The following is a 72089-nucleotide window of genomic DNA, read 5'->3' on the forward strand; positions in this document are numbered from 1 at the left end:
AGGATTTTATTTTCCCGACCTAGCGCGGCCGCGCGCTTGACCAACGTGGGCGCGCTAACATTCTGCTCTTTGGGCGCGGTCGCGCGCTATTACGGCGCGGACGCGCCGTCTCTCTGGAGAAATTTTTAACTTCTTTCTTTTCTTGTTGGTTTGAGCTGGTCTTTTCACGAGCTTTTATTCTAGACACCATCCTAACACCGTATTAGCATCCAAACAATGCTAATTCACCTGTATTCTTGATAAATGCCTGAAATGCAAAAACACTATGAAAACACGTTAAAGACACTAACAACTTGAGTAGAAAACATCAATTCAAAGCTTTACGGAGCGTTATAAAGTGTCATAAATGCCACTCAACAACTTTCAACTTACGCATACATGGCCAATAAAACCCTCTCTCATTTAGGTCTCAATTACATTAAAATACATGCATTCCCTAGTGAATGTATTCTGTATAGGGGCATATATGCCGATGCAGTTGAGTGCCCCCGGTGCGCATATCTCGCTGGAAGTTAGGAAAAGGATGGTAAAGTGAGGATTACCATTCCTGCTAAAGTAATGTGGTACTTTCCAATCATCCCTATTTAAACAAATGTTTAAGTCTGCTTTCACTGCTAAATTAATGTCCTGACATGCTAATCAAACAACTGAAGATGGCCCGATGCGCCATCTAGCTGAATCTCATTCGTGGCGTAATATCGATTATAGGTGGCTAACTTTTGATAGCGAGCCAAGAAATATACGTCGATCTTTGGCTACCGACATTATAAGCCCACATACTAATGGCCTAAAAAATAGGTATAGTTGTTCGCCAGTAATATTAACCACTTATAATCTTCCTCCGTGGTTATGTATGAAGAGGAAGTTTCTGATATTGACGAACTACTACTTGGTCTGCAAGAGCCCGGTAATAATATTGACGTATTCTTAGAACCATTAATAGATGATTTGAAGAAGCTTTGGGAAGAAGGTAAACTGAAAGTTTACGATGCTTATAGTAAATCATACTTCACTTTAAGGGCAGTATTGATGTGGATGATAAATGACTTTCCGTCATATGGAAATTTATCCGGCTGCGTTAATAAGGGTTACATGGCATGTCCAGTGTGTGGTGATGATACAGTAGCTAAATATCTTCCTCATAGCAAGAAAATGTGTTTTTAAGGTCATCATCGGTATTTTCCTAGGCATCATCCTTATAGGAGAAAAAAGCGGCTTTTAATGGTGAACAAGAATTTGGAAATGCACGTCAACCCCTATCTGGAGAAGGGGTGTTAGTACAACAGGAGCGGATTAATTTCAGTTTTGGAAATAAAGTTAGGAAGTTAAAGAAGGTCACCTATTCGTGGAAAAAAAATTAATTTTCTTTGAGTTACAATATTGGAAGTTTCATCATGTTCGTCATTGTCTCGATGTTATGCATGTCGAGAAAAATGTGTGTGATAATATAATAGGAACACTACTGAATTTAAAAGAAATCTAAAGATAGTGAGACATCTCGTCTTGATATGGTTGAGATGGGAGTTAGGATAGATTTGGCTCCATAAAAAGTAGGAGAAAGGAAAACCTATCTCCCCCTTCTTCTTTTACTCTTTCCAGAAAAGAAAAAAAGACGATGTTTTCATCATTTTAGAATATTAAACTTCCCTATGGACATGCTTCAAACATCAAAAATTGTGTGTCGATGCCAGATTTAAAGTTGTTTGGGTGAAGTCTCATGATTGTCACATACTCCTACAACAGCTGCTCCTAGTTGCTATTCGTTCAATTCTGCCAAAAAATGTTAGGGTCAGTATTGTAATATCCCCAAAATTTTGAACTTTTTGTAACCCTTATGAATAGTGTTTTAGCTGAATGAGAAAACTGTTCATGCCATACTATGTAGGGGTTCTGTTATGGATATTCTGAGATTTTATTAGTACTCTATATGGTATATAAGTGTATGTAAAGATCGTCAGAATCCAATTCCGAACACTTTGATTTTTCGCGGAAATCCACTAGATACGGAAAGAATTAAGTATAAGGTAACAGGATAAAAAAGATTATAAGAGAGGATCATAAAAGGATTATAATGTATTGAGAAAGGTTAAGGAAACCCAAGTAATAAGATTCCGGGTATGATCCCTCAAACGATAAACGAAAACGAAAGTTAAGCGAACCGTATAACAGATCAGCGGTCATTAGGCAAACAATTAGGAAGTTAATCAAAGAGATTAGAGGGGATGATGTCATCCAACCAATGAGAAGAGGACAAAGAGGGGAGGATGACATCACATGATGACATAAGCATGACATAGGGAGGAAGGAGATGTGGTTGGTTTATAACCACACAAAGTCAAGGTTAGAAAGGTAATTACCCAAAAACAAATCAAAAACAACCAACCAAAGAATCAAATCAAAGCAAAAACACAAAAATCTTTCTTTCTTCCAAGCTTGCTCTCGGCTTTTCTTCTTTTTCAAAGAAGAAATTTCCAAAAATCAAGTTCCAAGCATTGTTAAATCACAAGGTAATTATCTAAGGTTCCTTGTACATAGATATGGATATCCTATAAGTTTAAGCTCCTAATTCCTTCACAATCTCTTCCAATAAATCAAGGAAGAAGATGGTGAATAGTAACCTTCAAGAAATAACTTTAGTTTTCTTGAATTTTTATGAAAGTTTAAGGTTATACAAGCAAGGATCAAGGTTCTTTAGGCATTCAAAGCTCTTGTGTTGTGTTAAGAAGCTTCAAGGAAGGTATAATCTCTTAACCAAGCTTTGTTATTGAATGTTAAGAGCATAATATGAGTATTCTAGTTCATGAGAGGCTTGATGTTTGTGTATGTAGAGATTAGTTGGTTTTGGGATATTTTTGGAGTTGTAAATCTTGGTTGTTGATTCATGAACTTAAGTGTAGTTTAAATTCATGATAAAGAATAGTATAAATTGTTAATGTTGAGTTTTTGGGGCTGTTATGATAAAGTATGGATGGAGTTTTGATTGGGTTGTGATTGTGGGTTGATTGTGAGATGATTTGGAGTGGTTTAAAATTGGGTAATCGCGTAAACATAGCCGTCGTAATGCCCGATTTACCGTAGACTGTTTTTGTTCTTAACATCAGAACCCTTGAACTCACTGCTAGGTTTTGACCATTGCCATTCTTAGATATTTCATGTTATGAGCTTCATTTTGATATGTAGTTCGTTTGATTCCGATGTACGGTTTAGGAGAAACGACCGTTTTAAGTAACGGCGTTTCGCGACCGAACCATTACCCCTCGCCTTACTTAGAAACCTTGGTTAAGGACCTTAAAGGACTAATTGGGGTATGAAACAATTATGTTAAGTGGATTAGGCAGTTGGTTAGGTACTCGCGAAGGAATCGCCTAAAAACTCGTAATGGTTAAATTATTAAAAATGGTAGAGCCGAGGGTACTCGAGTGACTTAAGAGAATCAGTAAGCGCAAAACGAGCGTTAGAGTCTGAGTTGGTTAGAGTATAGATTTACAAGTGACTTTGGTTTAATTCCAACTTACTTGTTGCTTATAGGTTACCAGACTCGTCCCGAGCCATTCGTAACCCCCAGTCGCTCAGGCAAGTTTTCTACCCGTTATACTGTTGTTGTGATGTATATATGTATATGCATTATCTTGTGATAGATGCATGTTGGTTATTAGCAAATGTTGCGATATATTGAAGCATGCTGATATGGTATATATATGCATGCCTGTTTCGTATTCTTGCCATATATATCTGTTGGTTCAGTTGATAATACCTATGCTAGAGAATAGCAGTAATTTGCATATACCCTTATTATAGGGACCCAAAGGTGAAAACATTTTCTAAAATCGGGAGTCGAGGATCCCGAGTAGATTTTATATATATATATATATATTTATATATATATATGGTAATAGTTTTCAAAACTATTAATCGAATAAAGTTTATTCGATAACTTTATTTTATTATTGAATATTATTTCGAATATTCATCCGAGGACTTATGACTCCTTTATTTTATTATTGAATATTATTTCGAATATTCATCCAAGGACTTATGACTCCTTTATTTTATTATTGAATATTATTTCGAATATTCATCCGAGGACTTATGACTCCTTTATTTTATTATTGAATATTATTTCGAATATTCACCCGAGGACTTATGACTCCTTTATATTATTTATTGAATATTATTTGAATATTCATTCGAGGGCTTATGACTCAGTCTATATTATTTAATGAATATTAGTTGAATATTCATTTGAGGATCTATGACTCCAATTTTTGTTGAGTTATATTCCTTATTTTATTAAAGAATAAGGTGTCGATAATCAAACTTATTTTTGATTATTCAAATAAAGATAGTACTTTCGTATAAGTATATCTTTAGTTATTTAATACTCATTTCAAGTATAAGTCTTACAACTTCTACTTCAATTATTTGTATAAAGATTATTCTTTATGGGAATATTATTTAAATAATAATATTCAGACATTTTCTAAATATATTGGGACTGATTTACTTCATTAAATCAGCATTACTCCAAACACTCTTTAAAGTATTTTCGAGTCTTCAAAATGATTTTTAAAAGTTAGAGCGGATCCCAAAACTCATTTTTATATTTAAGATCTTCCTTTTAAAAAGGAGATTTAAATACTCGCTCAAAACCTGAGTGATCCGGCTCTATGGTGTATTTTATATTCGCAACAAGGTTGCAGTTTTGGTAAATGAATTGATTACTTACCTAACGTTTGGGAAGTAAGTCCATCTATCGAGTCGGCATAAGCAACATGGGCTCAGTGGGCGTCCATGATAGTGTAAGTGGCTCAGTGGGAGTCCATCAAATGTATAAGTGGCTGAGTGGCAGTCCAGCATAAGGTCCTATTGCGACCAAGGTGATGACCAGTGGGGAATTCATCCATCTACTAGTAGAAAAGGTTACTTATTGGTATCTTTGCCTGATCAGCAAGATATCAGGTTTATGCCAAAATTCTTTCCTTTCCAAATTTATTGGATATTGCAATTATGTTCATACTTTGCATGACAGAGGTTTTCAGGAAACGTATGTATATATATAGGTGTATATATATATCGGGACTTAATGAAGTATATCATAACTTCATTTCCTTCAAAATATTTCAAAGATTGAATCTATTCAAGTCTTATCTTGTAGTCTCATTAGTGTGATGAACTTTTGAAACTAATTATAACTTGAACGGTGGTAGTTCAAGTAGTATTTGGAAAAGATATAAGTATATTGGAGTATCTTGTAACTTCATCTTTTAAACTTATATCTAGTAAATGATTATCTTATGCATGACAAAGATTTTCAGAAAAATGTTGAGACAAGGTTAGATATATGAGATCACCTTGCAACGATATTTTTATACAGTTATACACTGGAACTCTGTGTGTATTATGCATGGAAGAGGACTTCCCATATTTTGAAAAGTATATGTGTATATATATATACTGAATATTTTGCAACTTCATCGCATTAAGATATCAACTTGGTTCATTTCTTTTGACCAAGACTTTCATGAGTACTATGAGAAGGCTCATATATTGTTAATCATTATACATATTATTTTGGTGGGCTTGCTGCTCACCCTTGCTTCTTCTTTCATCACACAACATCAGATAGATAAGATGAACAGGACCAATCTCCCAATTCGCAAGCGGATAGGAAACATTCCGCAGCTTTCTGGAAGCGTTGAGGCCGTTGTAGCTGAGGTAGAAATTACCAATAGGCTAAGTTTTCAACTAATAATGTACCAGACTTATGTATATTATGAATTGTAATAATGGCAAAGAAATGTAAATTTATTCAGAAACCTGTTTAAGGTGCATTGGCATATAATTGTGGAATAAAACGACTTGTGATTATTTTTGGATATTCATCTCTGAGGCTATAACTTGTGGTGTGTTTAATGGTGGGGTCACAGTACAGATTAGTTGATTATTTATTAAGATTGGGTGTTGTTAAGGGAAATGGAACTTGTGACAACCCGGATCCCCGACCCCGGATTTGGGGGTGTTACAAGTATCATTCGGTATTGTTCTTTTTAACTCGTTGTGCAGCAAAGTTGTAGATGTATCAAAATTAGATAAATTGCAGTCAGATTTGGTATTAACCTTGTGCGAACTTGAAAAAATATTTCCACCATCATTCTTCGATGTAATGATACATCTCATAGTCCATTTGGTTAGGGAATTGCATTTGTGTGGCCCTGTCTTTTATAGATAGATGTATCCGTTTGAACGGTTTAATAAAGTGTTAAAAAGTTATGTGCACAATCGTTATCATTCAGAAGGTTGCATGGCTGAAAGTTATATAGGAGAAGAATCTGTAGAATTTTGCACGGAATTTATTCGCCAAAGTTGCAGAACTGCGGGTCTTCCGAAAGACGAAAAGCTTTCGGGTCCATTGTCCACTGTAGTAATGAAGTCAATTGAAAAAAATGAACGTGATAAGGCACATCTTCATGTTCTTATGAACAATTTTGAAGTTAATCCATTCATTGTGTAAGTTAATTCATATTTCCTATTCACGATTCTTCTATAAGTTAGGAATATTTGTTTAGTTTCTGATTTAGTTGTGTATTTTTTAAGGATGCACAAGGAATTATTGGAAGAAACTTACAGAAGGAAAAAAAATATGCAATGGCTGATTGGAGAGCACAATCGGCTATTTGGGTTTGAAAAAAAAGATTAGTGAAATGATCGAGAATGGAGAAGTTGTTTCGGACACGTTAAGATGGCTGGCTGGCAAGCCATTTTATGCTATTTTCACTTTTGAAGGTTATCTATTTGATGGAGTTTGATATTTCACAAAGGAGCGGGATGCTGCAAGGGTAGTCCAAAATAGTGGTGTTTCCGTAGTTGCTAAGACTTTCCAAGTATCCATTTCCAAGGATCTGAATCTCGTGGAGAGTGATATGGCATTTTATGGAATTATTGAAGAAATATGGGAGTTAGATTACCATGCCTTTAAAGCCCCGTTATTCTTGTGTAAATGGGCAGATAGCGATAGAGGCGTCAAGGTGGATGATTTTGGTTTCACACTTGTTGATTTAAGTCGACAAGGTCATAAAAATGATAAATACGTGTCGGTTGACCAAGTGAAGCAAGTTTTCTATATCGAAGATCTGGTAGATGCTAACTGGTCGGTTTTGTTGACCTCCACGACTCAAGACTACCACGAGGTGTATAATGACGATGACCTAGGAGACACGAGTTTGGAAAATCCCCCATTCTGTACTGAAATCCCTGAAGACGATGTTTCTATCGATGAAGATGACCCTATTAGTAGAAATCAGGGATAGGGTGTTGAGGGAATTTGGCTTAAAAGATGATATAATGTATCTGAATTTATGATTGTTTAATGAGAAATTCTACTTGTTGGTTTTAAGTTACATTTTTAGTTTATCATTTTTAGAACATTTAATAATCATAACATGCATAATTGTTTACTCATACCAATGTTGTGCACTACATCATTGTTTACTCAAATAATGCTTAACTGTCATGCATTAGTTAATTTTTTACATAATTGTTTACTTGTTTACTCATTGATTTGAAGAGCTAATGTTATATATTATATTAACATGTATTTGCAGGAATTTTAGTGAAATAAAATGATGGAAAAGAAGCAGGAAAATGGCAAATTGCCGGTTAAACAAGGTAGTAAGAAGAATAAAAATAAGAAACCCAAATCTCCAGTCAATGAAGGTAGTAAGGACAGTGAGAATAAGAAGCCCCAGGAGCAATTGAAAGTAGTTCCACAAGGTACAGACCCCCCATCGGCAGAGTCTGAAGTTCTGCAGACAACTACTATTACAGAATCCAGAAAAAGAATTCCGGGTGCAGCGCGAGGTGTTTCTGCTATGCAAAAGGTGTTGATGAAGAAAGCTCAAGGAAAGAAAATAAAAATCAGGTACAACAGATTGGGAGTTCTAGTTAGAGATACTAGACACAACTTGCAGTCCTATATAGGCATGTGTGCTAGGACAATGGTGCCTATTGATATTCCGTCTTGGCCGAAAGTGGACAGCGATTTAAAAGCCAAGATATGGGCTGACATTCAGGTATAAAGAAATATCATTTTTGTGTTGAATATTAAGTTACTGCTTAAGTTGTGCAAGTCTATATATACACATGGAGTAGATGCTCTATTTTTAATTCACGTTTTAGCAACTAGAATGAGCACGACACACTAGAAAAAATTATCATAAATAATTGCAACTATAGATCTTGTTTGTCATTTAGGATACTTTTAAAGTGGCGCCGGAAAGTGAGGGGTTAATTTTGAAGTCGGCAGCGGCAAAGTGGAGACAACTCAAGTCTAATTTAACATCTGATTATGTGAAGCCATTTGATGGACAGAAAAAGAAGCTTGCTAAACCCCCCAAGAAATATGCATTTGTTGGTAAAGATGTTTGGAAGCGATTCATTGCAATGAGAACCTCATCTGATTGGGAAGTATGCATTTTATTTATTAATTTATTATATTTTTTATGCACTCACTTAGCCACCCATGAGTCAACAAGTATAATTAATATATTATTATAGTGACTTTTATTTTATTGTAATATTTATATGCAGTCACTTAGTAAAGAGCAGAGTGGGAGAGTGAGGCAACGAAAGCATCCTCATCGAACATCAAGGAAAGGATATATTGGCGTTCAAGAGGATGAAGTTAGATTTTCATATATTCTTGTAATTTCTTGTAGTTTTCATTATGTTTGAATATTTTTCAATACGTGTTTAATTTCTGACTAATAATTTTTAATTGGTAAAAGCAGGGCGCCTGGATCCCGAAGAAGATCGAGCAATTATATGGAAAATATCACATAGTCCTGAGGATGAAGAAATTGTTGATCCAGAATTGGCAGAGAAATTTAAAAAAAATTGTACACGAACCGCATATTTGTAAGTATTTTATTTCCAGGTGCATTCTTGATTAATTATAATTTTGTTGACTGGATGAGTTAATGGAAAAGAAGCGTAAAGGGGAGTTCAAACCGTCTGGAAGCGAGGATGTGCTATCTGTTGCATTGGAAATCCCTGAACATTCAGGTAGGGTCAGGGGTGTAGGAAGTTTCATAAGCGCATCAATATATTTCAATTTGCCAAAATAGAAAAGGAACCAGATTAAGAAAGCTGAGTTGTTAGAGCATGATCGAGAAAGGAATGAAGAGTTTCAGAAAGCTAAGGAAAGATATGAGAGAGCGGAGAAAAAATTTAAACAGCTTGCTGAGATGAAAGTGTGGATGACTGCATCCAATATGCATTCACCGATGTTTTCGGACAAAGCTAGTTGTCTAGAGGATGAGGAAAAAGAACACGATGATGAAGGAAAAGAACAGGATGATGAAAGAAAAGAACACGATGATGAAGAACTCCACAAAGAAGAAAAATAATAGGCTGATACCAAAAGAAAGCTTAAACATAAACCAGCCTCGCCAAGAGATGATTGTGTTGTTATTCCTGCACACTCTTCCCAACCAGGAGAAAAGGTAAAAATAGAAATCTTTAAAAGGTTGCAAATTATAGAAGTTTCAACATTTATGTTTATCATAATTTCTTTCTATTTTTGAATTTAGGATCCGAAAAAATGTGAGTTGGAAATTGACATTATTGACAATAAGGTACCCTTTGGCATGGTTTTTTCTGATAGAGACATGAGTAAGTATGTACATGGAGTGCCTCTTCGGTTCGGATATGTTCGTGTCTCGTTAGACGGGGCTATCAAGGAAGATGCATTGGTTCTAGTGCCTACTGCTGGTGAAACTGAAACTGTGCACCAAGCTGTTGGCTCGCTTTTAGCGTGGCCTGAAGACATGGTCATCCTTACATCTGGTGTTGAGGTATATATTTCCTTATTTTCACAGAATTTGAAATTCACATACATAATTTAAATAATTTTGACAAGTGTAAATAATTTAAATATTTGTAGAAAAAGAAAAAGGTACCGAAGTGAAATGCATCTACGAACCATTATCAGCAAGTGCACTTGTCCATGAACAGTGTGAAGCCAAGTAAAAATGTGCCTTGTCGCTTTATGTTATTGTATAAGCACGCAGCGACAATTTTGAAAGAAACTGGAGACTCAATACAGATTTTGTGCGATGCTGAGGTGTTTAGAAATGAAAAAACAATTTTTTTTACTCCATGAGAATGTGATGGCATTGTTAGAGTTTGGCATGGTTGGCCAAGCTATAATTTCAGTATACATGGTGTAAGTTTTTAGTTCCTTTTCTGTGAATTACAAGTTTAGAAGCTTTCGTATGTGTGTAATTACAAAATATTTATATATTTTTGTAGGGTTTTGCATGCGGAGATTCTTAAGGTGAATCAAATGGATTTGTATACTTTTATCAATCCAGGAGCCGCATATAAATTAAACGATGATTTTGAAGCTTATATTGTTCAAAGGTTGAAAGAAGGGCCTTCTGGCTTATTTTGCATGCCTCAAAATGAGAAGTAAGTCAAGCATACATAATAGCTATATGCCTATACCTGTTTTTTATTTTTTCCTGTATTTTTATAATTTTTAACTTGGATTTCTTATTATAAAAACAGTTATCACTGGATTTTGATCATCATTTGGGAAAGTGAAATATTGATTCTTAATCCATTTTCTCATCCGAGAAGTTTCCCAGAACTTGAAGATGCTTTGATACGGTATTTAGTTTTCTCTGTGCACATACATATCAATGAGTTTTTATTGAGTAGCAAGATTTCATCTGTTGACACTACTAGTTATTAACTTTGTTTAACAGAGCAGTAAGATCGTACAATGCTCAGACATGACGTGTGTGCAAAAATGGTAAAAATCTTGTAGTAAGTATTACGCACTTTAGTAGGTTCTTTTCAGTTTTATATATAGAAATATAGTTATGCATTATCAGCACTTGTAGTAATTTTGTATTTGGATATAAGGATCACCTAAGCAAGCCGGTGGTCATGAATCTGGTTATGTAGTCATGCGTTACATGAAGGATATCTTTCAATACAAGGACATCAAAATTCATAACTAGGGTAAGTTGTAATATTTTTGCGCATGTAATTTGGTTACAATCTGCACTCCAAGACTCAGCCACCATAGTTGATTTATTTTGTTCTTTCTGCTTTGTCACCTGTTTAGTGGGCCACCAAGAATCGGAAGACGTACACAATGAAGGAACTGGATGAAGTTCGTTTCGAGACCCTTCAGCATGTCCAAGAATTTGAGTACTGACTTACGAGTACTAGCCTTTTGACTTGACCAGTTTGAAACTGCACTTTTTATTTGGTCAAATATTTTGGTTTGTATTAATGTTAGTATGTTGTTATGGCATATCTAGTTTGGATTATATTGGATGTGGATGATATAAGGAGTACATGTATATGGGGGTTTGCCTTTGGTTGAAAATGGTTTGTGAATATTTTGTTATTTTGGCGTTGATCGCAGTTGGTCGAACTCAGATGATATAAGGGGTATATTTTGTGAATGGATGTGTGGGGGTATATTTTGTGAATACATGTATGGGGGTTTATTTTGTCAGTTATCGGAGATGTGAATGTTTGATGGTAATGGACTAGTTACTTGAAATGGAGAAATAACAATTTGACTTGGTTATTTTGTTGAATTGGTATTGTTCTTTTGAGTTTTGTATGATTTGGTTTTTATAGATATGCATTGTTCTAGCTAATTTTAGTATATATATTAACATCAGTTGAAAGTTAAAAACCAATGTAAATATTAATTTAACATGTACTACAGACATCACTTGCACCAAATAAACTGATGCTAATTAACATCAATAACATCATTTTGTACTAATGTTAAAACCTAAAACATCAGCTATATTATTCATGACTGATGTCTATAATATTTTCTATAATATTTAAAACCGATGTCTATTGAGTGTTTTACATTAGGTGGAAACTGATGTATATACAAGTAATAACAACGGTTTTCTCTTTAAACTGATGTCTATGTGAAACTTATACATCGTATCCATTGTAAAACTGATGTTAAATGGCCTAATATACATCATTTTTCTAATCTACTGATGTAAATTTAAATTAAACCCTAATGTATGACATGTTAAACTTGCTTAAAACCTCTTATTAATCTTATATAAAAAAGCATCAAAGACTATTTTTCTATATTTAATAGTCTATGAAGATGTTTTGCAACGGTTCTGGACTGATACAAACAAGGAAGAAACCGATGTCTGAGGTTACATTTCACATCGGTTTTCAACCGATGTGGAAAAAAAACACCTTTCTCTACACCCGTGTAGACATCGGTTTCTGAGGAAATAGACATCAGTTCTGGACTGATGTCTATTGACCTTTTTCTAGTAGTGAAACACGGATGGACTGGGGAGACATAAAAGCAAGAAATTAGAAATTTGGATGAAGGAAGTGGCCTTCAAGAATATGAAGTGTATATAACACATGTGACTTGATACCCAAAAAGGAGACACTAAGTATACAAGATATCCCAACATTGAGATGACTATTGTGATAAATAATAGAGGTAAATGAGTAATTAGAACTAAAAAGTTCATGTTGAAAACAACCAATATCTTCCAGAACATCCCTGCTATCATTAGCAAATCAGGCAGGAAAAGCGGATAATCGTTATTATCTTTTGGAGGCCATATGTATTGACCTCAGTTTGAGTAAGGATATTATTGTGAAACTAGGTAGACCATCGAGGTGAGAATGATTGTATAAGATACCCTTATCAGGAATATATGACTTAATTTATCCATGGAAGGATGCAAGTACCTTGTTAAAGATGGGATTAAGGATAGAACCTCGATAACTTGAGATGAACCCTAGGGGAATGCATAAGGGTTGGCATTTCACCCTTAATAGGGACAGTATGAGTTTTGACAATATGAATTGGAAGGATTAAGGTAATAACAACCTTTAAAGATCAATGTAGGAAATTTCCAGAACTATATAGAAAATGGTTCTATTATTAGTTAATGGTATCTTGATATGCCTTGTACCTAGGGAGTACATGAGAAATGATTTAAGTATAACCTTGGAGAGGTTACAAGAAGAGAGGTAATATTTAAGCTTTCCAAATAGAAATTTTGATAAAGGAAATATGACGTAATTATAATAATGCCAGGTGGGGCACGTGTTGAACCATAAGAAAGTATAGATCGACCCAATGAAGGTCGAGATTGGTGAAAATAAGAAGGACCGAAGATAAGAGACGTCCTAAGTATGATCGGGAGTCAGTTGTGATAATGTTCACATTTATAAACTAAGGCAATAACTTATGGAAAGTGGTGATATTTTTTTAGAACTTAAGAAGAGCATTTTCACATAGGCAGTGACTGGAAATAAGGTATAAAATTTAGTTGAAGATGGTTCAAAAGACATTGAGTGTAAGGAAATATTACTATCAAGAAAGGCCAGTGAGGTGGCCGACACTTTAAGTGTAAGAGAGCAATTATAGGCGCTCGTGCCAGAGAAATACAGTAATTCTGGTTAAAGCTGTGAAGGTTGTGTTATGATGTGAAAGATTGGCATTCCTTATGATGATTGTGCAATATTCGGCCATAATAGTAGGTTGGTGGAGATTTAATTCATGTTAATCGCTGTGAGCGGGCTAACCGTCTTAGAAGGTCCTACCTTGAGATAAGTCAGGACCATGTTCCAAAAAGGACTAAATGAATCCTTAAGTTTCCAGTCTCCTATTGAGGACATGTGATTAATAATGGTATTAACCTGCTATCGTTGCTTGGATTGAAGCTCTTCTGCAATATTATTTGCTTCATGTTATATATACGTCGAGTTCAGGAGATGTCCTTCATGGATCACGAATGGTGATAATGTTACCTCTTTAGAAGATTTTGATACGGCAGGTATGGACTCCGTATGATTAGCTATTAAGATTTCGAGGAAAATGAATGACTGTAGTAGGTCAGCGGTGGACTATAGTATTGCAGTAATGATACTTCGAATAATGAGACGATAACAACCGTGAGAGTTGGATTGCAATGGATGTTGAGATTGAGTACCACTAATCAGGTCGTGGTGATATATAAGTTATCATTGATAGGCTAACTAAGTCGATTATTTACCTATTGAATATTTATTCCTTCTTATCGACAAAGAGTCGTATTACTATACGAGGAAGGTGGTAGTGCAAGCGCAGAATTCTAGTAACAATGATGTCTAGAATGAAATCCCAGATTCGATTTTCGATGTCGAGGGAGTTCAAAGGTTATTATTTATAAGCTCGAGCAAGAGCATGGGCCCATGGAATGATGGATGGGATAGCAAAAATATTCAGGCATGTGAAATACGATGCAATAATATTTGATATTGATATATATACATGTATATGTGTTTCGTTATGTGGTGATAAACCTCTATAGTTCAGAGGTAGATTCCAAGCCAGATATTTTGTGATCATATATTTTTATATATAGTTCTCTTAAATTCATTCTTTTCTCTCCTTTTCATTTCGTGTAAACTAAGAAGAACAACCCTTCCAGAGTGGGAGGCATTGCCGAATGACTCTCTATCTGTGTGGTAGAAGCCTAATAGGATACCGCATGTTATTTAATTGCTTGTCAAGTATTAAAAGGTTGGCCATCTTCTGTACTAACAATGCGATGTAACAAGTGTTCATGATCATAGTGATCTCTCAATAAATTCTTTTACTTCCATATGATGGATCAAGCTTTCGAAAGTAGAAGCAGCTAGAAAAGAAGTAGTATTAGTGTGGTAGTATTCGGAATCTAACGCGTTCGTGATACTAAGGTTGATGCAATTATTAAAAGGTTATAAAATTCCAGCGAATAAAAGTATAGACCGAATAGTATTATGAACGGAATATAGTAACGATTACGGACTGGAAAATAGTGGGTATTGAGAACCAAAAGCTATAGCACTAGAAGATATGTTGAGGGTATGTGCAATAGACTTGAAAGAAATTTGGAACGATGACTTATCACGTATCGAGTTTTCTTAAGACCATAGGTTTTATGTTAGTATCAGGATAATGCCTTATTAGTTCCCTGAGGGAAGACAATGACGATCTCCCTTATATAAGGATGAAGTTAGAAAGCGTAAGATGCTCGGACCAACAGTGATCCAAAAGAACCAAGGACATGGTAGATCTATTCGGAGGACGAATGGTAGCATCCCAAGATCAAATGGAGAAGTACTCCGGTTTGGCCTGGAAGGACAATGAGCATGAAGTAGGGAACCTAGTGTGGTTAAAGGTATTCCCTTGGAAAGGATTGATGAGGTTCGAAAAGAAAGGAAAGCTAAGTCCACGATTTATTGGACCTTTGGAGATATTAAGACGTATTGGGAAGTTATCATATGGACTAGCCCTACCCCCGAACCAGTAGCAAGCTCATAACGTGTTCCATGTGGCAATGATAAGGAAGTATAATCTGGAAGCCAAACATATAATTGAATACTAGCATATAGACATGCAACCAGACTTGACATATGTGGAACAACCCGTAGGGATTTTGGATCAAAAGGAACAAGTGCTTAGGAACAGGGTTATCAAACTAGTCAGAATTTTGCGGCGCAACCACTATATGGAAAATCGACTTTAGAATTAAAAAGCGCAATGCTAGAAAAGTATCCCCAACTGTTTTCTATCTGATTCTGGGACGGAATCCTTTTAAGGAGGGGAGACAATAATAACCCCAATTTTTTGAAATTTTCGAAACCCTGATGAATAGTAACTTTTTGTTGATTTTGCTGATTAAGAAAATTTTCAGACCACAATATAGGGGAGTTCTGTTATGGAAATTCTGAGATCGTATTAGTATTTCATAAAGTAAATGAGTGTATGTAAAGATCTTCAGAATTCGAATTCAAACACTTTGATTTTTTTCCCGAAAATCCACCAGATACCGAAAGAATTAAGTATAAGGTAATATGATTAAAAGAATTTCAATTCAAGGATTTTAAGAGAGGATCATTAAAGGAATATAAAATATTAAAGCCCAGGTAATGAGATCCCGGGTATGACCCCTCAAACGAATAACGAGAACGAGAGTTAAGCGAACCGTAAAATAAATAAGCGATCGAGGATCAAGCTTATGCAAATAACAAAGATATTAACCAAACAATTAAGTACTAATCAAGAAGATTAGAGCAAGATGATGTCATCAATCCAAAGGAAGTTGACAAGTGGCTAAGTAATGACATAAGCATGATTAGCAAGATATTTAGCTTGGTGGATTTGTGGCTAAGTATTTGGACCACAATTAAAGCCAAGGTTAAACTAACCAAGCTTTAAACACCATATTTTATCAAAACACAAATCAAAGAAGCATTTCTCTTCCTTTCTTCTTCATTGCTCTCGGCTCCATTAAAGAAAAGCAAGGAAGAAAATTGCAAACTCAACATCCACTCATTTTTATTTATCAAGGTAATTAACTAAGCTTTTTGATGATTAGATATAGACTTCCTACAATTTTGAGCCTTATATTCATTACTAATCATTTTCTATAAATCATCCAAAGTCATGATGAATAGTGTTTTTCAAGAACTCATTTATTGATCTTGTTTTCTTGGATAGATTAAGCAATAGTAAGGCTATACAAGGATCATACCAAGCTTATTAGCCACTCTTACACAACAAGGAAGGTATAATCTTCAAAACCCTAGATTTTACTTTGAGTTTATTGAGTTTTATGATTGGATTAGTGAATGAGAAGCACGATCTATGTTTGTTAGTTAGTTTTGATAGATTCATAATGATTATGGGTAATGGATCTATGTTGATGGTTGAATGAGTTGATAATCTTGAGAGTGTGGACTGAGTTAGTGTTGTTTAAGTGAAATATTAGTTTATTGGTGATTTTGGATGGTTTAGTGTGGATTTAGTATAGTAAAAATTTGGAAAACTCGTAAATATGGTCGTCGTAATGTCCCTTTATATATACTATTTGTGCTTAGCATTCGGAGTAAAAAACTCACTGTCAAAACTGTGCATTTTCCATGTTTAGCTAGATCGTGTCATAAGCTTCGTTTTGGTATGTGGTTTGCTTAGATCCAATTTACGGTTTAGGAGAAACAACCGTTTTAAGTAACGGCATTTCGCGAATGAACCATTACCCCTCGCCTAACTTTGAGACTTTGTTTAGGGCCCTTAAAAGACTAATTGGATTACGAAACAATAATCTAAGGTTGGTTAGTCAGTTGGTAGAGTACTCGTGAAAGAGTCGCCTTAAAACGTTTAACAGTTAATTTTATAAAAATGGTGGAGCCGAGGGTGCTCGAGCGACTAATGTAAATCGTTAAGCGCAAAATCGAACGTTATGGTCTAAGTGGATAAAGTCTAGTTTCTTAAGCGACACTGGTTTAATTACGGCTTATATGTTGTTTATAGGTTACCAGACTCACGCCAGGCCTATTACCACCCTAGATCGCACAGACAAGTTTTCTACCCGTATAACTGTTATTGTGATGTCATATATATATGCATTATCTTGAGATAAGTTGTAACAGCCCAAATCCGGGGTCAAGATTTGGTGTCACTAAACAGTCTTTACATAATTTAAAATAATATACAAATGACCCCTTAAATCCAGATTGTTTACAGGTTATGGTAAGAAAAATGAATCTAACCTTCTACAATTCGCGATAACTAAAATACAAGTTTTAATACCTTCGCACTAATTCCCTTGTATTATTTTTCTAACATCTTCATCCTCTTGCAGCGGAGATCTTTCTAACTTCTGCCGTCTATTTAAAGTTATTCACTTTTATCCTTATTTGTTTCTAAAAAAATAAGAATTTACAAATCAAGAGTGAGCCAAAAATGCCCAGCAAGTATATAACTGAGTTCCAAATATCAATATCAAAGGAAAATTTCCGGATAAAATCTTTAAATAATTTAGAAAATTTTATTTATTTGAGGCAGTTGAGCGAATAAACATTGGTTGTTACCAGCCCTTAATTATAAATAAAAAGTGACAAGCAATTCCAAGATTCATCTCCTGAATCAGGGTTTTGTCCGGATTTGGAATCATAAAACTTTTCGAGAAAGAATGTCGTTAATGGAGATCAACAATAAATTAGACTGGACACTAGTTCACACTCATACCCTGCTGATCAGTCATGATATATTGTAGAGCTATACTCATCCGTATAGATCCATTCGGGTACCCAGGCACTATCGCCCAAGGGTCCGGTCCATCCCCGACCCATAGGGTCCAGCTCATCACTGGCCCTCACAGTAACCATCCAGCCCATAGATTATTTTGATGTCAATCATTTTGATTTCAAAACATCCCAATTCAGGGTCCGCAAATAACCCGGAAGAATAGGTATTTGCTCGAGAGATCAATCGATAATATAGGAACAATAATGAAATGAGCTTGCATAATTGAGAGTAATTGCAGTAAAATATAAAACAGTTAACTATTCTGAACTTTGAATAGGAATGAAGTATTTGCAGTATGTTACGAGCACAATAAGGAATACTTTCCTTGATAAACTTTAACCACTATTACTGGTAGACTTTGGTTCAATTTGAACATTCGGCTTTATCGTCAAACCACTACCCTATTCTGGATACGATCCCAACACCCAGGTCCTTCGATTGGAACCTTGCTAGGCTCGACAACTAACCACTAGATCGTTCTTAGTCCGATGTCAATCCTCGGGCCTCCCGACTAGGACCTATAGGGTTGAAATACCCTAATTCAGATAATCGTTTAAGCTTAACATAATATCACTATCACTTTTACCCATACGATTTCATATCCCGACTCGTATTTATATGTATTATTGAAATACACATAACAATTATGGTTTACATCTTCGAAACTCGGTTCGGTATATATTTTCGAAAAGTATGTATACTCGTCGTTTTGAAAAATAGGGTAATCGACTTTTTATAAAAAAATCTTGTCTCAACACGTAATCAAGTTTCGTAAAATATAATTATATATCCTCGTTCGACTTCTCCGATAATTATAGGTTACTTTCCCATTTTTACGGAGTTAATTTGTCAAAAATAGGGCAGCGTTTCCTTTATTTATCGGCCTACCCGTCAAAACAATTCGATGTCAAATCACAACAACAACTGCAACAACAATCCAATTCACCAATCCCAACCACCGATACAAATTCAATTATTAATTAATCATTTTTGTTTTGAACCTAACTTCTCGAACTAATCTATTTAATTTATAAACGTAGGACTTAGATAAAAATCATCACCGTCCACCGTCGGCTCACCGAGGCTCATCGCTGACGGCGGTAAAATTCGCGGGTACCCGATTAATTCGGGTTTCCGACACGAATCTCACTGATTAATTAATTTTTTTTATAATTTCCTCCATGAACTTTTATTTATTTCACGTATATTGTTCAATTACTTTCCTGCAGAAAACAAATTTAAAATATTAAAATTTCCGAAATCAAGCAGGCCACACGCGCGTAACACGCACGCACACCAAATACACCACAATCAGAAACAACAGAGCACCGGCGGAGATAGGCCGGAAAAAGAAACACAGGCGGCAAAAACAAAACGGAACAGGGGCGGCACCAAGGCCACAGACAACACAACAACAATCTGAATTATACATATATTTATATATATACAGATATGTATGTATACTGCAAATCGGAGCCACCAACAATCAGGGCAACTTACCGGAAAATAAAAGAAACCAGACGGTGACCATTCACTGGAAAAAGAAGGGGAAAACGGGGAAAACGGAAACAGGGGAAAAGAAAAGGAAAACAAGAGAGGAGAGACGAGAGGGAGACTGAGAGGAAGAGATAGAATTAAGAGATTACAGAGAGGTGAAGAAGGCGGTGGTGTGGCTGTGGGTGTTTTTATTTCGTATATTTTTTTTTGCATGTTATCCACACGTAGCATTTTACTACCCACCAGCCTGGTTTTGACTCGAGTTTGATTAATACACGATACTATTACAAATCGAAACACGTCGAGATAATTCCAAAATACTCTGAAAATTTTCAGAATAATTAAAAACTGTAAGAATAGAATTTTCATAATTTTTAATTTTTTTTAAAACATCTTTGGAACACAATTTATATCCGCTTTTAACTATTTAAGGAACAAATGTACATGTAATTTTTGATCCGAACAATTTCTGAAATAATCTTAAAATTTTTAAAATATTAAAAACTTAATAAAATATGAGTTTCATAATTTTTAATGCATTCTGGAATATAATATTAAATTTATAATTTAATGCAATCAGAAAATCATTCAGGAGTATATAATTGATAGAATATTGATTTCTGAATTTTATAAATTCCTAAAAATTATAAAGCAACAAAAATAAATTTAAAACCAATTTTAGTATTTATTAGAATAAATATTCAATAAAATCACTTTAAAAGCAAAATAAATTCCATACAATTTAATAATTAATTATACAAATAATCTTCATACCAACAAATCACACACAATTAATTATAAAACAACGCACGGCTGACAGAACCATCACATATTTTATTTATTTAATAATTCGATGATTACATGTACATATCGGATCCGAAAATAGATTACTTAGCCGCTAATTAACTATATAACGATATGATATTATACCATATTTGGATAATTATCAAATCATAGCCTCTTATAAAATACTTTATACAAGAATAGGGTAATAATACCTCGCCTTTCGAGAATACGGGTTTTATCGATCTATAAAATAATTAGCATATCGAAAATTTTATGCCGGGTCTCGTACATGTTAAACCGTACCCCGGATCGAAAAAGTCAAAGTACGGAAAGTGTTCAGAATTATCAAATTAGGTTAGGATGGAGTTTTCTGAAGAGTTTCGGGTTGTAAAAATGCAAAAAGGTTGAAGTGGAACGATTTCTGATTCTAAAAAGTAATTTTATAATTACGTAAAAATAATCATTATTAATTCTATAAATCCTTATAAAATCACATAATAATCCAAAAATTCCTAGAAAATATCAAACTCTTCTATATTTTATTCTGGATAATTAAAATTTAAAATATCCTAATTTTATCAGATATAAACACCCAAATATTACTATAAATCATCAAATAATTCACCAAAATTCACATAATAATTATTTATTAATAAAATAAATTACACGATATTTCCCGGATATTACATCCTTTCCCCCTTAAAAGGATTTTGTCCTCAGAATCATACTAAGGAACAGACAATGATACTTTTCAAGTATCCTACTTAGAATTTCTCAGAACTCATCACTTTAATCACTACTCTACAGTCTCCTACCGACATCAAATCTGTCAGTTGCTCATGCAACTCAACTCAATCTTTACTTCATACATTTGGAGCTAAATTATTCTTCCTGGTTGTACACAAATAAATGTCTTGTGAACTCGTTATACCTGTAACAACAAGGCCAACTCATTCGCAATCGTTCTATCTATCTCATTATCTCAAAGGACTAACTTAATTTATACTAATCTTCTTTTCTTCTTAATTCTAATAATTTGTGCTCATGAATGCCTCTCATTTTCACTGAATGTTCTACTTTACTTTCCATGTCTCTTCCTGTTTGATTAGCCTGACCTATGCTCGTTTTCAATCTATTCGAGAACCTTTAATCGGTCTCTAAATGTCCTAAGTCCATTCTAAAATTTAAAATTAAATAGAAAATCTCAATAATTGCATTTAGCTCACTACTTAATCACTATCAAATATATCCATTGGGCGAGAATCTTTAACTACCTGAAAGAAAATATCTTAATTTGGATACCTTTCCCGTACAATATAGCCTAATTTATTATTTATTTAACTCCAGGGAATCCCGATAAAAATTTTAGCACAATGCTTTTCTCTGACGTTTCGCCACATATAACGTTCCTTCTTTTCCTTACGCCACATTACCCGAAAGTCATCTTCTATCTTTATGCCATGTATCATATTCTCGGAGTAACTTAAATTTTCCGAGTTGTCATGATTTAACCAACTCTTATCTCTTACTTCTGCCTTATTTGTGCCTATCTATTCATGAATAGTATATCTTATTTCGGTTCAGCACGGTTTATAGCGTTTCCCACACTTTTGCCACATATTAATCAAATAATAATATCGGTAAATTACAATTCATACTTGCATCCGACAACATGCTACCATCTCCTTGAAACAATATCAAACTTACTTCTCGGGTAAAGTGTTTAACAATAAAAGAATAATCAGGTTTGCTTAACCTATTCCTAGCTTCCAAATAGCGATTTCTTTGTCTCTGGTTTTCAAGTGATTTTACTATGTCACCCCTTAACGAACTATATTCATTTTGAAATCATTACAATATCATGTTCACCTCTTTGATGCAGGTTTTGGTTTCAATTACTTACATGTCCTCTCCTTTCAAAACCGAACTCTTGATACTGATACTCATTTTGTTGTCATATCAAATTAGGTATCAGTACGAACTTTGATGCTCACAACATCCCATACTCAACATCAATCATTTATACTAAAACCACCTTTGATATTTAGCAACAAAGTAAGTATCAGCATAAATCAAAACTGCATTTCATCTTTTATTCAGAACAGAATTGGTTGATAAATCATTTATTCTATGATTAATAAAATAATTTAGAAACAATAGTTTAGATTGGAACCAATTATATTTTATGTTGTTCCTGATGATCAGTCACGAAATAGCACCGGTATCCCGCAACCACACGGTACCTATAGGGTGCCAAAAAAGGCATACATTCGCCACCAATACCTTTGTTTAATCTTCCCTGTTTACGCGCACTATTTGAATGAAATTCATATCCTCAATTATCGGCGTTTCACTTCATTCTCACATCAGTTCTGGCACAACTGACGTTCACAGCTTGCTTATATCCTGGGCTGTTTTATAAAATTTCTTTATCATCCTTTTGATTCCACTTCTTTTCTTAATTAATTCTCCATTCTTATCATTCATTATCTCTTTTAAATATAAGAAATCTCTTTTTCTTGATAATACTAATCTGATCATTATTAGATAAGTCATTTCTGGAGTTAACACTGGAATGAAGGCTTTTATTTATAATATTTAAATTCTTACTAACAAAATTATCAAAATTCATCAGTAGTTATTTTCTTAGTCTCGCTTAAATCATCACTGATCGCATATTTGGCTTCCCCAATTGATCAACATTTCTTTTTCCTGAGTTCACACGCGGACTTCGTCAGTCTCTGTCTTACATCGGATACTTGGATTTGCGAGTTTCCCAGTATTTCACAATATTTTCCATTAAATCATCATTCGATATAGGTATGCATTTAAGTCCTTCCGGGAACGCTATTACAGATGATAAAATCTCTTTGTTTTGTCTTAAACATTCAGTTCTTGAAAACGTTCTTCTTGTTTATTGCAAAGGCCTATTCATCTAGATAAAACCGCGCACATGCCTGCAGTAACATCACGCTAATTCTACTAAATTTCTAATTTTTGCTAATGCCATTACTTCCTTAAAATTACTGATTGCTTTGATTTCGGATCTGAAAATCATGTTAGAATTTGACTTAATCTAATTGGAATCGATCTCCATTTAACTGACCATTAGTTGGTAAAGTTAATCAATTAACTCTTTTAACTGATCAATTAAACCAAATACTGACTAACTAACTGGAATCAAAGACCAATTATATAAAGTCGGTTTGGTCATAACAATCTTTCTCAAGAACCGAGATCGCAATCATTTGGAGTACCAATGGGAATCTCAATAACATATGAAATTATACTTTTTATCCTTAAAAGTACGGTAATTTCTGAAAATTTGGGCAGCACTTCCCCTATATTATTGACTACCAGTCGGACTCAAGCCGACACCATCAACCAACCAAACAATCCACAAGCATATCGATCCACTTCCATCCACCAAACTCATCAATTCACCATAATTCAAAATATATCATTTTGATCAGCATATGTACTATTAACTGGCATAACATATATCTTTTGAATTGGACTAAGGTCTTAAACCAACAATGATTAATATCACCATACCCTTTTCTCAATCCTTTCAGAATATTACTAAATATTATTAATGTACTTAAAATTATCTTGTTGTTTCTCAAAAATTATATTTCACGATTCTTTTAACTTATTTCTTTCCATTACTAATTGTGTATAGTTACTTTTAAGAATTATGCCGCATCCTTCAACTAATCACACCAATCCTCTATCTTTAACGATACACATTTAATTTCATTAATTAATCTGTTTATCTTTTAATAACCACGCATGGTCTCCATTATCATCATCACAATCTGGTAAAAACTCAATTAGTTTTGGAACATTACTCCTTAAAAAAATTCATAGTTGAATCATCATTCCTTCATCTCCATTTTTTTCCCGTATCAAACTTTCGCCGCCGGCTTGGGTAGGGGTATTAAATTTACCATACTCATTTACTCAAGTTAGAGAACCTAAAAATTCCTTGAAGAACGCGTTCAAAATTTGTTCGCAGTTAAAATTTCTTCGATCTTGAATTTTCATGGCAAGTATCTTCCCATGACGAAGGGATGCTTCACGTATTAATTGCCTGTCTGAGTCATTGTTCAGAATTCCTTAATCTTCGGTTCTCATCCCGACAGTTTTTTCTGATGTACACAGTTTTACTTCCTTATTTTATAATTAATTTATTTATTACGGTTCACTAACTATTCATTTCACGTTGAAATCTTCTGATTTGAAGTGCATCGCGTTAATGCAATCTACCTTACTGATGAGATCCTCATAACAAGAACAACTGTCTGACTTGATGTCTTTGCCTCGACCACGTTATCGGTGAATTCGTTCTTCTTTACCCGCAAATGTCCACCATTTATTGGCTTGCCATCATATCTACATTCGACATATAATTCTACCTGTCACACGGGACTATTCCATTTCTTTCGAAATGGTCAAAGAATAGACTTTATAAGAGGAGAATTTGTGTATATGATTTTGATTGAAAAACTGGGTAACGAATAACAATGCAATAAAACAATTGGGAGAATCTGTAAGTCAAGAAATTGAAGGAAGAAGAATGAATAAAAATTTAGATATAAATGAGACAACCATATTCGTACTCGAGATGGCCAGTCTTTCATACTATATGGCATACAGCACATGAATAGGTGGCGTCCCACCCGACTCTTCGTCATTTCGACAAAGCGTCACACCACAACACTGTTTGTCTCAATCAGGAATCAATAATTTGAGAAAAGGAATAATTCAGACGGAATACAATAAATTTTCTTTCATTTTCGCCTCATATAATTTGTCGATAAGAGAAGCTGATACGTATTCAAGAATCAAGAAGAACATATGTTATCATATTAGAGAAAAGAATGACTTTGTTGGTCACCGTCCCCGCTTCACTTAAAATATACCTTCAAGGATCATTCGAATAATAGATTCACAATTTTGGTCACATCATAACTTCGGAATATCGTCTGGAAATACCTTCACATCAAATATTTTAATGATTCGATCATAAACGCGTCCTTACGACATTTATAATTACTGCTTCCGATTTTATCTATGCCGCGTAGAATAACCATTGATCACGCAACGCCTCAACTTCGTCGATAGGAATATTATTCTTCTCCAATCATCTGGAGGATTCTTCCATTTCCATCAATCATCCTCTGTCTGTTTGATTCACGAATCTTGTTAAATTTTAGTAATTTCATGAATTGGGTAAAAAATGTTTTTAACATATTAATTCAATCATTAATATTATTAAACAAAGTTTACGCTCGTCTTTCACGGAAAACTTTAAACTTCCTTCTTGCTAGTGGGTCTACTTGGTCTTCCGAACTAGCAACACTGAGTCTAGATCCATTATCCTTTTAGGTCATTTTCTTCTTGTAATAACAAGAACTTAAATAGTAATTCGACAACCACATTGCAAAACTCATTTTGTGCAAAGATATTCTGAAAGTTTATTAAGAAAAATCTTCTTCTTTTTTTGAAAACTTGTTTTAAAATTTTGAAAAGCAGACATTTGGTTGTCATTACTATGTAAGTTACTCGCTATTCTTATAATCCACTAATGAGACATCTAGTTAAAGGAACTCTCATGTACGGGTCTCCCCACTTCGGTGTATTTCCTATTTCTCCTTGGATTCTTTTCGCATTTATTGGTCGACGAAACTTCAAGTTACCGTTGTATATTATTATATTCGTAACTCTAACCCAATGCTGACGTCTGCCACTGTCTTGGATATTATCATCGTCGTTCTTGACATTATACTTACAACCACACATGCAATTCGATGTTCTGTCTGTAGATAGCATCGTACCTTCTTGCTAGCCTTAATTATACCTAATATGGTAAAGCTCATTCCTTGCGCAGTGCCTAATAAGTGATAAGAATCTTCTCGTGACGGTGGTGCCTTTGGAACTTGCAACTTTGGCTCTTCATCAGCTTCCATCAACTCGTTGCCTCCAGCGTGGAGCTTGTCCTGTTACCTAATTTTAAGTTAAATCGTACTAAAACTCACCTAGCTTCCCTTACACGAAGTTCTCACAAGAATCAACCGCATTTTCTTTAAAACCACATGAAAGTAGGGTAACATACCCAGTCTTCGTCGAGCTGTCGACTCCTCATTACTATAGGATCTGAGAACTCAATATATTTATAGAGTTGTTATGTTCACCTTACACTTTCCTCAACAATCCTATCTTTTACGGTCTATAACTCATATCTTACTCTCACTTATTCTTATTTCAGGGACCAAAACCTGTTGCTCTGATGCCAACTTGTAACAGCCCAAATCCGGGATCAAGATTTGGTATCACTAAACAATCTTTATATAATTTAAAATAATATACAAATGACCCCTTAAATCCGGATCGTTTACATGTTATGGTATGAAACAAGAATCTAACCTTCTGCAATTCACTATAACTAAAATACAAGTTTTAACACCTTCGCACTAATTCCTTTATGTTATTTTTCTAACATTTTCATCCTCTTGCAGCGGAGATCTTTCTAACTTCTGTCGTCTATTAAAAGTTATTCACTTTTATCCTCATTTGTTTCTGAAAGAACTAAGAATTTACAAAGCAAGAGTGAGCCAAAAATGCCCAGCAAGTATATAACTGAGTTCCAAACGTCAATATCAAAGGAAAATTTCCGTACAAAATCTTTAAATAATTTTAGACAATTCTATTTATTTAAGGGAGTTGAGCGAATAAACATTGGCTGTTACCAGCCCTTAATCCTAATCAAAAGTGACAAGCAATTTCCAGATTCATCTCCTGAATCAGGGTTTTGTCCAGATTTGGAATCATAAAACTTTTCAAGAAAGAATGTCGTTAATGGCGATCAACAATAATTTAGACTGGACACTAGTTCACACTCATACCCTGCTGATCAGTCAAGATATAGTGTAGATTTATACCCATCCGTATAGATCCATTCGGGTACCCAGGCACTATCGCCCAAAGGTCTGGTCCATCCCTGGCCCATAGGATCCAGCTCATCAATGGCCCTCACAGTAACCATCCAGCCCGTAGAGTATTTTGATGTCAATCATTTCGATTTCAAAACATCCCAATTCAGGGTCCGCAAATAACCCAGAAGAATAGGTATTTTCTCGAGAAATCAATCGATAATATAGGAACAATAATGAAAGGAGCTTGCATAATTGAGAGTAATTGCAGCGAAATATAAAACAATTAACTATTCTGAACTTAGAATAGGAATGAAGTATTTGCAGTATGTTACGAGCACAGTAAGGAATACTTTCCTTGATAAGCTTTAACCACTATTACTGGTAGACTTTGGTTCAATTTGAACGTTCGGCTTTATCGTCAAACCACTACCCTATTCTAGATACGATCCCAACACCCAGGTCCTTCGATTGGAACCTTGCCAGGCTCGACAACTAACCACTTGATCATTCTTAGTCCGATGTCAATCCTCGGGCCTCCCGACTAGGACCTACAGGGTTGAAATACCCCAATTCAGATAATTGTTTAAGCTTAACATAATATCACTATCACTTCTACCCATACGATTTCATATCCCGACTCGTATTTATATGTATTATTGAAATACACATAACAATTATGGTTCACATCTTCGAAACTCGGTTCGTTATTTGTTTTCGAAAAGTATGTATACTCGTCGTTTTAAAAAATAGGGTAATCAACTTTTCATAAAAAAATCTTGTCTCAACATGTAATCAGGTTTTGTAAAATATAATTATAGATCCTCGTTCGACGTCTCCGATAATTATAGGTTACGTTCCCGTTTTTTCGGAATTAATTTCCCGAAAATCGGGCAGCGTTTCCTTTGTTTATCGGCTTACCCGTCGAAACAATTCGACGTCAAATCACAACAATAACCGCAACAACAATCCAATTCAACAATTCCAACCACCGATACAAACTCAATTATCAATTAATCATTTTTGTTTCGAACTAATCTATTTAATTTATAAACGTAGGACTCGAATAAAAATCATCACCGTCCACCGTCGGCTCGCCGAGGCTCATCGCCGACGGCGGTAAAATTCGCGGGTACCCGAACTCATCGCCAACGGCGGTAAAATTCGCGGGTACCCGATTAATTCAGGTTTCTGACACGAATCTCACCGATTAATTAATTTTTTTTTATAATTTCATGCACGAACTTTTATTTATTTCACGTATATTATTCAATTACTTTCCTGCAGAAAACAAATTTAAAATATTAAAATTTCTGAAATCAAGCAGGCCACACGCGCGTAACACGCACGCACAATCAGAAACAATAGAGCTCCGGCAGAGATGGGCCGAAAAAAGAAACACAGGCCGCAAAAACGAAACGGAACTGGGGAGGCACTAAGGTCACAAACAACACAACAATAATCCGAATTATACATATATTTATATATATATACAGATATGTATGTATACTGCAAGCCGGAGCCACCAACAATCAGGGCAACTTAACGGAAAATAAAAGAAACCAGAAGGCGACCTTTTACCGGAAAAAGAAAGGGAAACCGGGGAAAACGGAAACAGGGGGAAAAGAAAAGGAAAACAGGAGAGGAGGGACGAGAGGGATACTGAGAGGAAAAGTCAGGAGAGGCGAGAGAGACAATTGAGAGAGAGAAGATAGAATTGAGAGATTACAGAGAGGTGAAGAAAGCGGTGGTGTGGCTGTGGGTGTTTTTATTTCGTATATATATATATATATATATATATATATATATATTCTATTATTCACACGTAGCATTTTACTACCCACCAGCCTGGTTTTGACTAGAGTTTGATTAATACACGATACTATTACAAATCGAAACACGTCGGGATAATTCCAAAATACGCTGAAAATTTCCAGAATAATTAAAAACTATAAGAATAGAATTTTCATAATTTTTAATTTTTTTAAAACATCTTTGGAACACAATTTATATCCGCTTTTAACTATTTAAGGAAAAAATAAAATTAATAAAATATGAGTTTCGTAATTTTTAACGTATTTTGGAATTCAATATTTAATTTATACTTTAATACAATCAGAAAATCATTCAGGGGTAAATAATTGATAGAATATTGATTTCTGAATTTTATAAATTCCTAAAAATAATAAATAAAATTATAAAGCAACAAAAATAATTTTAAAACCAATTTTAGTATTTATGAGAATAAATATTCAATAAAATCATTTTAAAAGAAAAATAAATTCCATACAATTTAATAATTAATTATACAAATAATCTTCGTACCAACAAATCACACATAATTAATAATAAAACAACGCACGGCTGACAGAACCATCACATATTTTATTTATTTAATAATTCGATGATTACATTTACATATCGGATCCGAAAATAGATTACTTAGTCGTTAAGTAACTATATAACGATACGATTTTATACCAGATTTGGATAATTATCAAAACAGAGCCTTTTATAAAATACTTTATACAAAAATAGGATAATAATACTCTCGCCTTTCGAGAATACGGGTTTTATCGATCTATAAAATAATTAGCGTATCGAAAATTTTACGCCGAGACTCGTACAAGTCAAACCGTACCCCGGATCGAAAAAGTCAAAACACGGAAAGTATTCAGAATTATCAAATTGGGTGAGGAAGGAGTTTTCTGAAAAGTTTCGGGTTGTAAAAACGCAAACACGGTTGAAGTGAGACGATTTATGATTCTAAAAAGTAATTTTATAATTACGTAAAAATAATCATTATTAATTCTATAAATCCTTATAAAATCATATAATAATCTGAAAATTCCCAGAAAATACCAAACTCATCTATATTTTATTCCGGATAATTAAAATTTAAAATATCCTAATTTTATTAGATATAAACACCCAAATATTACTGTAAATCATCAAATAATTCACCAAAATTCACATAATAATCATATAATAATTATTTATTAATAAAAATAATTACACGATATTTTCCGGATATTACATAAGTGCATGATTGTTATTAGCAAATCTTGTGATATATTGAAGCATGTTGATATGATATATACATACATGCCTGTTTTGAAATCTTGATATTTCATTATCAATTCGATTGCTTATAAATGCATAATACATATGCTAGAGATAAGCAGTAATTGACTATACCCTTAGTCTAGGGGACCAAAATTGTACATTTTTCTAAACCGGGAATCGATATTCCCGAGTATAATATATATATATATATATATATATATATAATTTTCAATAACTATTAATCGAATAAGATTATTCGATAGTTTGGATTAATAATCAAATATTATTTTCGATTATTCAAATAAAGATCTTACTTTCGTATAAGTATATCTTTTGTTATTTATTATTCGTTTCAAGTATTAGTTTCAAAACTTTTACTTCAGTTATTTTTATAAAAACTAATATATATATATATATATATATATATAAGTTTCAATAACTATTAATCGAATAAGGTTATTCGATAGTTTTAATTAATAATCAAATATTATTTTCGATTATTCAAATAAAGATCTTACTTTCGTATAAGTATATCTTTTGTTATTTATTATTCGTTTCAAGTATTAGTTTCAAAACTTTTACTTCAGTTATTTTTATAAAAACTATTTTTATGAAAATATTATTTAAATAATAATATTCAAATATTTTCTAATATATCATAATCGATTTATTTTATTAAATCATCCTTACTTCAAACGTTTTCAAAAATGTTTTCGAGTCTTCCAAATGATTTTAAAAGTTAAAACGGATCCCAAAACTCATTTTTAGCTTAAATCTTCCCTTTCGTGGAGAGATTTAAATATTCGCTCAAAACCTAAGGGATCTGGCTCCGTGGTGTATTTTTGTCGCAACAGGGTTGCTGATTTGATAAAAGAGTTTTTGATTACTTCCCCAACGTTCAGGAAGTAAGTCCATCTAAATGCGTCGGCATAGGCGACAGGCAGGAATACGGTCTATCAAAATGTAAGAGGTTGGGTGACAATCCATTAATGCTAAGAGGCCGGGTGACGGTCCAGCATAAGGTCCTAATGCGGCCAGGGTGATGACCAATGAGGAATTCATCCATCTATTAGTAGAAAAGGGTGACTTGATTGATATCTTTGCCAGATCAGCAAGGTATCGGGTTTATGCCAAAGTTTTTTTCCTTCCAAATTCATTGAGTATTACAACTCTGTTTATACTCTTCATAACAGAGGTTTTCAAGGAGTGTATGAGAGGTATAGATATATGTATGTATATATATATATATATATATCGAGACTTAATGAAATATCTCGTAACTTCATTTCAAAGATTGATTCTATACAAGTTTTATCTTGTAGCTTCATGTATGTGATGAACCTTTGAAACTAAGTATACTTTGAACATCGGTAGTTCAAGTAGTTTTTCTAAAAAGATATAAGTATATTGGAGTATTTTGTAAGTTCATCTTTCCGAAACTTATATCTAGTAAATGATTATCTTATGCATAAAAGATTTTCCAAAAGTTATCGATAAAGATACTTTGCACTATTGAACAAACTATATAAATAATTTGAAAGTATATATATATATAGAGTATGTTGCGACTTCGTTGCATTAAGATATCAAACTTGGTTCATTGTTTTGCTTGACCAAGACTTTCATAAATACTATGAGAATATTCATATATTTTTTTAATCAGAGTATACATGTTATTTTGGTGAGCTGTTTTGCCCACCCTTGCTTCATTTCTTCATCACACAACAACGGTTAGGCAAGATGAACATGACCAAACTCCCAATTCATGAACAGATTGGAAATGTTCCGCAGCTTCCTGTAGGCGTTGATGCCGCTATGGTTGAGGTAGGAGTTACCAATAGGCTAGGCTTTCAAATTTGATGTACCAGACTTATGTATATCTATGAATTGTTATAATGGCAAAGAACATGTAAATTTATTCCAAAACCCTTTTGAGGTGTAATAATTTATAAATTATGGATAATATGATTTGTATTATTTTTGGTATGTATCTCTGAGACTATAACTGGTGTGTGTTGTGGGGTCACAGTATGCAGTAGTTAGTTGTTTATTAAGATTACATGTTATTAATGGAAATAGAACTCGTAACAAATCGGAATCTCGACCCCCGATTTGGGGGTGTTACAGGGTGTCACCCTACAAATTAGAACTATATTTTTGACTTGATCTTTACCACACAGCAAGGTACGTAAGCATCTTATGAAGACAGATTGAGTCACGAACACGAGAGCAGTCAAACAGAGATTTGAGCTCACGAATCCTCACATTACATACACCCTAATTTTTTTTATTACAGGGAATGCGGAGCTTAGCTGCTAACAAATACAACAAAATTTATCATTCATCTAGCTGCGCGCCCAATCTTCTACACAAGAACATCTTTGAAGGAAAAACCCCATGTTCTAACTACCAAAGAAAAAACTAAATTTTATGAGAAATTTTAAGACTCCAAATAACCCTACAAACTTCATCAGGCATTCCTTGATTACGAGTAAGTGATTTAGTGTGAAAACTCTTCCACTCAGCTGTCACAAACTAACTGATCAGATACAGTGACGGATCTGATTTATGAAATCCGAGTAATCCATATATATTCTTCTTGATTGTTAAATTGAAAATAGATAATTGGGGGTGATATGTTATGATCATGTGTTTGTTATTATTAGAACTTTGAATTGGGTGCGTAGCTGTAATTTTATTTTTATTGCCTGTCATCGTTTGATTTTATACTATCATTATGGTCTGAATTTCAAGCTTGCTTGTCGTGTTTGTATCCAGGCTGATGCAAACTGATTTCTTAATTCTCTGTTTTGCAGAACAGGCGTGTTTATCTTTCTCTTACCACATTCACTTACTTAATTAATTATTGGACCATTGTTTGCGAATCACCAATGGCCTTGTTTTCGCTTGCTTCTAAAATCCATGGAGCTGTACCCATTGGATTTAAGACCAAGTCTCGTGGTTTGGTCAAGACCAATGCGCAACCCCCTTAACGGCACCAGAGTTGGTGTCATGGAAGGCTTAAACACCCATGACCATTTTATTTCTTCACCCCACCCAACTACTTTAATTAACCAGCTTCCTGATTGGTGTATGCTGCTCGCTGCTATTACCACCATTTTCTTGGCAGCGGAGAAACCATGGATGATGCTTGACTGGAAGCCTAAGCAACCTGATATGCTAGCTCATCCTTTTGCTTTGGGAAGTATTGTTCACAATGGCATGCTTTTTCGTCATAACTTCTCTATTAGATCTTATGAATTAGGGGCTGATTGCACTGCATCTCTTGAAACTTTGATGAATCATTTGCAGGCATGCATTTTAGATTCTTTATTTGTTTATGTTATATTTTGAGTTAACTAAACGGCTGATGGATTTTAACCCAATGGTTAAAATATTAAAATGTGCGGCTTGTATTATAAACTTTAGCATTTCTTTTGAAACCCAATAAACTCTACCATTTCTAATTAGGATGTGTGAGGCCTTTGTTCATTCAACTTCTTTTCTGCAGGAAACAGCACTTAACCATGTAAAGAATGCAGGGCTCTGGGTGATGGATTTGGTTCTACACCAGAGATGTGTAAAAAAACCCTCATATGGTTGGTCACCAAAATGCAGGTCATGGTACATCGCTATCCTACTTGGTAAGCTCATCTATATGTCTATACCCTTCTACTAGCTAGCTATATTTTAAGTGTATCTTTTGGGTGGCCTGGGCATGATAAAAGGCAGTTGTAGGCCTCCCAAAGATTTACCAATTTTGATTTCGTTTTGCCGTAGAATATAATTTTATTATATGACAAGAAATTTTAAAAACTTCTTCCAGGCTTTTGGTTGACGGATAAATTGTTAAAATAAAATATTGCTGTCTTTAAATACTTGAGAAGTTAAAATACGAGATTCTCCGCTACTTCTCCGTTAGTTATATGATGGGGCTTGTATGATTTTAAATTGTTGGTTTCCGATTGTCCCCCTGGTGCTTAAAGGTTCATTTTGTCAAATTTTGCAGGGGCGATGTTGTTCAAGTAGATACTTGGGTGGCTCCTTCTGGGAAGAATGGTATGCGGCGTGATTGGCTTCTTCGTGACTACAATACAGGCGAAATATTAACTAGAGCTTCAAGGTTAGAACTTATGATTTCTATGCGGGGCACTATCTTTTTTATGTCTACGCTAATCTGATATAAGATGACTAAATGAATTATGCCCATTGAAATTACCCTCTTTACGATTATTATTTAAGTTCGGCGCTTGTATGGGGTTAGATTTAGCTTTGGTTGCTAGGTGGACAAGATCATCTGTTTGTTGCACTAATTAGCACTTTACTACAAATTCTATCAAACACTACATGTTCAGATTCGTGCAGGAAAAATTTGTTTAAAGCTATATTTTTTGAATTTTAGTATAATAGTATCTTATATTTGGAGTTATTAAATGCGCTTGTCCTAATGCACTTTGGTTGTACAAACTGCAGTTGCTGGGTAATGATGAACAAAACGACTAGGAAGTTGTCTAAACTTCCCGATGAAGTCCGAGCAGAAATAGGAAGTTATTTTGTTGATACACCTCCAATTGTGGATGAAGATAGCAGAAGGTTACCAAAACTCACCGATAGCAGTGCAGATTACATTCAGGTTTAACTGTGAGTCAATTTGCTTGCCAAAAGGCTATTTACCTATGTATTTATTAAAATTTAATGCCCCTGCGCCTACCTTAGTTTTTTTTCCATGTTAAATTTTTAGCCAAAATGGAGTTATTTGGATATTAATCAGCATGTCAACAATGTCAAATATGTTGCCTGGATACTTGAGGTAAATTCTTTCTTTTTAACTTGTTATCATAAATGCTAGTCTTTACACGACTTTACTATGTATGCTTTTTTTTATTTTTTTTGTTTGAATGGAAGCCTGCAAGTAGTAGCTTTTACTTTTAATTATCTGTTTAATGGTGTAAACCAGAAAGTATAAAAACTCAGAAACCATATTTTATGAGAGCAGCCCACAAGGTGGATGACTGCAACTTGTTTTTTACTTACCTGTTCCATGGTAATCTTGTATAGGTATATAATTCTGAGCAGCCCGCATGGTCAATGTCTATACCTTATTATTTTTTTAATGTATTGGCTAACCGGAGAGATGCACAAAAATGTTTTAGCTTGCATACCTGGGATAGTGTTCTACATTACTATAATGTAAATGTATATATCGTTCTTACGGTTAGAAATCCTTTTTATTAACGGCCTTCTAATAGTTTTCTGAGAAGCTATGACAATATGGCAGGACTACCGTGATTGTAAAATGATTGTGCAGTTTGAACTCTGTAAACGTTCTATCAAAGAGTATTATTTGATATAAAGAATTTAAAAGTAAATTGCGGGATATTGAATATGTACTATATTCCTGTTGATGTTGAATGGAATGACGGCTGTCTAAACTGGTTGACAAAATATAGAGAATTCCTTGTTTTTAGACGAAGAAAAAGGCAGTTCTATTGGATCAAAGGAAATCATCTGAAGGATTTTATTCACTTAAAAACTCTGCTGGTTTCACTGTAGGCAGTTTTCACTTTCCTCAAATTAGCTTAATGTAACCAACAACCAACTGTTTCTTCATTCCTGGCCAATACTGTTGGGTTATGGATTGCAATATTGTTTTTCTCAGTATAATATCTATTTCACTATATGTATGGTTGAAGTTGAATGGGAAAGAAGATTGCTCAAAGCCCCCTTATGTTTCTGTCTAATTGGAGAAATATGTTGGCTGTTGCAGAGCACTCCGCTGCCAGTTGTGGAAAGTCATGAGCTAGCTAGCCTGACTTTAGAGTACAGGAGGGAGTGTATGCGGGATAGTGTGCTAGACTCCCTAACTTCTGTCATAGGAAATGGACTTGGGGATTTGGCTACTTTTGGTCGAGTGCCAGCATCTGCTTCGACTCAAGGATGGGGCCGAAATTGTGAAGGGGAGAACTGAGTGGAGGCCTAAACGTGCCTGTGGAATTGGAAGCTTTGGTCAGCTTCCAGCGGAAAGCACTTAGTTGCCTACGAAATTGGAAGCTTGTGTCTGCTTCCTGCCAAGTGCGCAGGGCAACTTAAACAATCATAGTCGTGCTGCTCTCAAATTGACCACCGAAAATCCAATCTTGTTGCTTGACCTCCGAAAATCTATTCTTATTGCTTGAAGTCCTACATGTTCTCTATATATATTCAATTCATTTCATGGTTTCTATTTCTTTTTCTTTTGGGGGAACTAGAGGGGAATGTGTGTAATTACAGAAACTCAGGCACTCAATTCAAACTGGATTCTGTTGTAGAATGTCACCATTTTTTATTAACAGTGATTGTAATGAAATGTGATTATTTATGCCTGGGAAACGTGTGGTCTAACAGAATTCTGAGATAGATGTTTCCATAGTTGCCATTGACATGATGTGTCCTGCAGAATGAATCTGTTTCATTTATATCAAGTTTCCAATGTTAATTTCTTTTTGAGCCAAACATGCTGTTATATGTAATTGTATAAGCTTTAATCCCTTGATTCGTCTTTAGAACCGCATCTGGCACAAACATTCTTTGAGCCCGAGAAACATGTTCAAAGTTTGGAAATCTTTGAAATAAAAACACGTGTTTGTACACATTTTATTATTCAAAAGGGTATATATTTGTCGAGTAATTCAAATGTCCAGTTTGTTTTACAGAAGGAAGTCAAATTTGAGGGGGGGAAAGACTATTTATTTCATCAGCCAGGAAAAACTATTTGCTGAAAAATCCATCCGAATCTATTTCGACGATTCTAATGTACTTATAATATACCCAAAGTACAATTTATGTTGACACTAGAAACAAGATTTTGAATCGCTCCATTTCGACAAGAAACGGGTCAGATAATGTGATTTTTAGTTTCATAACATTATTCACAGTTTTCGGCCGGTAAACAAGAGCATAGACTAGCTTGAGATAATATCCCAGTGAGCAATTATAAGGATTTCCATATTTCCTGTTTATTAATCCACCAGAACATAAACCATGTATAAATGTTCAAATTCCATAAACATTTTTTCAATAGATTGGAGGATACAGGGTACAGATCAATTATAAGATCCTAACAGGAACTGCATACTCTCTATAATATCTTGTTTAGCCGAACAAATACAGATCTAGAAAATGTATACGACGGCAAAGGAAGTCAACATTGCAGTCAGCACTATCGAAACAAGATTAACAGCATTGTTGTCAAGAATCTTTAGGCCTGAGATTTTCTTCACTGTTGGTCCTGGTTTTCCAACAATCTGCAGATATCATACTTATAGAGTCACGATCTATTGCTAATCAAAAGAATGGTGCCCCAGTATATTCACAATATATTAAAATTTGTATTGCAATTTGAACCCCTCTCTATCGTTTATTACTAAACATGTAAATAGAGAAGGGTATATATAATGAATTAATGATTGCTTTTGTATAAAAAAATCTCTCTTTTATTGTAAGAGCAATAGACTAGGACAGGACAGTATAAAATGTCATCTCAACCTTTCTCCAACTGCAAATTATGTAATATATTGATTAAGATATAACCTTTACATGTAGAAGACATGTAAAGCTTATATTAATTACAGATAAAATTTTCTTCTACATAGGTTTGTGGCAAACTAAAATTTGAGTAGTCTACTTTCCAGCTGGGATGGAAGACTTTTCAGTAGGGAGGTTTTGGTTTTGTGTTCAAGGGGGTTTGGTGGGGTAGAGTGCTTTGCACACCATTAACTCTTGTCCGGATTTTATTGTTTGCCTGTTTGTTTCTTTATTTTGTATACCCTGCTTACTGAGTTACTGCTATTGTTACAACTACTGCTTCTACTTCTACTATTCTCTGCCTGGGTCTCCGTGAGAGAGTAGGGGTGAAGGACATATAGTGGCGTGCAACTAAAGCATCTCGCACAAGCCTATTTAACAAGGTAAATCCACCTAGTTTTCACCCATTTGTACGCCTTGCAGGATAAACAAAGAGCATAGATCCGACTTGGGAAAACAATTTTTTGTCACTGATCCAGTGAAATAGAGCCAGAGGCAATTTTAGTTACTAAAGTTTAAGAACTGCAAAAGCTTGTGTACAGACTGCAGAGGAAGATTAAGTTTTACTTTTAAATTATAACAATAAATTGATTGCTTATGAAGTTGTAATGGACAGTCCATTTCTGCCTATATACTACCAGCAGCAGATGGTTGTTTTAGTAAATGATGCTAAAGATCAAGAAACATAATTTTTCTGAACCAGGTTATCAACTGTAGGCAAGGGTGGTGAGGAGTTATAACATGTATTGAGTTGCAACTGTTGATCAGAATCTGTTTGTAGAGCCTTTCATATCAATTACAAACAAATATAAATAATAGTGTAGCGAAGCAATATATGGAACTTACCTTATTACGAACACTGCAGAATCCAGTAAATTGGAGTGTGGCTCCTAACAAAGAATCAATAACACTTCCGGATAGTCCTGCCAGAGTAGAAAGGGGTATCACCAGTAGCTGATTCAGGGATTTATCAAACATACAATTTGTTGTGAAAAACCCCATCAGAACAAAAGTCAGCCCAATGATGCTTCCTGCTGCAGCAGCAGCTATAAGTCCTGCTTTTGTCACTCCACCATTTGTTCCCCTTCGAACTGGCTGATAATAGTGGAGGAAGTGAGGAACAGAATTAAGACACAGAATGTATATGAGCTAACAAAGGGACTTGGAAACTAAATGCAGCTAATATCTACATGGTCGTATAATTACTGGAAAGTTTGAACAATGTGAAATTTTAAAATGACTGCAAGCAAATGCTATATTTAACTAAGAGAGGATTGCAAAAGAGATTTATATCTTAAGCCACTCGATGGAAAAAGAAAGAAAAGAAGTATAGTCAAAGTGCAAGCCCGTGCCACAAATAAGAGATGATTACAGAACTATCCCACAAAGCAGAGTTGACCACAGACAGATACCACTTGATACATGATCACTGATAATTAGTAGAGATGGAAATAAAATCAGAGAATACAATAATAAAAAGTCCACCTTGAAGGTTGTAATTAGTCGAGGTTGTGCATCACTCAAGATCCCAAGCTCTGATGACCAAGTGTCTCCATTTGAGCACGAATAATGGCCTATGATGCTGCCGATTAGAGCTGTCGCAAACTGTGACTCAGTTGAATCTAAGCACTTATCTTCTGATCCAGACATGATCCAAAACAAAATGACTAGAAGACTTGCAATTCCAGCATTTGATAGAACTTGTAGCCTGCAAAGAAGAAAATTAACATGAGAAGTTGTTGTTAATGTGTAAAACAAAAGCTCCAAAACCGAGTGAAATGAAGCAGGATAGCTAGGAGTTATCTTTTATTTAGTTATCACAGAAAAAATGCTGATTGATATATAGGCAAACATGTAAACAATTTATCTGAGTTTCAGCAATTCAAATTACGCATATAAATAATGTGTAAATGTGAAGGTGGTCCATAATTAGAATGTATATCTAAGTGTGCAACTAAATAAATAAATAAATAAATATACCAATTCCGCTGGCCTCCTTCCTTATACTCAGGGTCAATTTTCCTCTTCTTCTCGTCTCCCAACTTGGTAAGCTTGGAGGAAGTGAAGAAGAAAACAAGCAGCATTGCTCCAAACCTAAACTCATCAAAACACAAATATACAGCACTTTTCAAAAAATAAAATAAAAACCAAACATAGGTCAGTTAAAAGCAAGCTATGTACATACAATTAAATCAATGTAGACACAATGTTCAAGTACCTATAATTGACGGCAAAGTGGATAGCCATAACAACAAAACCCATAAAAGCGCCGGAGAGATCGAGAGACTTCTTTTTATAAGAACTTGCGGCGATCGATGATGAGATTAGCACTGCTATAAGTGGCTGTGTCATCGGAATTGTCATTCTTCAGTCGCAGGCGCCGCTGTGTTGCAGAGAACAAGTTAGAACACATGTATGGACTAACAGATTCTCAGTCTGTCTGCTTTTATAACTAACATCTATTCTCCTTTTCTTTTTAAATTGTCTTTGTTTCCTTTTTAATTTATCAATTTTTAAAAAAAATGTTTTTTATAAAAAAAATTATGAAGATTGTGAAAATTAATTGAAAATTTGCTCTTATTGTCTTGTTTTGAAGAAGATATTTCAAAAACAAATCCTCAATATTGATAAGATACGCGTTGTATTAACTGCGGTTTTTGGTATGTTGCGATTTTTGGTATAAGCGATGAACGAGATAGCATTTGACTCGTTAAAGATAACAAATACGTTTCGATTTAAGGAGATAAGTTTGTTTTGTATTCTTTTAGTAACATAAATTATATTTTATTTATCTTTTTATGTAATAATTGAATTTATGTCAATAATTATCCATCAAAAATGAATAAATTGCGTTTTTATCTTATTTGTTAGTAGGATACCCAATGCATAGTTCGTATATATATATATATATATATATATATATATATATATATATGTATATAACAAATTGTTTAGTAGTGAAACACGTTAGAGCATCCCTTACAAAAAAAGGAGGAAATAAGTAAAGAGCATATGCATATTGTTAGTGTGCATTACTTCTTTTAAATGATTAAATTAGGTCAAAATATATATTAAAAAGATAGGCAGGTAATTCCTTCACTCCCACGCTTTCTTTAATTATGTACTTAAGTTTAAAACACGGTAATTTTGTTTAGTTCTAAATTTCATTGAATCCAAATCGCGAATCTGTATTAGTAATAAAGCACATGAATCATGTAATTGTTCAATTTGCTTTTAGATCTACGAATATATTGGCGTATGAATTAGCTAAAACCCCTTATTCTATGTGAGATGCAGGGGAATGGTATATCATTCCCCCTCAATTTATTACTCATATACTTGACATTGATAGTAGTTGATTTATGCAAGTACGGTTGTATTCAAAAAAAAATGATTTAACTTGAATAAAATATACTAGTAAGGATCATTTTCCGGATGTTCTTTTACATGAACTAGGAACTTTATAAAAAAAACATATTTTAAGCAATTCTTTTATAAAATTAATTGCAATTTCAAAATTAAAAATATTGACGAAAATGAATTGTTTTACTCTAGGATAAAAAAAAAGAAAAAGGAATTTCCAATTAAGTATGCGGCCGCAGTAGGCAAAAGAAGAATTTGTAGGGACCAACTATGTTGGTGAATTAAGCAAGAACAAAAATAAAAATAATGAGGAAAGCGGGGGTAGTCCTCTCCTCTCTCTGTACCGGGGTCTGAATTATTCTGAATTTGGTAAACTGTCAGTACATATATATATATTCACATAAACTGAGATCGAAAACAAATTAATTGTACGTCATTAACCCAATCATGTAACTTAGCTTTCTATTCATTTTACATGACAGGACTGTTGAAACCAAAGTTTATAATAAGATGCCTAGAGATCATACAACTATTTAAACACTCAACTTCTGAATCCTCGCCCTCGTGCTCTTCCACTGCCTCTCCCTCTTCCTCTCCCCCTGCCTCTCCCTCCTGTCCTTCCGTCGTCACTAACATTGTCTTTAGCAAAACTGAACATATTCAATTTAATAGCATCTGCCTGCGTCATTTGGGGACCTCTTTGTTCCTGACCATCAACGAAATTATTCATGTCAGATTCAAATTTATAAGAAAATTGTGGATAGTAACATTCAAACAAATGTAGCTATGATGCAGAGTTTATAACTCATTCGTAATACTAGATGTGTAACAGGGACCAAATGTGCATCTTTATTGTGTAATCATATATTGCTGATTACTTCAATTATGTTAGTATGAGATCCAACCATTTAATAACAAACAATAAACAACTTATTTTAAAAAATTAAGGAGTTCAGAGTTTTTAACTTATAACTCATTTAATATAACCATGAGAGAGAGAGGCCTTTTTTTATTATTATGAAAGGAGTAAGGAGACCAACATGATCTTCCAAGTCAAACTGGTTCTGAAGCTGGCGTGCTAGATCCTCATCCTGCCTAACATCAGGAATCCCTTGTTTCATCGATGAGTTTGCACTAGCTTTTCTCTTCTCCCATTCATCCAAAGTTAAGACAGGTGCCTCATATTTTCCCTTTCCTCTGTACTTCCCACCTCTAGCAAAACGATCACCTCGGGCATTATCACTCATTTTCTCTAGGAGCTTCTGTGCAGCAGCTTGATTTTGAACAGGGATCAATTCAACCACTGCAAAACAGGAAAGCTACAGTAATGTGCCAAAATGTAACTGCACTGCCGATTATAAATTGACATCTAATCATTTACGGATTTTCAGATACTTTATGTTACGCAGACTCAGCCTGTAACTATACGGCATGGAAACATGTCCAAATGTCAAACTCATAAATATTTTATACATTTTGCATGTAAAGTGTCAGGCTTCCATACTAAATCCAAGGGTCCGACATGGGTTTCTTAATTTCTTTCTACGTGAAATAAATAAAGAGACCGAGTCACATAGCAATAACAGCAGTCAGCATCTCAAACAAAATTTCAACTTTCTAATCCAAGTCATCCGAAGTTTTTTTGTATACCACTAATTGAACTCCACTATTGTCTAACCCATCTTGTATTGGACAAGATACATTTAAAGGAAAAGCAGAGGCCAGTCAATAGGGTTTAATATAATCAAAGTGAATAAAAATGTATTTGATACTTTTGTCATGGCTACAAGTATAGACACACATCATATTGCACCAAGTTACAGGAAAGCCAACCTTCTTTTGGTCTTGATTCAGAGGAAGTGGTAACCTTTCCTTCAGAGGAAGTGGTAACCTTTCCTTCATTCCGCTCGACAGAAGAAATTGATTTGACATTATTGTTAATGTTATCAACCTTTGTAACAGGATGCTGCCGCTTACTGCTCTGCCCGTATATAGAACCTCCATCTTTGTCTGCAAAAGCAAGGTCCGAACTCTTCGAACTCGGTCCAGGAAACTCTGCATTTGTACAAATTTTTGTAAGAACTTGAACAAGCAACACAAACTAAAAAAAGAAAAAAAGAACAAAAAAAGATGGATGGTAATGTATGATTGTGCACAAAAACTCATTCTACTTGACTAAAAATTATTCTCTTTTAGAGAAATATAAATAAACTGTAGAATCTCAAACTAATTTTTTTGGGACAACCAATGCAACCTATCGATAAACTTAGCCTGGCACTTCTCTCAACGTGTTCTACCCAAAATAAATACAGCTTTAAATATGGATAGTAAAACACTTTAAATCATCAAATAAGTGCAAGATTAGAAGCAGGATCTATGTTCATCAAGTCGAAAGCAAGTGTGAATCCGCAAACATAATCAATATAAAGTTTTCAAGGAAAATTCAAACAAAGGGAAGGGAAAAGGGAAAACAACTTGATCATAAATTGCGTAAGAAAAAAAGGAAACAACAGTTCTTGTAAGTTTAAAGTGAAGTTCAAGTTGACTAGGAGGTGAGAGACAATAATGAAGAAATGAAGCATATAAACCTTTTTCCACATATTATGTTTCCTAGCTAAAAATGGCACCAACTATTTTTCACGGCCCATAATCTAAAAACAAATGTGCTTATTTCTGGTTTATTGAATACCCAAAAATCACTAAAAATCTTCTTAAAATTGTCTTCCAATTTAAATCAGTAGTACATGAAAGTACAGAGAGAGCGATGCACTAAACAATTTGTACTGGTATAAATCGGAATGATGTAAATTATTAATCAACTTCCTAAACATGGTTCAGAGTTGCAATAGAAGTTGCTAGCTTAATTTATTATTTTGGAATGAAATATAATCAGAATTCAGGAAGTAGATACTTGGTTACTACAAGCAGTGTTACTCTCGGCTGGAAGTGTCCAAGTTTCCAACATGGATACATGTCCAAGTGCCAGACTCAATATTTTTAAATGTTTTAGGCCTAAAATAAGTGTCCAAGTGTCCGTATCCATGTCCGAGTGTCGAGAGCCCGACACGGGTACTCAAGACAAAATGAAGAGTACGAGAAACAAAGATTACAAGTACTTCTGAATTCGCACGACTTCTATATAAACCATTCTATGTTAAAATATTTTGGGTACTGTATGTTCTTTTGAGGTTGCTTCCTATGGTATCAATCATGGGTTTAAAATTTGATGTTTCCGAGTTCTGTAAAAAAAAAAATTTGTTGTGCGTTGATTCTTAAATATTATAGAGCTCGAGGACGAGTTTTTTCAAAGGAGATGAGAATGATGAGGATCAAAAATTGAATATTAATTGGTACATATTTGATGTTATAGTATTATTCATGAATGCATTCGAGCTGTAAATTGTGGTGGTGTTTGCAAGTATAAACGTCAATCTTAGGGATTTGGCTGCATGTACTAGCTATGATGCTCACTTGGGGGAAGACACAAACACAAGTCGCGAAACTTACTTGGACAAGAAGGAATGAAGGAAAGATGAATGAAGCTCGGACAAGTAGCTCAATTACCAACATGTACTAATTGTTACTCCCTCCGTCCCTTTGAATTGTTAACATTTGAAATGAAGTGTTCGACACACATTTTAAGGCTCCTATCTGATATAGTTACATAAATTATTTTTCAAATTTTTGTCTTCTGGATAAATATTAAATGTTTAAACTATTATTCAGAAAAATAAAAATTTCAAAATAAGTTATACAACTCAAGTGCCTTAAAATGCGTGTCGAACACTTCATTTCAAATGTTAACAATTCAAAGGGACGGAGGGAGTATATAATTATCAAGTAGATTTTGACTTGAAAGTTTTACCTTTCACTTGAAATAGTTTCTCTTGTTTTAAGCACTTAAGGTTTTATTTTCCTATTTGAATCTATAATCTATTTGGATTGAATTTTTAAATGTGTTTCAGAGATGAATTCAGATATTGGCTAATTGATGAATTCATATATTGGCTAATTTTCAAGCTGGTACTGAATTTTCTTGCATTCCTCTTAGATTCGGGTTATTTGCCTAGCCTACATATACCTATATCTTGTAATATTGTAAGAAAGAAATTCAATGACTGATATACAACTTTGGTCTTGAGATAAACTGGGATTAATTTCTCTTTCTTCGAAACTTCATTTACGGGATTGGTCTGAAGATTAGATTCAAATCACTCGATTTCTGATTGCTCTAAGGAATTTAAATTCAAAGTTCATGTTTCTGGATTGAACGTGTCTTTTGAAATACCTTTTTTTAGTGGAGGAATCCATATCAAATTGGTAAAATCTATATCACATGCTTTAAATTTAAACCAGATTTATGCTCCCATAATTCTTATCTCGTTTTCTGTTCACTATCCTACATCACCAAACAATTGTATGGCAGTGAATACTACAACCTACCGCAAAGAACATCAATTGCACACAACAATATCAATGATCACTGAAGTGGTACATAATTGCAGGGAGTAGATAGAAGAACAGCAGACTTATCCTGCTCGAGAGCTATTAAAATAAGGCAATGGATATAGAACAATAATAATGATAATGATTATAATGATAACAATAACAGCACTTATGATAATATATGTAGCTTTGGTCAAAAGAGCATTTAATTCATAAAAAAGAGAGAGCGAAGGGGGAACCCAAGGATACGCTATATATATCAAACCTAAGTTTTAACGTGTTAGTGATTGATTATATCTATTTTATTTGTTCTAGTATAGTATTTTAATAAAATTTGTTTTAATGTAAATATTCTGAATTGTAAATATTTATGACTTCATTTTTTTAAATAAACAATTATTTAGTATTTTCTCAAACCGCTCGGATCACTTAAAACACATCGCACCACACCGCACCATCAATTGGTACTTCAAGGAGGCTTTACATGGAATGAAAGAACAAAAATGGATTCATGGAGGTTTAAATACTGAATCCATTCTCAACGGCATGATCAAACCGCCCATGTGAATTGGTTTAAGGTTTTAGTTCAAACCGCGCCATAAACACCCCTAGTAATTCCTAATTTCTGGTTGAATACTTGAATACACTCCGATGTGTGGGTTCACGGGTCGAGTTCATCGAGTTGAAGGCGTTTTTTCATTCTGACCAAATTGGTTTTAAAATTTTTAACATAACCTAGGAAAAACAAAAAAAAAATGTAATACAACTATACACATCATGCATCAATTTGAGTCGGTCGGTTTAAATGTGTTGAATGATTTTAATAATAAAAATTTAATAATATAATATACTGCTCAACGAAAATTAAAATGAACTAGAAATATGTATGACTTGATTTTGGTGCTCAAATTTAATTTTAATTAACATCACAATTTTAGTAATGTAAATTACGTCATAAGTTATACGCAGAAGTATGTAATGTAATCATACAATTTCAAATGAAAGTATAATATATCATATAATGTATTGTTATATAATACATAAAAAATTAAGTTTCGCACATGACATGTAACCTAAATCGAGTCGGATTATATTGTTTTGGTAGAAGAGCAAGATCAAAACTATCTACCAACTTCTTGAAGCAATTCCCACTGATTGGCATGCAAAATTGGATTAAAGGGTGTGGAAAATTGAGATTATTGGCCATCTGAATAATATGAATGAATATACTGACAGAGGCAAGCATCCGAAGAAGCCATATGAAGAATATGAAGGAGTATACTGCACACGACAATATCAATGATCAATGAAGTGGTACATAATTGCAGGGAGCAGATAAAAGAACAGCAGACTTATCCTGGCCGGGAGCTATTAAATAAGGCAATGGATATAGAACAATAATAATGATAATGATTATAATGATAACAATAACAGCACTTATGATAATATATGTAGCTTTGGTCAAAAGAGCATTTAATTCATAGAAAAGAGAGGGATAACAGTCTATAGCAAGGCAAATTTTAAATTCTCTAAAATACAACTAGGTCATGTTGAAAGACATACACACACAAAGCTGATGCTGCACATTCAGTTTGATAGTGTAGAACCGTCATCCTCAAGTGCAAATGTTAACAATTTTTTACAGATAGAGAAAGGCACAAACACATATCATCACATAATCTCCACCTTATGCCCCCAGCTAAAATAGAACAATTTTGTACATATACAAATTATATACTAAAAGTCTATCTGACTATGACAAAGACCAATGCTTTCAAAAAAACAGCTTAAAAATATCCACTTAAATAAATAAAAGCAATGCATTGGTAACTACATTTATAAAAATGCAATATGGTAGATTAAAAGGAAAGGAGAAAGTTTGCAATACTCACGAGGAAATTTTCCATGGTTAAACCGACGGGAAGGTGCCCCAACATGCAATTTCTCAAATTGTGGTGGGCCCCCAGTGTCACCGTCATTTGTTAATTGTACTGATGTGCGCGAGAAACCTGAGTATTTCTGGTTCATTTGCCATTCTTCAAAAAGTGACTGAACAACACCTCCTAATACAGTTATAACTTTCGGATTTAAGCATAAGATACCATTTCGCATGACGGCTTTATCTTCAAAACGGATCTACAAGTAAGTGTCATATCATATGTGAAGGCAGGAGCTACTAAAAACATAATTAACAAACTGAATCAAGTTCTTTGACTTTTTAAAGGAAGGAGTTACTTTAAATATATTTTTAATAACTGACTTCAAGTCCAGTGACGTTTTTGCAAATTTGTGACACGTAAACAAATTTTTTTTTGAATATTTGGATGTAGTTTTAGAGTGGAGGGAGGGAAACTATTCATACTATAATCTTATAGTGCAAGTTCAAATTTTAATATAGTGATAATAAATGTAACAATAATAAAACTAAAAACTAGGTTTAGATCAAAATTCTATATAACAGGTAAAACTAAAAGCATTTGAATTTAATTATCTGGTACTATATAATCGGAAATTGTGATTTAGATGAAGACAGATGAAGATTCAATTAAGGAGAAGAATTATGGGAAGTTAAAACGCATCATATCCAAGCTCATTTACATGTAATCTAAACATTTGACAGTACACCATAATCTGTGTGCTTCATAAAGCCTTACTAGGCCTGAGTGTTACTAAAATCATGGGCATTGAATTTATAGATAATAAACAAACTAACTATTCAAAATAGGAGCAAAAATTAATCAGTAAGTACCAGTTTCATTTTATACCTTGGTGCCAGGAACAACATCATCGGGAATGGATGGTATATGGGAGAACTCAATAGCAGTAATTTCAGAATGTCCATCCGTAAGCTTTAATCTTAATAGCCTCTTGTTGCTTGAGTTTCCAGAACTTTCAGCTATAATACTTCGAGATATGTCCCTGGCTGCAGAAACCTGCAAACGGAAAAAAGAAAAAAGAAAAAGAAAAAGCAACCACTTAATAATCTATACTACTATAAGTAATTAAAAAAGGTGGAAAAAATACTAAATTCCAAGGACAATTCAGGTATTAGCTGCATCTATTCTTTACCAGATAAAGCACAACTACAAGTCTACAACACTCTATACTGTATCTCGGCAGAATATATTTAGAAAAACCATATCAATCATTCACAAAGAGTAACTCAACACAAAAACTCAGCAGCCTCTCCTGCAAGCAAGCCAATATATACACAATGGCGGATGTATATGGTGCCAAGGCCAGGCACCCTGACTTTTTGTATAACACTACTGGTTTGCTAATTCCATGCAGTATAAATATATAATTATGATCACCTGATCTAAATACAGATGGTATATAGCAGAAGATAAGCTTATTTGTTCAAGTTGAAAAATAATTTACAACTCTTTATAATGCCACTTTATATGTACTCATATTTTCTCCTCCATCTTACAATCTGTACTTGTTATTCATGTTTTTTTCCTGCAAGTTAATTATTCATGTTTTACTTTTCATATCTTTGTATTTTGTAAGTTCAAATTTCAAAATATTCTCAGTTCTTTGTATTCTGTATAATCTGCATTTAATTTCCATATTTTTATTTATCTTATTCATAAAAAATCAAAATATACAAAATAACATCTTTTATCAAAATCTTACATAAAGTACAGTATAATTCACAACTACCTTGAATATAGTTTTATAATAAATTAATATTTTAACCAAAATTTTAGCAATGGCTATGAGGGGAGCTAGGTTGGATAAAATATTTTCGCTCACACTGTATTATTGTAAGTTGAGTGTTTCACGATTTCAAATCCTGGATACTTACACTGTACACACACACAATTCCTTTCTAAAAACCAGATATTAACTACTAATACAAATATTAACTACTAATACAACCATGTATAAGACACCAAATAATATTTAATCCAGTTTACCTATGTATAGACGGGGAGAGAGAGAGAGAGAGAGAGAGAGAGAGAGAGAGCGAGAGAGAGAGGGAGAGAGGGAGAGAGGATGCCTGAAGGACTTTAGGGCCTTGAAGACGAGTAAACTTGGAGCGAAGGACAGAAGAGTCAGGCAACGACTTAGCACCGATTGATTTGAAGTCCATATTACAAAGTTGAGATTCGATTAAATCAAGGGGTGGTGAAGAAGCTTCTCCGTGAAGTGCGCACTGAATTACAATTAAAGCCTTAACTTTATCAATGTCTCCGAAACACCACCCTCGTTTTATTAGGGCTTCTATCATTACACTCTCCGCCGATGATGATGATGATGACGACGACGAACAAGCAGTGTCCATTTTGCAGCTAGCGCCTCACCTGCTTCAGCAGGGGTTCGTATTCTAGTTTCTGATGAAAACTACCTCACTACCAACACAATCAAACTAGTGTCTTCTTGGGCCTTATGTATTTCTTGGGCCTTTTCTCCAATGTCCCCTTTATCCATGCCTCTTCCTCTTCATTTCGTAACCTCGTTTCTAATCGGCCCTTTGCCTTGTGTAACAAAAACTAACATAATAATTCGCACGACCTACGCGATATTATATAATAATTATTAAAATACCCGTTGATTTTCATTTTGAATGTAACATGTTAAATTAAAAAAAAAAATTATAATCAAATTTCTACGTTATAAATCATGTAAACTGAATGTGAAAAATTATGATAATACCAAAAAATAAAAGTTGCAATTATTCATGACATACAATTAATTTTATATATCTTTTACGAAAAGAAAAATAATTTGTCAAATGTAAAGTTCCAAAGTATGAATGTAGAATATATAATATCTTTTTATATTAAAAGGAAAAACGTCTCTGCGGGCGATTCAGGATCCTTTTGTTTTTTCAATTTCGTACCGGAATCATTATTTTCGTCTACTTTTGTAAGGGGTGAGCACTCCAAAACATCAAGTATTTTTATGATAACGAAATATATTTATGATTTTATTTCAAAATGTTGATAACGAAATATATTTATGATTTTAACTTAAAATGCACAGAATTTTGGAATGATATTTTTAATATAACATCAGGTATTTTTATGATATTTTCAGTGTGTTAAATATTAAACTGGTTACCGAAATGAAGCCCATATATCATTTTGTTCACCGAGCTCGACAAGTTGTCATTTGCAGTCGCTTAAGGTGGTCTAATTATCAGTTTTTTCAGCTTTCAATTTTAAAAATAGGTGTAAATATATTTAAAAATTTTAAAAAGGAAAAAAATATGGCCATTAAATTATATACAAAGTTTTGTTCTTAGATTTTATCTTGAAAAAAGATTATAAAAATTTTCTTTCATTTTTTTATTAGAAAATAAAATGTATAGTACATAATAATTTATTTGAAGTATAGTAAAAATATCATTCGAAACAGTTTATACTGTGACGGCCTCAACCCCGGGGTCAGGGGTTGACGTCACTCAAAATAACAAACCACAAATATAAACTACAAGATTATTATTATACCAACACGACCCAAAAACCAAGATCCGATCCAGGTTCAAGTATGATTTAAGCTACTCACTATTACACAGCCATTAATTAAAAGTCTGACACACTAACTTATTCAGCAACTCATCAGACAGTATATGGTCTGATACAAACTACCTCAGAGGAGCCAGGACCGGAAGGGGTTGAAACTCTGTTCTGACCAGGTCTGATAGATCGTCTAGACATCTGCGATATATATATATATATATATATATATATATATATATATATATATATATATATATATATATATATATATATATAACAGGTTGTAAGGGTGAGCATATAATCGCTTAGCAGTACCAACATATGAATATCAGAGTAAAACAATAATGTAAACAATTATAGGAACAAAACTATAAAACAATATGAAAATAATAGCCTGTAAATCGTTTTGAATCGTTTTGAACCTCAATATGCCACTCTGGCCCCTATGTATCCAATATCTGATCATTTTATCCGGTTTTCAAATCACTTGTACCTGTCTCAGTTTAAAACCGTTCATTTAACAGCACACATGAAAATTGGTTCACAAATCATTTTCATGTGTGTTGTTAAATGAACGGTTTTAAACTGAGACATGTACAAGTGATTTGAAAACTGGATAAAACGGTCAGATATTGAATACATAGATAGGGGCAAGAGTGGCCTATTTAGGTTGCTTACGCGGCTAACTCGGTTGCGCGCACTACATAACCGATTAGTCCAGCAAGTCAGAGACCTAGCTAGTCTCTGAGTTCCGGAACAGGTTTATGAGATGGCAGTTGGTGCCGTCTGGTGTTGATAGCCTGATCAGCTGTCTTCACATATGCACTACGTATCTGATTTGGCTTTGTTATTTTTGTAACGAAGCAAGTGATTTATACAGTTTTCCCCAAAACAGATTTAAAACAATTAATCATAACTACAGGGGATATGTAACTTAAAACGTTTCTGTTGTTGTTCGATAATAAAATAACATTTTATTCATATATACTGAACCATAAAAGTATGGTTAGGGGTACTTGCCTTGCGCCGATTTCTCGGGATTCCTAGGGTAGTTGCGGTCGACTGAATTTAGTCCTCGCGAACTCTGACTGGGCTCTACAGTAACAGAATACCCTAGTTAGTTATACCGACATACTTGAAATTCCTCGAACTTAACTAACCCAATCCGATATCCTGACTCATATAATGTATATACACATATTCACGTTTACAATCACAAAACATTTAATACCGTATAGTACACATTTCGTAATTAATATAATTTTTTCGAAAAATTTCGACAGCGGCTCCTCTATTTATAGGACTACCCGTCGAAACATAATCGATGTCCAGTTTCCCAACAAATCACAATTTTCAATCCACGTCTCAATATGACTTTTAAAACTAAATAATTATTTACGTTCCGAAAATAAATATATGAACTACTTTATTTTTTTATATATATTTAGGACTCAGAATCAATCATCACCGTCCACCGTCGACTTACCGAGGCTCATCATCGATGGCGACAAAATTTATTAGTGCCCGAAATATTCGGGTATCTGAATAAATTTCACACACGCGCCACCGTGCCCCACACACACACACATCGCACATGAACACACACACACACAACACAATACACACACACAGACAGATATATATACATATATATCCATAAAAGACTGAATCAATCCAACAATCAGAACAAAAATGGGTGGCCGAATTAATTACCGAAAAAACAGGGTAATCGGAAAATAGCGCCACGGGAGAGATGCGGGGGAGGGAGGAGGAGAAAAGAGAAAGATGATAAGAGAGAGAGAGAGAGAGAGAGAAAGATTGAACAGAGCGAGAGAGAAGAGAGTGTGGGAGGGGTGAAGCAGGGGTGGGGTTTGGGTGTGTGTTTTTATTATTTATTTTTCTTTCCTTAGTCACAATTGCAGCACGTAGCAACAAATTTCTGAAAAACTGACACGTAGATGAAAGGATAAATAAGAACTTTCTAAAGCCCGGTTTGTCCCGTAATTTGGTTTTAACGAATAAACTTGCGGGCGAAAATAACCCGAAAAATTGCCAAACTAATTTTAAAATTTCCAGAATAAATAAAAAATAACAAAATAAGATTTTCATAATTTTTAAACCATTATTGAAATGCAACTCATACCCACATTTAACGATTAGCGAACAAACGTGCGGGTCCAAAAAATTTCAAAATTATTTTAAAATTCTCAGAATATTAAAAACATAATAAAAATATGTGTTTCGTAATTTTTGAAGCATCCTGGAAACAAAATTATTTTAAATTTCTCAAAATATTAAAAACATAATAAAAATATGGCTTTATCTTCAAAACGGATCTACAAGTAAGTATCATATCATATGTGAAGGCAGGAGCTACTAAAACAGAATTAACAAACTGAATCAAGTTCTTTGACTTTTTGAAGGAAGGAGTTATTTTAAATATATTTTTAATAACTGACTTCAAGTAGTGACGTTTTTGCAAATTTGTGACACGTAAACAAATTTTTTTTATTTTGAATATATGGATGTAGTTTTAGAGTGGAGGGAGGGAAACTATTCATACTATAATTTTATAGTGCAAGTTTAAATTTTAATATAGTGATAATAAATGTAACAATAATAAAACTAAAAACTAGGTTTAGATCAAAATTCTCTTTACAACCATCAAATGTGATTTTCTTGGATTGGCTTGAAATCTAGCACACAGACATGTAGCAAACATGATGTATGTTCTACTTGCAGTTAAGTAAAGTAATGATCCAATCATCCCTCTATAGCTTGAAATATCTATACTTTTTCCCTTTCTATCTTCATCCAACTTTGTTGCTGTAGACATAGGTGTAGATGCAGGTGAACAATCAATCATGCCAAACTTTTTCAATAGATCTTTGACATACTTAGTTTGGATGATGAAGATTCCATCACTTCTTTGACTTACTTGAAGTCCAAGGAAATATCTTAATTCTCCCATCATACTCATTTCATATTTACTCTGCATAAGCTTGGAGAATCTTTGGAAAAACTTTTCATTTGTAGAACCAAAGATGATATCATCCACATAAATCTGAATTAGGATCATATCATCACCATGCTTTTTGTAGAAGAGAGTTTTGACTATAGTACCCCTAGTAAAACCATGTTTAAGCAGTAATTCTGATAGTGTATCATACCAAGCTCTAGGTGAATGCTTTAATCCATATAGAGCCTTTAGTAACTTATACACAAAATCTGGAAATTCTGGATCTTCAAAGTCAGGTGGTTGTTGCACATACACTTCTTCTTCTAACTCACCATTTAGGAAGGCACTCTTAACATCCATTTGATATACTTTGAAATTTGAATGTGCAACAAATGCTAGAAAAATTCTTATTGCTTCAAGTCTTGTAATTGGAGCAAAAGTTTCATCATAATCAATTCATTCTTCTTGTGAGTAGCCTTTAGCAACCAACCTTGCCTTGTTTCCGGTAACTATACCATTTTCATCCATCTTGTTCCTGAACACCCATTTTGTTCCAATTATACTTTTGTTCTTTGGTGCAGGAACTAACTCCCAAACTTTTTTCCTTTCAAACTGATTCAACTCTTCCTGGATGGCAGATATCTAATCAGGATCCATTAGAGCTTCTTCAGTTTTCTTAGGCTCTACTTGAGACAAAAAGCATGCATGTAGGCACTCATTAGCAGTTGCACTTCTAGTTCTCACATCAGCAGTAGGATCACCAATAATTTCTTCTCTAGTGTGACTTTTATCCCACTTTCTTGTGTGAGTTTATTGACTTGTGCCTTCATCATTTTCTTCATTATTGGTATGACTGGTAGATCCTTCTACTCTTTCTCCCCTTGAGTTTGTGCTCTTTAATTCAGGTGTTTGAGATGAGCTTCCATTCCCATGATTTTCCTGTTCATTAGTCTCTTCATTCAACATCTGTTGTGCATTGACTTCATCTTCACCATTAGAATCGCTATCAATGTTGAGGTTTTTAAATGCAAGGGCTTCAGCTTCATTTTCATCAAGGCATTCCAAGCCTGGACACTTTTCATCATCAAAAGTCATATCTGTGCTTTCCATAATCTTCTTTTGATCAATCACATAGACCTTGTAGGCAGTTCTCTCCAATGAATATCCCAGAAAAATTTCTTCAAAAACCTTTGAGTCAAATTTTCCCACATATTCAGTTGTCTTTTAAAATGTTACACTTGCTTCCAAACACATGAAGATGCTTTACGGTAGGATTTCTCTTAGACATGATTGAGTAAGATGATTTTCCATGGGCCTTGTTAATGAGAGATCTGTTTTGAGTGTAGCATGCAGTGTTAACAGCTTCTTCCCAAAAACTTGTTGGCAACTTGGCATCTTGCAGCATTGTTCTAGCAACCTCTGCCAATGTTCTATTTTTTTATTTCAACTACCTCATTTTGTTGAGGTGTTCTAGCAGCAGGGAACTCTTGAACAATGCCTTCATTTTTGCAAAATTCACTTAATGTTGCATTTCTGAATTCTGTTCCATTATCACTTCTCAATCTTTTTACACAGTTTTGATCTTCAGCCTGTTTCTCTATCTTCTTTATGTGCTCAATTATGATGTGTGGAGTCTTATCTTTAAAGTGCATAAACTCTACCCAAGTATATCTTGAGAAATCATCCACCATCACAAGTGCATATTTGTTCCTTGAAATTGATAAGACATTTACTGGCCCAAACAAGTCCATGTGAATAAGTTGCAATGGTGCACTTATAGAATTCACAGTTTTTGACTTGTGACTTGATCTTTTCATTTTTTCTTTCTGACAAGCTTCACAAACTTTAACTTGAGCAAACTCCAGATTAGGTATGTCTCTTACTAACTCCTTTTTGACCAAAGTGTTAATTGCCTTGAAATTCAAGTGAGACAACTTTTTATGCCATATCTTGCTTTGTTCTTCTGATGCCTTGGTATAGAAGCAACAAATTCCATCCTTATTTGTTGAGTCCAAGTCTGCAACAAATAAGCTTCCTTTTATTGCTCCTTTTAGAGCAACCTCACCAGTTTTCTTGCTGATAAAAGTGCATTCTTCTTTGTTGAATAAAACTTCAAAGCCTTTGTCTACAAATTGGCTAACACTGAGAAGATTCACTTCAAGATCAGCTACTAGTGCTACATCATCAATGATAACATTTCCAGAAACAATCTTGCCATATCCCATTGTGAATCCTTTGTTGTTGTCTCCAAAGGTCACCAAAGGGCCAACCTAAAATTAGATTTAATTATTTATCTTTGATTTAAAAATTCTGAAAAATAGTTTTGAGCTTTAAAATATTATTTTAAATTATTTTCAAAACTCGATAATTATTATAAAATCATTTTAAAGTCAGATTCGGGTGTTCGAACCCTATTATTTAATTATAAATTGATTCAGAGTCCCGTTTTAATTCCGAAAAATGTTCAAAAATTCGTAATAAATACATGGAAAATCATTTTGACCCCGAATCTTCTTTGAAAAATTATTTTGATCGAATATCTTGCGTGTTATGTGCTACGTGATATCTGATTGATGTGTTATATGCCTATATGGTTATTGTTTGACTGTTTTATTCATAACTTTCAATCCGTACGTCGAATTTGGGTAAAACGAAGGGGTAGATAAAAGCTTATGACGTCTATGCGATGATTAGAATAATATGAAATTGAATATTGAAAGATACTTGTGATGCCTAGCAGAGTCAGCGAGGCATAGAAAAGGAAAATAGTGATCCATAAATAGAATCGAAGAGTAGAAAGAGAAGGCAAGTGATTGATGAACAAACGCAAGGCATAGAAAGAAAAGGAAAGTGATTGATGAGTAAAACGGTTAGATGAGTACAAATAAAGTTGGAATCATCTGTGATAAAGCAAGTACTTCTGAACCTTTCTTCAAGATATATTGCAAATATTTTCAAACTTTCTCATAACATGTTGTTAGTATTCAAAATAAATCCTGTTTTATATTGCAAACGCTTTAAATTATTCAACCTTGAACCCTAATTCTTATTGATCTTGAGCCATAAGCCTTATTCTTCATAAACCATTATTTGTTGAATTCTCATATACGAGCCAGACACATACGATACTACTCCACAAATATATATCTGCCACATACTGAATTCTGATATTGAATTGCTTGACATACCAACCCTTATTCCTTGTTTAACAGAAGACCAGTCCTTGGAACCCTTGATCTTCTACTTTCTAGTTCCTTCCTTGATTGAAATCCAATCTTTTTGAATTCCTTGTTATACCTTCATGGTATTGTGAATCACCCTATGCTTTAAGATAAATGTTATTTATGATTCAGCTTATTGAATTACATTGATTATCATATTGATTTATTTTAGAATTGGATGGTTTTATAAATATGGACCAGATTCGTGGTCGAACCAGATTCATGGTCATAATAGGCCAATACGTTCCTTGGATCCAGTATATAGAGCAAATCTGGGAGCCTTGATCGGGGTTAGTGCGTGACTGATCAGCAGCCTAACCTTTGTTTTTAAAAGGAAAAGTGAATATCCAATTCTAATCATTATTTATTCAGAAACTTAATTTTTCTGAATCATTTCAAATGATCATGGTTTAACCTCAATTATTGATATTATAACTTCCTGAGCTAGTTAGCTCACTCTTGCAAATTTTTTTATGTTTTCAACAGTTGAAAAGGGAAATTATTGGTAACAAGAATTTCCAGTCCAGTGTGCGAGCTAGGATTCATGGTTAAGTTGAATCGAGCTAGCAGGAGCTTTATAATGCAAATGAGTTATGTAAGATTGTAAGAACGATATCATTATCAGTTGTAAGTTGAACTAGTTGGGATTTGGTACGATGTAATAAAAGTTAAGGTTGTGGCTTGTTTTCATACTTTAACCTGTTGCGATCCGTGGTTGTGTAAAGAAGGGTCAATGCATATAATATTTTACATACAGGTTTATTTATTGTGTGTGTGTGTGTTGTGAGCCCCAAACTTCTGACCCAGGTTTGGAGGGCGTCACAGAAATTGACTATAGAAGCCTCACTAGGTTGAAGCCCTTGAGTTGACGCACTGAGTTTCATCATCGAGTTGTCGAGTTTTGATGCGGCCACCATTGATTTGAGCTTGATCTTCATGAGGAGAGCAAGGAATCGTCTTTACCAGCTTGGAATCGTCACCAGAGATGCAAAATCGCTATTGATGAACTGAAGAGCTTTGAAACGATGATCGAATGATTGATTTGAAGTTCGAACGTGTGAAATAAGTGTTTTAACATCGTGTTTAACACTATCACTAAGAAGACACTGAGATTTGATTGAATAATGAGAGCGAGAGAGAGAGAGAGACAGAGAGAGAGAGAGCATCTATGAAAAACAAATTAGGGTTTGAGAGATTGGGTGATCCAGGACTAAAAATATTGACTTTTGTATATGAATCGAGAGAGTTGTTAGGTCCTGAATTATCGTAGAAGTGGGGCTTGAATACGATAATCACTAAATTAAAAAATTCTTTCGAATCCTTTGCGGATATAAAAATTAGTGCTCGGTTAATGCTTCCGTGTTCTTGAGAGGAATAGTGTTTAGAATAATAAAACGAGGAACATAAGATATTCGGGGAAATATATTGTAATATCCGGGATATATCGTGTAATTATTTTTATCAATAAATATATATTATGTGATTATTATATGAATTTTTGGTGAATTATCTGTTAAGTGTTATATGTGTTTGGATGTGTAAATATGATAAAATTTGAGTGTTTTAATTTTTATAGGTCCAAAATAAAATATAGATAATTGTGATATTTTTCCATTAATTTTTATGTTGTTATATGGTTTTATAAATGATTTATGGACTTGATTAATTATTTTTCCGAGTAATTAAAAACTATATTATATAATCAGGAACCAACCGACTTCAACCGTTCTTACGTTTTTACTACCCGAAACTCTTCCGAAAACTCATTCCTAACCTAATTGCAATAATCCGAGCATTTTCCATGTTTTGACTTTTTCGATCTGGAGTACGGTTTTCCCCGTGCGGGTCCCGTCGCATTATTTTCGATACAAAATTCGTTTCGGTAAATCAATAAAACCCGTATTTTCGAGAAACGGAATTTTTTATTAAACTATTATATTATCTTCTCGTCATACGTGTAACCTTAGCGCTGAGACCAAGACCGCAGTTACAAAATGTATGGATTTGGATAATTATCTTTAAACCAGTACCGTTTTGGATCTGTTTTCTCAAATAAACGTATTATTTTATATCCGGTATGATCCAACGGGGTACCAATATTCGATAAATATAATTAGCCTTTACCGTATTTTATTTTGTACAGAAAATCATTTGCAGTCAGTTAAATATATAATTTTCAGAGAAAATATAGTATATTCATAGTGTTCTTCATAATCAAACCTAGATTTGAAGGCGTTGGCGATATCCAATTATGGAGTTCAAGTAAAAAATCGAAGGTCTTGAAGAGTACTTTCAGAATCTGTGATCCATACACCTGCAGAATCAAAGGTTATTTTTCTATATTTTTATTTAATTTCAAATTATTTTGAATTAAAATATGAATTTTTGTTCGAGATTTTATTTGTGTGATTTGATTTTCTATTGTGTATCCTGACAACTCTTTCTACTTGCATGTTGTAGATAATTTCATCCTGATCATTTTGGTATGTCATACGTTGGATTTGGAGTTCAATAACATGTAGAAAATTGAGATTGATTCTCGAATTATTGAAATTAGGGTTTGAATGTTCTTGATTGTTCTTGGACAAGATTTGGGCATTTTTAACCCAAGGGTAATTAATTCAATTAGTTGATATCATTAAATAGATAGTTGAAAGAGAAATTGAATGATATAAGTTTGGAGAACGGAGGATAACTGGAAGACGATGATCGGAGTTTGAAAGTTCGCCGGCAGCGGAACTTCGATCGGATTTTCCGGTTGAAATCCATGTTATTTGACAATTGTAACCTTGCAGATGTGTTTATGGAACGATAAACATCATTTCCTGTTGACTTAGGCTCGTTCTGGGCAGGTTACCAATCACCGGAAAAGCTCCATGGTGGTAGCCATGGAGTCCGGCCCCGGAACCGAGACAGTGGGAAACTACTATTTAATCCCTTTAATTTTTATGAACTTTACATTTTAGTCCCCGTGACTTTAAAAGTTTACAAAAATCAGATTTCTGTTTTAATTATTTACGAAAATTGTATTTTCTTTTTTCAGAAATTGTTTTAATTATTTTAAAATTCCAAAAACAATATTTTATTTCCGAAAATTATTTTTAATTCAAAAATAAATCTCAATTAATTAGTTGATTAATTTTAGTTAATAATTAATTATTTAATTGGTCAATTAATCTAAATATTAATTGATTAATTAATTTGATTAATTTTTAATTAATTTTTAATTAGATTTAATTATTTCTTTGAATTTAAAAATTTTGAAAAATGGTTTCGAGTTTTAAAATAAAATTTTAAATTATTTTCAAGACTCGATAATTATTATAAAATAATTTTAAAGTTGGAATCAGGTGTTCGAACCCTGATTAATTATTTATAAATGATTCAACGGTCTGTTTTAATTCCGAAAAATGTTTAAAAATTCGTATTAAATATCCGAAAGATCATTTTGACATCAAAACTTCTTTGGAAAAGTATTTTCATCAAATATCTTACGTGTCATGTGCTATATGTGAACTAATTGATGTGTTATATGCGTATATGTGCATTGTTTGACTATTTTAATCGTAACTTTCAATCCGTAAATCAGATTTGGGTGAAATGAAGGGTAGATGAAACCTTATCACGTCTATGTGATGATTAAAATAATGTGAGATGAATATTAATAGATACTTATGATGCCTAGCAGAGTAAGCAAGGCGTAGAAAAGGGAAGCATGTGATCTGAAAATGGAATCGATGCGTAGAAAATAAAGCAAGTGATCAATGAATAGAAGCGAGACATTGGACAAGTAAAAAAAGGCTTGTTGAATAGAATCATTAGACAAGTACAAGTGGAGTTGGAATCATTTAAGATAAGGCAAGTACTTCTGAACCGTTCTCGATATATATTACAAATACTTTTACACTCTCTCGTGACATATTGCTAATACTCAAAATAGTTCCGCTTTATATTATAAGTACTTTGAATCATTCAGCCTTGAACCCTGTTCACATCATTTGATCTTAAGTTGTGAGTCTTATTCTTTGTAAACCATCCATTGTTGATTTACCAGATACTAAACCACACACAAATACGATACTACCCCACAAATACATATCCCCCATACACCAAACACTGGAACAGAATTGCTTGAACATACAGAAACTCTTATACTCAATCATATCTTGTAACATCAATGAACTAAACCTTGTGAAATCATTTTTCAGTTAAGACCTAATTCTCCTACAGGCTGGAAGCCATTCCTCATACATACCTTGATATACCCCGGTGATACTCATGAATTGCATTACACTTTTATACAGATGTTTTATCTCTGTTGATTATGATCCTGTTTTATATGAATTATATTGTTTATCATACTGAACTATTTTAGAATTGGATAGTTTTCTTTATGTGGACCAGATTCGTGGTCAGACCAGATTCGTGGTCGAATTAGGCCAATGTGTGCCTTGGATCCAGTTTATAGAGCAGAGTCGTGTGCCTTGCTCGGGGTTAGTGCGTGACTGATCAGTAGCCTAACCTTAGTTTAAAACTTAAAATGAATATCCAATTCTAATAATTGTTTAACAAAAAACTTGATTCTTCTGAATCATCTCATTTGATCATTGTTTAACCTCAATTATCGTTATTATGACTTGCTGAGCTAGTTAGCTCACTCTTGCGAATCTGTTTATGTATTCTACAGTTAAAAAGAACATGACTGATAGCAAGGTTTCCCAGTCCAATGTGCGAGCTAGGATTCCAGGACAAGTTGAATCGAGTCGGCAGTAGCTTTATATTATAGTTGAGATGTGTAAGCTTGTAAGAATAATTTCATTAACAGTTGTAAGTTTAACTAGTTGGGATTTGGTACGATGTAATAAAAGTTAAGGTTGTGGCTTGTTTTCATACTTTAACCTGTTGCAATCCGTGGTAGTGTAAAGATGGGTCATTGCATATAATATTTCATATACAGGTTTATATTGTGTGTGTGTTGTGAACCCCAAACTTCTGACCCGGGTTTGGAGGGCGCCACAGGTTGTTATCAGAGCTACAGGTTATAAGTCACTGAAACAAGCCTAGATTATCGGGATTGGGTAGAGGATTAGGATTAGGAATAGGAAATAAAAAGATAATGCGATGGCCTCAACCCCGGGGTCAGGAGTTGACGTCACTAACAATATCAAACTACAAATATAATACAATCAACTCACTTTTATTTCGATATAAACAATCCCTTCACAAGATCTTTTCCAGGTTCAAGTATAATTTAGGTTACACACACTTATTACAAACCAACTTATTTAAAACAACCTGACATTTCTAACTTTCTACAACAACTCACAAACCACACCTGGTCTGACACAACACACTCGTAGGAGCTCAACACACGAGGAACTGGAAACCGGCCCTTCCTAAGATAACACAATCTCCTAGGCATCTGTAATATGAGAATATACAAAGTATTTGCAAGAGTGAGCGATCAATCGCTCAACAGTACCTCTATATGAATAAATAATCAAAACAATTTATGATAAACAGTTGTAGGAACAGAAATCTTAACTCGTTTATTAAAAACAAGTAAAACAGGTGAAAACTGTAACGACCGAGAAATTACGCTTGTATTATATATTAATAAAGGTGATTTATGTGTATTATTATGTCAGTTAGTGTGTTGAATCCTAAAACCCTAATTGTTATGTGCTATGTGTTACCTGTTTTGATCAGAATGTGTTTCGGGTATTTATCGAGTGTTTTTATTATAAGTTATATGTTTTATATCAAAATTTGTACAGCCCAAATAGTGTTTTAAAAGCCAATATCTCAAACAAAATCATTGGCCTTATTTTACCAAGTATGGCCTATACCATATCGATATTCTGAACATCTAGACGATTTACAAAATTACCTGTTTCACGAAAAACGACTTTTCCGGGCCCCTTCGGGTGTCAAAACCCCCACAAAAATCACACTTTTAATTTAATAGGATCATGAAATTATCAAACATCATTTTTCTTTGCATTTATGTATTATTCATAATTTTTTGGAATTTTTTGCATATATTTTGTATTTATTAGATATTTAAAAATTCATAACTAATACCAAAAATTATAAAAATTTGGGCCAAATAATTTTATTAGATGTGTAATTAGACCCTTAATTTTATTTAGGGGTATTATTTTAGCTAATATAAATAGCTGATTTACTGTTAATTATTAATTAATTAATTAATTATAAAAAAATCAGAATATTCAAGAACAATTGTGTTGGTGAAGAACAGCTTGAGAATTAAACCTCATATTTGAACGTGATTCCGTGCACCAAATCGTTCATGTAAGTAGTCAAATTGAAGCTTATTAATCGTAATTCATGATTCTGTAATCAATTTCATTGTTTGAGTAATTGATTTTTAAGTCGATAATTCGGGTTTATTCTTCGAATTCGGGTTTTGATTATAGTTGATTGTTAATTATTTTGGTGGTTACGAGCGTGTAGAATGTTGAATTTAGGATCGATTGACATTGGGTTTGCGTGGTTCTAAGTCCGATTTGTCCTCGTCGGAGAACCGCCGCTGCGGGCGGTGTTCTTCGTTTTCCGACGTCGGGAACGATGAAGGAAGGAGGAGGGAGACAGGGGAGTTGTTATGGGGCTGCCGTGGAACGAAATCGTGGAGGAACAAGCCGGAAAGCATGCTTTTGGTCGCCGTTCGAATCACCAGAAACCCCCCGATGTCGTTGCCGGTGGGGCTGTTCTTGGTCGACCCGGTTTCAACCCGGTGTTCGACCCGGTTTCGTAATTAATTCCAAAAAAACTAGGGAATAATTATTTAAAAATATGGTAATTATTAATTAATTATTTGAAATATAATTAAGGTTTAATTAATTGGGAAGAATTAATTATAATTGATTTATAATTAATTGAATCTTGTTTATTGCGTAATAATTAAACCGTTTATCCGATTTAAGCGAAACGAAGACCCCTAGACTCTGAAAAATGACCCGATTCCATTAAAAATAATTATAAATCATAATTTCTTTCGAAAGCGAGTCGGATTATGATAATTATTTGTTTATAGACCCTAATGTTGATAAAAATGAATCCAATAAATCCCGAAAAATTAGGAATCGAGTCAGATAGTGTTTGTTAATGCAAATATAAGTCTAGTATCGATTCTAAAAATATTTGTAAGTTTAAATTAATTATGTTCCTTATGTGCTATGTGATTTACGTGATTATGTGAACTCTATGTGTTAGATAATTATATACGAGTCAAATAATATCGTATGGGTAGATGATAAGGACTACGTGGTGTCAATCTGAGATTGCGTACGATGTAAATCAACTAAACAAGTATCTTTCCTTGATAGATTCAACACCAGCAAGGTGAATCAAGCAGGAGATAGAAGGTTGTGAATTACCCGAGGTGAAGTGCATACTATACAAGTTTTTTTCCCTATTCTAAGTTCAGAATAGTGAATCACTTCCAACTTTCCATAACAGCTACACTTTGATAATTTTTGTTCACAAACACTAATACACAATTATTGATCCTTTGTTTCTATTTCATTTCGATTCTTGATTTCTCCTAATTTATTGAATCCTCTATTAATATTCCAGTACTTATACTCTTATTTACATATACTCTGATATATCCTGATATCGGGATAAATTGAAAGCATACCGATTGTTCCGAATGCTAAGCTATGGACTGGATGGTTATGAAATGGGCAGGGTATGAACTGAACCCTTGATTATTAGGCCATAGTGCCTGGGTATCCTATATTTTGGTGGGGTCTATACAGTTGGGTATAGATCTGCGTTGTATCATGACTGATCTACATGTTATAGTGCATATGTTGGTTCTTGTGTCCAGTCTCGTTCATTTAGCACTCGCCAGTTATGGCATTCATTGTTCTTTACAAAAATAGATGGTTGTTCAAACCAGTAGATTACCAATTCATTTAACTTTCTCTCTTTACACTATATATACATATTGTTGCAGGCTTGTTGAGCAATTTTGGCTCACTCCTATTATTGTTATTCACCTTATTTTTCAGTGAAAGCTGAGAATGAAATCCATCAGAACCCGAATATTCAAGAAGCGAGTCAAGCTGCAGGACCTTCTAATTCCAAGAGTGTTTGTCCCTATCCCAGAAGAGAGTTTTGAATTGCCATAGCAGGTGTAATAGGATAAGTGATAGTTGTAATTTGAATAAAAGATATTTAGTTTAAAATTTGAATAGAAAAATGGTTTATAATACAGAGATTTTGTAAGACAGTTTATTTAGAATTGTGGTAATAAAGTTGGTATGTCGTTCTTATTTTCAATCCTTAACCTTGAAAAGATCCTGAGAAGTAGTAGCAAGGGGTAATTATCTATTTATATTATAATTGTACAGATTCAGTAAGGTAGTTAGTGATCATAATGCCCCAGATCTATACCCCGGATTTGGAGGGTGTTATAGTTGGCATCAGATTTTAGGTTTTGGCCCTTGAAAACAAGAATATTAGAGTTAAGATAAGATTGGAAGATCACATAAGATAGGGATAATGGTATTAGGGTTTGTTAGTTTCTTAGATTAGGAAATTGTGAGTTCTAAAAATGGGATTTGATTTTTTTTCTTGTGTTATGGTTATTCTGTTAGATGGCATCTTCAGCATCTTCCTCAGAGCAGACAGTATCGGGTCCAACAGTTCCACCACCAGAGCAGTTATCGGTTCCACCACCAGAGCAGTTGCTAGTTCCCCTAGTATTAGAGGTATCTGACTTTATTGACTATTTCCCCAATTTCGAGCCAGAGATACCTGAGCTCCTGCCTCTAGAGTTTCCGATATTTGATATACCTGATATGGTTGACATTCCTCAGTGGGAGGAGTTAGAGCCTCAAATCCCAGCACAGCAGCCAGAGATTCCACCTCTACAGCCTGATGTATTTCCAGATCCCTAGATATTTGAGCCACCAGCTCAGCTAGTGTTGTTTCCAGCACCAATAGCCATTTATGCTCCTGTGCCCGGGGTATATCAGTTTCCATAGGCCAAGTTTATAGATGAGGTCATTAACCAGCCAGTGCCACAACCTACTAGAGGTTCTCAGACAGATCTTCGTGAGCCACAGACTGTGCCATATCAGCAACATGCTAGGCCGAGGGAGGAGATGCAGATGTGGCGAGACCAGTGTAGGAAATTCTCGGACTATTTGAGAGCAGAGAGTATGGACCAGTGAGGGCATTACAACCAGACTACATTCTGAGGGAGCGACTCCGACAGATTTACCGAGCAGCTTCACTGGAGGTGGCTGAGTTGAGACAAGAGGATGTTCGTACTGATGTTGTATATCGTAGAGCTATGAGATTGACGGAGGCAGTATTAGAGTCACTTCAGCAGGAGACTGATCCTGTGCCACCTGGATTTTGAGATCGGCCAGACCGCAGGGTGTTGTATTATATGTGATATATGTAGATAGAGGAAGCATAGTATAGCGTGACTAGGCTTGTATATGTGTAGCATCTAGTTTGACTGGTAGCAGTAGTAGTATGACTGATCTGATGTAGACCCTTTTTGTATCAAGCACTAACACTTGCAGCTGGTGTTATATATATATATAATGAACACTTTCCACTTTTTGCTTTACTTTAATTTAAATTTCAGTCTTTCAAGCATTTACATTTACGTTTCTGTTTTATAGTTTCATATATTAAATGATATTTTATTTAAAACAATGTTGTACCATCTATTTTTTATAAAAAAATTCAATTATTTCCATGTGATTTACTTAAACACTGAACTGTTTTTAAATTCTTGTTTTAGATACCTGGTAAATTGTTTTCTTTCCAATATCAACTGTTTAAATTCTGTTTTAATACCATACAAATTGTTTATTTACTCATATCACCTGTCTAATAAATTGTTATTAAAAAAAAGAACCATTTGTTTTATTACCAGAACTATGGCACCAAAAAGAAAACCAGAAATGAGTCGTCTAATGACAATACCGAAGGCCAAAACAATAATAACCACCAAATGGACCAAATGTTTCACCTGATGCAATAACAAATGATGATGATGATGCAGTAGTAGATGCAGCAACAGCAACAACAATTTTAGCAGCAAATGTTACAGCAAGCAGTTCGCCCAGAACCACAAGCACCACCAGTGGTACCTGTTGTTACTTTTAAGCAGTTCCAGTCGGTAAAGCCTCCGGAATTTGAAGGTTCGGCAGATCCTACTAAGGGAAGAGCCAGATTAAAAGAAATGGAGAAGGCCTTTGCATTGAGTAAAAGTTGAAGCAGATCAAAAGATGGATTTTGCTAGTTACTTCTTGAAGGGAGAGGCCAATTACTGGTGGGAATCCAAGAAAGCACTGGAAGGCGAGGGTGTAGTGACTTGGGACTGATTCACCGAACTTTTCCTAGAAGTATTTTCCCCGTTACATGAAGAATCAAATGGAAATTAAGATTTTGGAATTGAAGTAGGGAAATTTATCGGTCACGTACTATGAAGCCAAGTTTACTGAATTGGCTAGGTTTGTTCCAGAGCAAGTAGATAATGATGAAAACCAAGCCAAGAGATTCCAACAGGGATTGAAGTCGTGGATCCGTAGCAGAGTAACGGTGTTCGAACTGACGACCTATACGATCGTAGTTCAGAAGGCCATGATTATTGAGAGAGAAAGTGAACCATCCCAAAAGGAAAATGGACCAGGAAGTTTTCAGAATCACTCCAATAGAAGGCCGAGATTTCAAGCCCGGGGAAATGTAAATTTTAGAAGGACAGAACAGGGCAACCAGAGGACGGGTAACCGACTCCCAGCCCCAAATCAACAGAGACTCATCCGACCACCAATACCTGATTGCAAAATATGTGGAAAAAGCATACTGGAATTTGTAATAAGCCAAACATCATGTGCTTCAAGTGCAAGCAGAATGGACACTACTCTGGGGAATGCCCGACAGGGAAAGCAGAGGTTACTTGTTTCCAATGCGGAAGAAAGGGACACATCGCTAAAGATTGTAGAGGAGCAGCAATGGCAGCCAGTATCCCAAGGGTTTTGGCATTACCTCCACCACCACAGCAGAATCAGCCTAGGGCAAGGACTTTTAACATGTCAATGAAAAAAGCTGTGCAGAGTCCTAACGTGGTTGCAGATATGCTTCATGTGAATTCTGTAGGTGCACAAGTACTAATTGATTATGAAGCTACAAGATCTTTTATTTCTGAAGAATTTATCCCTAAACTATATTATGAAATTCAACAGTTGGACGAAACGTTAATCATAAAGTTAGCAAATGATGATCAAATTGTGGTAGATCGAGTGTTTCCGGGTTGCGATATTAAGATAGCGGGACATCATTTCTCAGTTGACTTGATACCTTTCAAGTTAGGAGAATTCAATGTTATTATAGGAATGGAGTGGCTATCCAATAACAATGCTCAGATTGATTGCCCAAATAAGAAGGTGAATTTACAAACCGAGGAAAATGCAACGGTAATGTTTGAAGGAGAAAAACAGAAGCAGAGATTTTTAACGATGATATAAATGAAATGATTGTTACGTCAAGGATGTCAAGATTATTTAGCCTATGTATTGGATACAGAAAAAGAAAGTCCAAAGATCAAAGATATTCCTGTAGTTTGTGAGTTTTCCGATGTCTTTCCAGATTAACTTCCAGGACTACCTCCGGATCGAGAAATCGAGTTCACCATTGATTTGGCACTATGAACTGAACCAATTTCAAAAGCTCTGTATCGAATGGCGCCTATTGAGATGAAAGATCTAGCAAAGCAATTGCAGGATCTTCTTGATAGAGGAATCATAAGGCCTAGTGTATCCCCATGGGGTGCACCGGTGTTGTTCGTTAAAAAGATAGACGGCAGTATGCGACTATATATCAATTATCGTGAGCTGAACAAGTTAACTATCAAGAACAAATATACTTTGTCATGGATCGATCACTTATTTGAACAATTGAAAGGAGCGACATTGTTTTCAAAAATCGATTTAAGATCGGGTTATCATCATTTGAAGATCAAGGCAGAAGATTTTCCAAAGACTGCTTTTCGAACGAGATACGGACACTATGAATTTCTTGTGATGGCGTTTGGACTAACCAATGCACCAGCAGCATTCATGGATTTGATTAAACGAGTGTTCAAGAAGTGCTTGGATAATTATATTATTGTATTTATTGATGACATCTTGATCTACTCGAAGACTGAAGAAGAACATGCAGAGCACCTGAGAATCACATTGGAAACATTAAGGAAAGAGCAGCTCTATGCGAAGTTTTAAAAATGCGAATTCTGGCTAAAGGAAGTACAATTTCTAGGTCACATAATTAGTGTCAAGGGAATTCAAGTTGACCCAGCGAAGATTGAAGCTATTTTAAATTGGGAAAGACCAAAGACTCTGATGGAAGTTAAAAGTTTCTTGGGATTAGCCTGTTATTACAGAAGATTTGTTAAAGACTTTGCAAAGATAGCCACGCCATTGACCAAGTTTCGAAAGAATGAAAAATTTGAATGGAATGAAAAATGTGAAGAAAGTTTTCAAGAATTGAAGAATCGACTAGTAACCGCTCCTGTACTTGTATTACCAGATGATTAAGGAGACTTCGTCATTTATAGTGACGCTTCCTATCAAGTACTTGGATGTGTGCTAATGCAGCATGGCAACGTAATCGCATACGCTTCTAGACAACTAAAGCCCCATGAACATAAATATCTGACGCATGATCTAGAATTAGTAGCAATTGTATTCGCACTGAAACTCTGGAGATATTATATGTATGACGAGAAATGTGAAATCTACACAAATCATAAGAGCTTGAAGTATATTTTCACGCAAAAATAACTCAACATGAGACAACGACGTTGGCTAGAGCTAATCAAAGATTACGACGTATCAATCAACTATCATCCACGTAAAGCGAATGTTGTAGCAGATGAACTAAGTCGAAAGAAAAGATTGAATTTGTTAACATCCTCAGAAGAATTGATCAGAGAATTCGATAAAATGGAAATTGAAGTTCGTGTTCCAGAAAGCTCCACTGAAATAAACTACGCCATGACATTTCAGCCAGAATTATTGGAAAAGGTAAGAAGGTGTCAGGAAGAGGTAATGAATCATGAAATTGACAATTTGTCAGGAGAGGAAATTACCAGCCAGAAAGATGATAAGGGAATTTTTCGAGTTGCTTCGAGAATCTGGATACCTAACGTACCAGAATTGAAGGCAGAAATTTTACAAAACGCTCATAGTTCCAGATATTCAATTCATCCCAGAAGCATAAAGATGTACAGATATTTGAAGGAGAACTTTTGGTGGCCAAATATGAAGAAAGAAATAGCGGAATGGGTCAGTAAATGTTACACGTGCCAACGAGTTAAAGCGGAACATCAACGTCCGAGCGAATTATTACAACCACTGGAAAGTCCAGAATGGAAATGGGAGCACTTAGCTATGGATTTCATAGTGGGACTTCCGAGAACCAGAGAAAATCATGACGTGATTTGGGTTATCATTGACAGGTTAACGAAGTCAGCACATTTCCTTCCAATCAACGAAAGGTTTTCACTTGACAAGTTAGAACATCTATATCTTAAAGAAATTATGATACGCCATGGAGTGCCAGTATCAATTATATCTGATCAAGATCCCCATTTTAATTCAAGATTTTGGAGACAATTCCAGGAATGCCTTGGTACCAAACTAAACATGAGCACTGCTTATCATCCTTATGCGGACGGGCAAAGTGAAAGGATAATTCAAACTATTGAAGATATGCTACGTGTATGTGCCATAGATTTCTAAGGTAGTTGGGACGAACATTTACCGCTAGTGGAATTCTCTTACAACAACAGCTATCACGCTAGCACTGGAATGCCACCTTATGAAGCCTTATATGGGAGAAAATGTAGATCACCTACATGTTGGGACGTCCTTAGAGAGCGTAAAATTCTAGGTCCAGAATTGATCCAGCAGACCAAGGAAAAAGTAGAGCTTATCCAAAAGTGACTCAAAGCAACACATAATCGACAACGTAATTATGCAGATCCAACAAAGAAAGATGTGAACTATCAAGAAGGAGAACATATGTTGCTGAAAATATCTCCATGGAAAGGATTGACCAGATTTAGCAACAAGGGTAAGTTAAAACCACAAAACGTCGGTCCATTTGAAATTTTGAAGGGAATTGGAAAAGTTGCATATGAATTAGATTTACCGCCTCATATGCAGCATATTCATAATGTGGTTCATGTGTCAATGCTTAAGAAGTATAACCCTAATAGAAGCCATGTAATAGAATATGAGCCGATAAAGCTTCAAGCAGATTTGTCGTATATAGAACAACCAGTAAGAATTTTAGATCGGAAAGATAGAGTATTGAGGAATAAGTCTGTATCATTAGTAAGAGTCTTGTGGAGAAATCCCGTGGTTGAAGAGTCAACCTGGGAGCTTGAAAGTGAGATGTTAGAAAAGTATCCTCAGTTATTTTCATAGTGTGATTCTGAGGGCAGAATCCTATTAGGGGGGGGGAGAATGTAACGACCGAGAAATTACGCTTGTATTATATATTAATAAAGGTGATTTATGTGTATTGTTATGTCAGTAAGTGTGTTGAGTCCTAAGATCCTAATTGCTATGTGCTATGTGCTAT

At 34.3% G+C, this 72089-nt stretch overlaps 2 protein-coding genes and 1 pseudogene across 2 annotated transcripts; 1 reads left to right on the forward strand and 2 right to left on the reverse strand.

Moving 5' to 3' along the window:
- The first annotated feature begins 32710 nt into the window (after positions 1–32710).
- LOC141708663 (palmitoyl-acyl carrier protein thioesterase, chloroplastic-like) lies at positions 32711–36881 on the forward strand (annotated as a pseudogene).
- Positions 36882–37391: 510 nt separating this feature from the next.
- On the reverse strand, positions 37392–40436 carry LOC141708664 (protein PGR). Its single transcript, XM_074512407.1, has 5 exons — positions 40208–40436; positions 39970–40083; positions 39475–39697; positions 38836–39084; positions 37392–37709 (listed from the first exon to the last, which is right to left on the reverse strand). The coding sequence occupies exons 1-5, from the start codon at positions 40351–40353 to the stop codon at positions 37578–37580; spliced, it is 864 nt and encodes a 287-aa protein (XP_074368508.1). The 5' UTR covers positions 40354–40436; the 3' UTR covers positions 37392–37577.
- A 1281-nt stretch (positions 40437–41717) lies between these two features.
- LOC141708665 (uncharacterized) lies at positions 41718–50220 on the reverse strand. Its single transcript, XM_074512408.1, has 6 exons — positions 49805–50220; positions 48564–48731; positions 47691–47934; positions 43186–43407; positions 42393–42655; positions 41718–42058 (listed from the first exon to the last, which is right to left on the reverse strand). The coding sequence occupies exons 1-6, from the start codon at positions 50087–50089 to the stop codon at positions 41894–41896; spliced, it is 1347 nt and encodes a 448-aa protein (XP_074368509.1). The 5' UTR covers positions 50090–50220; the 3' UTR covers positions 41718–41893.
- Between the last annotated feature and the right edge of the window lie 21869 nt (positions 50221–72089).

The sequence above is a fragment of the Apium graveolens genome, chromosome 2 (assembly GCF_009905375.1).
Source record: "Apium graveolens cultivar Ventura chromosome 2, ASM990537v1, whole genome shotgun sequence".
Taxonomy (NCBI): Eukaryota; Viridiplantae; Streptophyta; class Magnoliopsida; order Apiales; family Apiaceae; genus Apium; species Apium graveolens.

Coding starts and splice junctions, on each gene's coding strand:
- LOC141708664 (XM_074512407.1), bottom strand. CDS start 40,353: ATGACAATTCCGATGACACAGCCACTTATAGCAGTGCTAATCTCATCA. Junction 39,698..39,969: donor GAAGGAGGCCAGCGGAATTG/GTATATTTATTT, acceptor TCTTCTTTGCAG/GCTACAAGTTCTATCAAATG. Junction 37,710..38,835: donor TCTGCAGTGTTCGTAATAAG/GTAAGTTCCATA, acceptor TGATATCTGCAG/ATTGTTGGAAAACCAGGACC.
- LOC141708665 (XM_074512408.1), bottom strand. CDS start 50,089: ATGGACACTGCTTGTTCGTCGTCGTCATCATCATCATCATCGGCGGAG. Junction 43,408..47,690: donor TAACCATGGAAAATTTCCTC/GTGAGTATTGCA, acceptor GTACAAATGCAG/AGTTTCCTGGACCGAGTTCG. Junction 42,059..42,392: donor AGTTTGACTTGGAAGATCAT/GTTGGTCTCCTT, acceptor GTTGATGGTCAG/GAACAAAGAGGTCCCCAAAT.